Raw genomic sequence first — 53680 nt, forward strand, 5'->3', positions numbered from 1 at the left:
GAAGTCCCCAAAGGCAATCACGGCAGCAACAAAAATAAATAAATGGGACATGATCAAGCTACAAAGCTTCTGCACAGCCAAAGAAATAGTCATGAAAGTAAACAGACAACCTACAGAATGGGAGAAAATTTTTGCATCCTATGCATCCGATAAGGGACTGATAACTAGAATATACTTAGAACTCACGAAAATTAGGAAGAAAAAATCAAATAACCCCATTAAAAAGTGGGCAAAGGACTTGAACAGAAATTTTTCTAAAGAAGACAGAAGAATGGCCAACCAAACATATGAAGAAATGCTCAACATCTCTAATCATCAGGGAAATGCAAATCAAAACCACAATGAGATATCACTTAACCCCAGTGAGAATGGCCTTTATCAAAAAATCTCCAAACAATAAATGCTGGCGTGGTTGCGGAGAGAGAGGAACACTCCTACACTGCTGGTGGGACTGCAAACTAGTTCAACCTCTGTGGAAAGCAATATGGAGATACCTTAAAGCGATACAAGTGAATCTACCATTTGATCCAGCAATCCCATTGCTGGGCATCTACCCAAATGATCCAGTGACACTCTACAAAAAAGACACCTGCACTCGAATGTTTATAGCAGCACAATTCATAATTGCAAGGCTGTGGAAACAGCCCAAGTGCCCATCTATCCAAGAATGGATTAATAAAATGTGGTATATGTATACCATGGAGTACTATTCAGCTCTAAGAAACAATGGTGATATAGCACATCTTATATTTTCCTGGTTAGAGCTGGAACCCATACTACTAAGTGAAGTATCCCAAGAATGGAAAAACAAGCACCAGATATATTCTCCAGCAAACTGGTATTAACTGAGTAGCACCTAAGTGGACACATAGGTGCTACAGTAATAGGGTATTGGGGAGGTGGGAGGGGGGCGGGTATATACATACATAATGAGTGAGATGTGCACCATCTGGGGGATGGTCATGATGGAGACTCAGACTTTTGGGGGGAGGGGGGGAAATGGGCATTTATTGAAACCTTAAAATCTGTACCCCCATAATATGCCAAAATAAAAAAAAATTAAAAAAAAAAAAACACAATGAGATATCACTTAACTCCAGTGAGAATGGCCTTTATCAAACAGTCTCCAAACAATAAATGCTGGCGTGGATGCAGAGAGAGAGGAACACTTGTACACTGCTGGTGGGACTGCAAACTAGTTCAACCTCTGTGGAAAGCAATATGGAGATACCTTAAAGCTATACAAGTGAATCTACCATTTGATCCAGCAATCCCATTACTGAGCATCTACCCAAAAGATCCAATGACACTCTCCAATAAGACACCTGCACTCGAATGTTTATAGCAGCACAATTCATAATCGAAAGGCTGTGGAGACAGCCCAAGTGCCCATCCATCCAAGAATGGATTAATAAAATGTGGTATATGTATACCATGGAGTACTATTCAGCTCTAAGAAACAATGGTGACATAGCACATCTTATATTTTCCTGGTTAGAGCTGGAACCCATACTACTAAGTGAAGTATCCCAAGAATGGAAAAACAAGCACCACATATACTCTCCAGCAAACTGGTATTAACTGAGCAGCACCTAAGTGGACACATAGGTACTACAGTAATAGGGTATTGGGCACGTGGGAGGGGGGATGGGGATGGGTATATACATACATAATGAGTGAGATGTGCACCATCTGGGGGATGGTCATGCTGGAAACTCAGACTTGTGGGGGAGAGGGGAAAGGCCATTTATTGAAACCTTAAAATCTGTACCCCCATAATATTCCAAAATAAAAAATAAATTAAAAAAACAAACAAAAAAGAATGTCTATTCTACCAAAAATGATCTACAGATTCAATGCAATCCCTATTAAAATACCAACATCATTTTTCACAGATCTAGAAAAAATAATTCTACACTTTAAATGGAACCAAAAAGACACCATATAGCCAAAGCAATCTTAAGCAAAAGAATAAATTGGGAGGCATCAATTTGCCAGACTTCAAGCTATACTATAAGGCTATAGTAACTAAAACAGCATGGGATTGTCACAAGAACAGAGAGATGGACCAATAGAACAGAACTGAAAACTACAAAACCATCCTCATATAGTCATCTAATCTTAGACAAAGTAGACTAAAACATACACTGGGGAAAAGAATCCATATTCAATAAATGGTGCTGGGAAAATTGGATAGCCACATGTAGAAGTCTGAAACAGGACCCACACTTTTCACCTCTCTCAAAAATTAACTCAGGGTGGATAGTGGACTTAAACCTAAGGCATGAAACTATAAGAATTCTAGAAGAAAATGTTGGAAAAACTCTTATAGAATTTTTGGCCTATAGGCAAGGCCTAGGCAAAGAATTGATGAAAAAGACCCCAAAGGCAACCATAGCATCAACAAAAATAAATAAATGGGACCTGGTCAAATTAAAAAGCTTCTACACAGCCAAGGAAACTACCACAAGAGCAAACAGACAACCTATAGAATGGGAGAAAATATTCGCATGTTACACATCTGATAAAAGGCCGATAACTAGAATCTATATAGAACTCAGGAAAATCAGCAAGAAAAAACTCAAACAATCTTCTCAAAAAGTGGGCAAAGGACATGAAGAGAAACTTTTCAAAAGAAGATAGACTAATGGCCAACAAATATGAAAAACTGCTCAACATCTCTAATCATCAGGGAAATACAAATCAAAACCACAATGAGATACAACTTATCTCCAGTGAGAATGGCCTTTATCAACAAGTCCCAAAACAATAAATGTTGGCATGGATGCAGAGAGATAGGAACACTCCTACACTGCTGGTGGGACTGCAAACTAGTACAATCTCTGTGGGAAGTAATATGGAATACCTCAAATTGCTATAAGTAGAACTACCATTAGATCCAGCAATCCTATTGCTGGGCATCTATCCACAGGAACAAAAGACATTCTATAAAAAAAGACATCTGCACTAGAATGTTTATAGAAGTACAATTCACAATGACAAAGATGTGGAAACAACCCAAGTGCCAATCAATACATGAGTGGATTAATAAAATGTGGTCTATGTATACCATGGAGTTGTACTCAGCCACAAAAAAGAAAATGCTGATCTAGCACCTCTTGTATTATCCTGGATAGAGCTGGAGCCCATTCTACAAAGTGAAGTATCACAAGAATGGAAAAACAAACACCATGTATACTTACCATCAAATTGGTATTAACTGATTAACACTTACGTGCACATATGCTAATAACATTCATCGGGTGTTGGGAAGATGGGAGACGGGAGGAGGGGATGGGAGACGGGAGGAGGGGATGGGTATATACATACCTACTGGGTGCGGTGCACACCGTATGGGGACGGACAGACATGCTTGAAGCTCTGACTTGAGTGGGGCAAAGGCAATATCGTATCCTAAATATCTGTACCCCTGTAATGCACTGAAATAAAAAATAATAAAATTTTAAAAAAGTAAATTAAATACTTTATATTTATCATGTACTTTATATTTTAATATCAATATGTAAATTTTAATTTGTTAATTTCTAAAAACATTCTTAAAGGTATTTTATTAACTAAATCACTAATGTTTATGCAGGAGCAGCATACACTTATTACTGAAAAGTTAGAAGATGCAAATAAGAAAATAAATACAAAATAACGTAGACCTTAGTAGTCAAGGTATATGCAGATATACCGCATTCTCCTAAGACTGGGTCCACCAAAAGCAAGGTTCTGAGTGCTAATGGTAAATTTTTAACCACCTCTCTCCCATCTAGTGTAACAGTAACAGTCACTCCATCAACTTTGTTTACAATGCCTAATTGTGTGCTTGCTTAAGAATTCCGAGAACTGGCTTTCCACAGTTAACTACAGAACAGACGTCCCAGGACCACCCCCTGGAGGAGAGAATGCTGAGGAGTTAACCTCAATTCTGTTTCAAACTCTCTGATGCCAGCCAGACCCCAGATGGCCCATTACTCAAGGTAACCAGCAGAAACAAGACCTGCAGATCTGCACGTGGCTAGCCCCTCCCAAGCCCCTTTAAAAGCCCTTCCTCAGACTGAAGAAGGGGAGATGGCCTTTGAGACATGAGCCTACCATCTCCTCAGGGTGCTGGCTCTTGAAATAAACCCACTGTTCCTTTCACCAATTCCTTGACTTGTGTTCGGCTTTTCGAGTGGCAGCAGCCAAGCCTGCTCTCAGTTCCATGAAGGCTCCTTAGAGCACCCTTCAGTCCCAGGCTGGGGTTGAGCCACCTAATTTGCATCTAGTGCAAAAATGTGGCCACAGAGAGGCCAAATTTGGCCAAAGTATGGCTTTAGTCATACTCTGTGGGCTCTGACTCCCTATACCACTTAAAGATCCTATCTTTGGCACAGACACAGGAACAAATCAAAGAGGATGAAGACTTTATCAAGTACAATGTCCACTCATTATGTGTGTGAAGACAGGAAGCACATAGTGTGGCTGACTATCAACATGGGAAAATGGGACCGGTACCAACATTGGCTTTCCCCTACAGGAGACATAGGCCCTTGAGGGCAGGGCTAAAGCAGGCATGCTGCCAGCGCGGCGCTCCATTGTCTGTCCATGTGGAGTACTGGGGGCACAGGGGTTGCCTGTGGTTCTTTAGAGAAGTGCAGAAGGAAAACGGAGGACTAAGCTGGAAATTGAACTTGCAGTCCTCACGTCTGAGTTTTAATGTTTGCGAGCTACAAAGAACAGTTACACTGCCCTAATCTGCCTAAGGAACTTCACAGCACAGGTGGAGTCTGATCTGGGTAGATGGGGAAGGGAGGACAGAAGGTAAGAAAATCTGCTGGCTATAAACTGCCACAATAGGCAGAATTCTGTTCCAAGAAGGGGCCACAGAAATGAGAGGTATGTTGGGCATAAAAATGCTCACATCAGGTCTCCACTTCTAGCAACAGGGCAACCAACCATCCCAGTTTCCCTGAGACTATCATGGTTGTGGCACTGACGGTCCTGGTCGTACAAGAAACCTAGTCAGCGCACACAGCAGACGGCTCCACCACTGCCCTTCTGGATCCACTTTTGTGTTTGTGCCAAGAATATGTTTCCTGCAAAGTTCTCCCAGCTGTTGACAAGCATGACAGGGTAGAGTTCTAACCCAGGCCCATTTTCGTAGGAAGCAGAGTTTCTTTAATAGGTAACATCGGCCCCGTGACTTCCCATTGGCCCGGCCAGAAATGTTCATTTAGTTGTACAGACTTAGGCGCTTTCTTCCCAATCCTTTTGCCCCCTGACTCCTTTCCAGACTTTTACTGCAGTCTAAACATTCCCCCTCTTCTTTCTAGCACCATCCCTGGATTATTAATAGTTTCTAATGACTGCTATAACAAATTGCCACAACTATAGTGGCTTAAAACAATGTACCTTTATTTTACAGAAGTCTGAAGTGAGTCTCACTGGGCTAAAATCAAGGTGTTAGCAGGGGCTGTGTTCCTTTCCAGGGCCTCCCTGGAACAACCGGTTTCCTTGTCTTCTAGAGATCACTTGAGTGCAATCTGTTGTCCCCTTCCACGTTCAAAGCCAGCAATGGCCTGTGGAGTTTTTCTCACTTCCTCCTGCCCCTTCCACATTTAAAGGTCCCTTGTCAGTACATTGGACCCACCTGCATAATCCAGGACAATGTCCTCAGAACACAACATATTCACAGGTTCCAGGAATCACGGTGTCCGTATTCTGGGAGACCATTATTCTGCCTATCACACTCCCTTTTTGCCTCCATAGGTATTTCCCCCAGTAAATCTCTTGCACATCTCGTCCTATCCAGCCTTCTCCTTCTCTGGGGACTCAACTAAGGCAAGTGGAGCCAGAAGTGGTTTGAGAAAACAGATTTTGGGACTGTATTACTCACAGCTGACAAGCAAACAGAACATCATTATGAGTGGCAGATGGGGCACAAATATTCCCTGGCACAAAGTGCTGGCCCAATTTCTAAAATCTTCACTGGTCTTGACATTGGAAAAATATCTTGTGGGGGAAATTTGAAAGATAGGGAGGGGATGTGCCAATAAAGATGATGGATCCACTTGTATATACTGAAGAGAAATGAAGACATGTCCACACGAATGTTCACTGCAGCATCGTTCATAACAGCCAAAAAGTGGAAATAGCTTAAATGTCCTGCAACTGAAAAATGGATAAACAATACATGGTATAGCCATAAAACGGAATATTATTCAGCCATAACAAGGAATAAAGCACTGATAGGTGCTACAGCATTATGTAGTGGATTCAAAGGTATTCTCCGAAAATGACATATCCTTGTCCTCACTCCTAGAACCTGTGAATGTGACCTTATGTGGAAACAAGGTTATTATAAGAGTTACTTAGGGATCTCAAGAAATTTGTTAGAATGACTCAAAACTCAGGAAAGTGCTACCCTTATCATTACTGGTTTATTATAAAGATGCAAATGAGCAACTAAGTGAAAAGACACACAGGAAATCAAAGGTCTGGAGAGTTAGTGGTGAAGCTTCCAGGTCTGCTCCAGGCATATTACTCTCGGCACATTGATGTTTCCACCAACCAGAAAGCTCACTGAGCCCCATGTTTCAGAGCTTTCATATCAGGTTTAAGTACATAGGCAAGATTAGGAGGAAATAACCATGTTATATATTCATACATTTATAGCACTTATCTTATGCTTGAATAAAAAGCAGCACATCTTGTCCGAATTTTACTTTATTTTGCTTTTCATCTGCATCACACCATTCTTCAATATTAAACCATTCTGGTGCAATCTCCACTGAACAATTCGTGCTATATGTAAGAATTTGCTATTGATTGTCAACTCCTCCTCCTCTCACAAAATTATAGCTTAAAAAATTCTTCACTGATTGTTAAAGGAATACATAGATATTAAAACAATAATGTAGTACAAATTGTAACAGAAAAACATTATCACAACAAAAAAATTACAAAAGTACAGAGAGAAATACATCAAGAAGTCTTCAAGATTCACATAATGAAAAAAAGCTATGAATGGTGTTGAGGGACATTAAAAAAAGACTTAAATTGGGAGGCATAACATTTACCTGGACAGACTGATTCATGAGATTGAGTCCCAGTTAAAATAAATTGTGTTAACCCAATTACAATGAAAATCTCACTGAGAATTCTTTTTAACTTAGCATATTGATTAAAAATTCACCTCAAATAATAAAGAGGTAAACATTGCCAAAGGAATATCAAAGGAAAAAATGAGGGGAACTTTGGAATTTTAATCAATATTCAAAATAGGTTTTATAATTAAAGAAGTCAAGATACTGGGATAGGGAGTCAAGAAGTAAACTATTCAAGGAAACAGAACGAAACACCAGAAAGAAACCATAAAATACCTACCTAAGCATTTACGGTAAGATAAAATGACATTTTAACTTACTGAGGAAAGACGGATTGTTTGGGAAAGTGCATAGACATTTAGAAAAAATTTATAAATGTTTCCCATGCTTTAAAATTAATCATGCACGGATTAAAATTTTACTCTTTAAAACTTTAAAGGAAAAAAAAGCAAAAAATAAAAGTAAGGAAAAGATATACCTATGGCTGGTCAAAGGGGAGGGAAAGAGTCGTTTAGAAATGTAATTTCATTTATCCTGGAGACGAGGCACTGGTTTCTCATAAGTTTGCACTTGATGGCACAATCTCTGCAATCATGAAGACAGCCTTCGGTTGTTGCCTCCGCTAAACTCCCATGGAGAATGTCTAGAACAAGAGAGATAGGGAAAGGAAGTAAACTGAGGGAGAAGGATATTTGGAGAGTTTCCTTTTTCTTTTTTTCTCTCAAATGTGTACTCAGTATCAAGCAATAGGAGACCGTGCTTAACACCACGTTCTGTAGTTCATTGTTATAATGAAACCCTAGAGTTTCAAAGGACTACCATATTATTTGCCTTGTAACTGGCTTCTCTTCATATGCATGTTGGCAAGAGAAAAAATCAGCAAATGGCTGAAAGATAAAATAACTAAATACTATGGAAACCTTTGAAATGAAAGGTGAGGCCAGGCAGACCTCAAAGTGTCCGCACAAAGGAGAACTGGGGAAGCAGCTTTATGGGAATTGCCACTTTCTGTCCCAGCGTCATGTTCTCACTAACCACCACTCCCTGTACTCCCTTTCCTCCCCGCCGTCTCCCTTGGGAAACTCTCTTTCTTGGGTCACCACCCGCAGAAGTGCGTGAAGGAGGGGTCCAGGGCGGCCTCTGCTGTCGGCTCTGGCAGGTGCTTTTCCTGCTCCGGCTGCGGGCGAGGACCCGGCTGGCGACAGGCGGGCAGCGCGACCCGCAGCCCCTGAGCGCGCCCGCAGCGGCGGCGGCGCAGGGCGGGAACGGCCCCTCAGCCCGTCTCCGTGGCCGCTGAGGGACCCGCGAGGGCGGCCCCTTCCCGCCCCGCGCCGGTGCTGTCCGGGGCGCGCTGGGACGTGCGGCGGCGCGGGGGAACCTGCAGGCGGCCAGGGTCAGCCCGCCAGCCCCACGCCCGCCCCGCCGGCCGCCCGCACGCGGCCCTCACCTCGTCCCCAGCCCGCCGGCCGCAGAGACGCCCTGGCAGCGGCAGGGCGGGATCCAGTCAGGGACTCAGCCCCATCCCCGCTGGCCACTGAGCCTCTGCACTGGCAGCCACTGCGCTCTGTGCGCGACACAGAGGTCGGTGTCGGCCAGTGCTGTCAGCCAAGTCCTCAGGCCGGGCGGGCGGCCCTGTCAGAAAGCCTGAGGAACCCCAGGGAGAACCCCACCAGCAGCGCGGGAACCGGAGCTACCGCCCTCACCTGCACGCTGGGAGCGCCCGCGAGCCGGTACCCTCGGTGTGTTTGCGCATGCGTGGGGAATGCCAGGCTGGAGTGCGCATGCGCATCTCGTGTTTGAAGGCTTTCTTGGCCTTACTTGGTCTGAGTTGCCAGGAGGACAAGTTTTCTCCTCAGGGCGTGTGAACAGACCGAGTTGGCTTTCTGCTGTTGGGTTCTGGACTCGGTTAAAAGTGAGGAGGGGAGGCGGTCACCAGCGAGTGGGAGCTGAGGTGGCTCGAAGACAGTTGCCTCTTCCCTGAAGAAGCCTTTTGGCTTGGCTGGCAAAGACCCGCAGCCGGCCTCTGGACAGCAAGAGGGAGCTGAGCTGGCTCCAAAGACAATGGCTTCTTCCTCGAAGGTTAACATCACTAATCATCAGAGAAACGCAAAGTAAAACCACAATGAGATAGCATCTTATACCAATCAGAATTGCTATTATTAAAAAGACAAAAAATAAAAGATGTTGGCAAGAATGCCAGAGAAATGGGAACTCTCTTACTGCTGGTGGGACCATAAATTAGTGCAGCCTCTCTGGAAAACAGTACGGAGATTTCTCAAAGAACAAAAAAGAGAAGTACCATATGCTTCCGTGATCCCACCACTGGGTTTCTACCCAAAGGAAAATAAATCAATATATAAAAAAGATACCTGCACATGTATGTTTATCTTAGTACTATGCACAATAACAGAGGTATGGAATCAACCTAAGTGTCCATCACAGATGATTACTTTTTAAAAATATGGTGTATACACATAATGGAATATTATTTATTTGTGAAAAAGAATGAAATGTCTTTTGCAGCAACATGGCTAGAATTTGAGGCCCTTAATATGAAGTGAAACAGCTCAGACACAGACAGACAAATACAGCATGTTCTCACTCACAAGTGGGAGATAAATATGTACACATGGAAGCAGAATGTGGAATGAGGGACAATGGAGACCGGGAGGGGTTGGGATGGTCAGGGGGTGCATGATAGGAGGTTCTTGATTGGTTTAATGTGTGTTGCTTCAGTGATGGATGGACTGAAGGCCCTGACTTCATCACCATGCATTATATCAATGTAGAAAACTGCACTTGTACCCCATATATAAATATATTTATAATTTATATATATAAATTATATATACATAAATTATATATAAATTATATATATATACTTATATAAATAAAAACATGGAAAAAATCAAACTCCATAATGTTAATAAATACTAAATAAATATATTTATGAACACATACATGTAAGTTGTACATGTATATGTAATTTACACATATTTTTATATATACATACATATATATTTTATAAAAAAATATGTAGAAGTATATATATTTGAGTGCCTGAAATGTGCTAGGAAATATGATTTGCGCTAGGTCACCTTGTAATGCGAGTTCTACTGGAACAGAGGTCTCCTGTGTCCCAGGGAAAATATTTATCTTGGCTTTCTCCAAACATCCCCAGTCTTAAGCTCTCCAGTTCCTTATGCCAGATACAGATTTTCTCTGGGCTCACTCTCAAAAAGCAAAAAGGTTACACATATATGTTAGTATGACAAGAACCTGCAGATGACAGAAATGTAACTATGGTTTCTCAATGAATGGGGTTTTCACATTCTCTTGTAGCAACAGGCTATGGTCACAGAGAGGGTGATCAGTGGGAAGAATAGGGAGAAGTGTTCTTGGTCCCAGAGAAGGATTTCGGGAAGTCTCTTGCCTGGGCATGTCCAGAGGCCTGAGATGGCTCTGGAGCTACTCAAGAAAGTCACCAAAAAATATTTGGACACCTTCTACCTTCCTGTTCTAACATCTGCAGTTTGCAGTTCTCACACTCATGCAGAAAAGACGGCTAAACCACCTGAAGACAACTTGCCCACTGGTCCATCAGGAAGAAGGGGGATGAGAAATGGAAAAACACTGAGGCCAGCTGAGCCTATCTCTTGCTACTCAGAAAAGAGTGGCTTCCCTGCACCCCCAAGGACATCTGCCTACACCCCATTGCCCAGATCTGTGCACCATTTCAAGCCCTACCTACAAGAGAGTCTGGAGAGCTAAGAGTTTTTAACTGGGCACGTGGCTGCCCTGAACAGAACCAGGGTTCTCTTCGGAAGAGAATAAGAAGGATATTGGAGGGAAACCGAAATTTTCCTCCTTGTCTGTGGCTTCCTTGTACTGGATCTCATCATCCTCTCAGAAAAGGGACCTTGTGGAAGCACCATGGACTGAGAAGCCACAGATAGGGGCTTCTACGTCCTATAGTCTGAAGTGAATTATTCCCTTGGGCTCAAGTTAAGGGGACTCAGGTCTCTCAGGGTGTGGACACACAGAGCTGGTGTTGGCATTCACAGAGGCCCCTGTGATGGAGGGTGGATATGTCACTGAGCAGAGTTATTTCTGTCCACTCTAGGTTCCCTGTCCCCCTGCCTGGCCTGACAGGGCCCCTCAGCAATGGAGGAAGGTGATTTCTTCTTTAGAACATGCGCACAGTGGCCACCAGGTGGCACCAACACACACACCTGCTGCTAAGCAGAGGCTGCAGGAAGCACAGAGGGGTGTTTGTTACCTGGACCTTTTCCACAGCCCATGTGAACCCTCAACTAACACCTGAACTGGGGGAGTGCAAAGTGGCTCTTGTATATATGCAAAGATCCATTTGGTTTTGCCATTAGTAATATTATATCATGGATGGATTCGTTCATTCCCTGATCAGAATTATAGCCAGCACTGCTGTGTACAGGACTGAACTAGGGAATACAAAGAATGAATAGCCCTGCCCTGGAGGAACTCTCACTCTGATGGGGAGACAGATGGTTGCTGGTACGGAAACATTCATGGAGCACTTATTGCATACGTTTAAAGCCCTCTAGTGGCTCCCCATTGCCTTCAAGGGAAATCCAAGTCCTCAATCTCCCTCTCCTCCTCTCACCCACCTCTCTGCTCCCGTCACCCTCGACCAGCTGAAAGTGACCCAAGTGTACCCTGTCCCCTTGGGTGTCAGCCCTGGGCCTTTCCATGGCTCTCTGATACTGGCTCACTCCTGTCTGTCTCTCAAGATATCACCCCCTAGAAAACACCTTTCCTCACTCAACTGTCACTGCACTTACCATATTTATTGAAAGGATCTTTCAGGGACCAGCAACTTTGGGGACAGGAGGCAGCAACCACTTATATTTATATGCCCAATGCCTAGATGGGTATCTGGTGCACATAGACCTTAAGTGGATGGTTGGTTTGTAGAGATGAATGAGACAAGGACATCTCACAACCTGGCAGAGAAATCATGCACACAACCCCCTCTGGGGAGATCAGGGAGGACCCCCCATAACAGGTGGCACTAGCGTTGAGTCTTGAGGGAAATTCCAGAACATGAGAATAGCTACAGTGACAGCACAGAGGCATGAAGCAGTAGCAGACAGCACAGGGATCTGCAGAAAGTTGCAGGGTCCAAATGGAGGGGCTGCAGCAGAAAGTCAAAACCAGAATAAGAGGAAGATCCTGTGCTGAGATAAGCAGATGGGACTTTTTCCCCCGCAGACAGTAGGAGCCGCTGAGGTGTCAGATCAGTGGGATGATGTGACCACACTTGGGAGTTAGATGGTGTGTTAGCAAGCGGTTGCTGTGCAGCAAAGCACCCCAAAACATGAACCGACTACTGTGTACTTATCTCATGAATCTGTGGGCCTCCTGGGGTGTTCCGCTGATCAGGACCAGGCTCAGATAATGTTTTATTTTTAATTTTTATTTGTAATTACTATGAGTACATAATAGTTTTATATATTTATAGGGTACGTGTCATGTTTTGACACAGGCACTCATAGTGTGCCTGTGATATAGTGTGCCATATTGGTAATCAAGTTAGGGTAAATTGGGTACCCATCCTCTCAAACATTTATCATATCCTTGTGTTAGGAATATTCCAATTATATTAAAGTGTATCATAACTTATTGTTGACAATTGTCACTTTGTTGTGCTGTCAAATATTCTTAATTCTAACTACTAACTGTATTTTTGCACCCATTATCCATCCCCTCTTTGTACCCTTCTCCCCTCTATACTTCTCAGCCTCTGGTAATTGCCACTCTACTTTTTGTCTCCATGAGATCAATCATTTTAATATTTAGCTCCCACATATGACTGAGAACATGTGAGATTATCTGTACTTGGCTTACTTCACTTAACCTAGCGTTTTAGAGTTCCATCCACGTTGTTGTAAATGGCAGGATTTCATACTTTTTACAGTTGTGTAATATTCCATTGTGTATATGTACCACAATTTCTTTATCCATTCATCTGTTGATGGACACATAAGTTTATTCCAAATCTTGGCACAATAGTGAATAGTGCTGCAATAAACATGGTTGTGCATATATCTTTTCACTATACTAATATCTTTTCTTTTAGATATATACCTTGAAGTGGGATTGCTCGGTCCTATGGTAGTTATATTTTTAGCTTTTTGATGAACCTCCATAGTGTTCTCCATAGTGGTTGCACTAATTCACATTCCCTCCAACAGTATATGAGGGTTCCCCTTTCTCCACATCCTCACCGGCATTTGTTTTTGTCTGTCTTTTTGATCATAGCCATTTTAATCGGAGTGAGATGATATTGTAGTTTTGATTTGCATTTGTTTCTCTGATGACTAATGATGTTGAGCATTTTTATTATACCTGTTGACCATTTGTATGTCTTGAGAAATGTCTGTGCAGATCTTTTGCTTATTTTTAAATCAGATTATTTGATTTTTATTCCTATTGAGTTTTGGGAGCTCCTTATGTATTCTAGTTATCAATCCCTTGTCAATGGGTAGGTGTATATTGGAGAATAATTGCTCTCGTTCTGTGGGTTGTCTCTTCCCTTTGTGGATTGTTTCCTTGGCTCTGCACAAGCTTTTTAGCTTAATATGATCCCTTTTGTCCAATTTTGCTTGGTTGCCTGTGCTTTTGGGGTATTACCCAAGATGCCCCTGCCCAGATCAACGTCCTGAAGCATTTCCTTAATGTTTTCTGTTAGTAGTTTCATAGTTTCAGGTCTTAGATTTAGGTCTTTAATCCATTTTGATTTGAGTTTTGTATATGACAAGTGATAGGGTCTATTTTCATTCTTCTGCAAATGAACATCCAGTTTTCCCAGCACCGTTTGTTGAAGAGGCTGTCTTTTCCCCACTGTATGTTCTTGGCACCTGTGTCAAAGGTAAGTTCACTGCAGGTGTGTGGATTTGTTTCTGGGTTCTCCATTCTGTTCCTTTGGTCTGTGTGTTTTATGCCCATAGCATGCTGTTTGGGTTACTACTGCTGATGTTTATTCAAGGCCCAAGAGCTCTCTAAGCAGCAGGTGGTGAATCCTGCCAGGGCTGGATCCTTGCCTTCAGGGCAACAGGTTTCCTTCTACCCCAGGGTGGGTCTAGAACTGCTTGGAACTTTATTTTACTGAGGCTGAGCTGGAAACAGGTTGCAAAACAAAGTCCTCTCTACTCTTCCCTATCCTTTCCCCAAGGGAAAGAAGACTCTCCACGAACTGCACTGCCTAGAGTTGGGGAAGTGGTGACACACTGGTGTCTCAGTGGGCCGTGCACCCACGTCCGCGGGCTGCAAGCTCAGCGCAGCTGGGTGCATTGCCCAAGGACCGCAGTCGTTGCGGCCTGACTGCCTTACAAGTTACTCCAGACCCCGGCCGCTCTCATCAGCCAGGGTGGAAGCAGGCTGCGCTCAGCTCTCTACTGCTGGTGAGGAGGATCCCCCCGGCCAGGGCTGGTCTAAATCACCCCGCAGTGGGCTCTGGCAGCCTTCCGCCTTGTGCCGTGGTCCATTGTGACAGGCAGCCCTGAATTCCAATGCAGAGTCCCACGATCACTCTGTGCTGTCTCCCCCAAGCACACAGATTCTCTCGGCACCGGCATGGGCACGGCGGTGCGGGCCGTGGGGAGGAGTGGCACACACAGCAGAAGACCGTCTCTCCTGCCCTTTTGGTGTCTCTGTCCTTGATGCAATGTTGAAACCAGGCACTGCAGTCACCCACCTGACTTTGAGTTCTTACGAAGGTGATTTCTTACGGGGATGTTGCTCAGTTCGGTGTCCCGTGGGGGATCCTCACTGGAGGGCTCTACTCAGCCTCCTCCCCTCCCCAGGCTCAGCGGACCCTGGCTGGGCTCCCTCCTGTGCCTGTGGCTGCTGGCTCAGCTGGACGCTGGCTGGTCGTGGCCTCCACGGGGAGGTCCCTGCCCTGAGGGGTCTCGCCCTCCAGCGGGTAGCTTGGGCTGCCCACATACAAGCCATGTGGCTCCAGAGGGTGGGGGACCGGTGCAAGGCCCCTTAAGGCCTTGGGTGAGAACTGGCACATGGTCACCTCTGCTGTATTTTCTTGTCAAAGCACATCAAGAGGCCAGCCAGACTCTTAATGAGTGAAGCTGCAAAACCACAAGGTAATAAACAGGCCAATATAGAGAGAGGTGACAAAATCTGTAGCCTTTCAGATGGATCAGTCTTGCTCTGTAGGATGGAGAGTAGTGGTAGAGGACCCGTTAGACCAGCCCAGGTGAGAGGCAAAGGGTAGATTTAAAACACAGGTTTCAATGCAGCACGACTAAAGGTTGGCTGTGAGCATAGAAAAGAAAAGCAGTTTTGTGTTTGTTTTAATTCAGGAGTCTTAGATTAGCCCAGGCTAGAGGCAAAAGCTAGACCCGTTGCAGAGAAATGCCATGTAGCTTGTGTTTCTTGAGCACTTCTGAGGGGCCAGGAACTGGGTTAGTTTTGTCTTGGAGGCTGGGGAGGCCGCCTGGGCCAGAAGGCATTTAACCTAAGTTGGAAGGAGGAATATTTGAGAAGGCTCCTCCCATATGGCTCCCATCTGATTAGGACTCTAGAGGTTGAGAGAGCCAACAGACCAGCCTTCACGCTGTCCCTAGATGTGTCAGCACAGCACAGTCACCACTACTGGGGACCTTGGCTGGGAGCCTTGTCCTGGGTTGTGGTCCAGGCTCTGCTCCTGAAGCAGGGGTGGCTATATGGGCACCACCCACAAGGGGGCAGCAGAGAACCATCAGCCAAGTGCACCCTTGGCCAGACTCAGGTCACTGAATTAGAGATCAGGGCAGACCCAGATAAGGACTTTTAAAGAATGTCCTGGGTAGCAAAGCAGGATCACTTTGCATGTAAGGACTCAGGCTCTTGATCTAGACTGCTCGGATTCATATCCCGGCTCTATCCCCAGGGCTGTCTTCATGGGTGTGAGACCTGTGTAGTCACATGTTGTTTTAATGCTGTGCCATTGCTGTCTTGAAGCTCTTTATAATTTTCACAATAGGTGTCCCAAATTTTATTTTGCATAGGAAATTGTGTAGCTGGTCCTGTGTGTCACTTATTAGCTGAGTTTTCTTGGGTCTTGTGTGGACTTTCCTGGGGTTGATAATAAGTATTCACTTCCTAGGGTTTCTCTGAAGGTTATTTGAGTTAATATGGAGAGTAGTTTATAATGAAAACACCTAGTAAGTGTTCAGTACCTTTTAGTTACTATTATTGATCCAAGAAAGTTGACCCAAACCTGGGGGCAGGCCTGAAGGCCAAGTGGGATCTTGGCTTCACATGAGAAAGAATTCAAGAGTGAGCTTCTATATTAGAGCAACAGCAAGTTTTTCAAAGTCTTTAGAGGTTGTCCTGGATATACAATACACATCTATGATGAATCACACTATGCCTTCAAGTAATATAATACCATCCACACAAAGTATAACGACCTTACAACAGTGTACTTTAAATTCCTACTTTCTATATTTTGTGCTATTTTTGTCTTTATTTTGCTCTTACATATACTCTAAACTCACAGTTCATTGGTACTTTTTTTGTGATAGACAATGATTTAATATAAGAAAGAAATATCTTACCTTTATTTCAAAGATTTCTGTAGAGTTCATGTCTTTGGCATAGATACAGATTTTTTTCTTGTATGAGATACATTTTGCATGAAGAACTTCCTTTCATATTTCTTTTAGCACAGGGATGCTAATAATAAATACTCTAAGTTGTTCTTTTTCTCTATTTTTGACAAATATTTTTTCTAGATAAAGCAGTCTGAATTGGAATTTTTTTCTTTTGGCACTTTAAAGATGCCTCCCCTTTAAATATTTATTTTATTATTGATTGATTGATTTACGTATTTATTTATTGGCTTGCAGAGTTTACAATAAGAAATCTGCGGTAGCCTTTTTTTTTGTTTGTTTGTTTGTTTTTAGGATATGGTCTTATTTATTATTTAACTCAAAAAATCTTATTTTTGGCTCCACTCAGACTTAGAAGTAGATGCTCTCAGAGAGGACAGCCTACGTCTCTTGGCAATCTGTTCCTGGCGCTTTTCTTTGGCCTCCTTCATTCTCTTAGCCAAAAGTTTAGCATATTCTGCAGCCTCTTCCTTATTTTTCTTAGTGCACTGCTTCTTCAGAGCAATACGCCGGCGTTTATGTTGCAGGACACGTGGAGTTACAAGTCGCTGAATCTTGGGTGCTTTGGTCCTAGGTTTCTTACCTTCTTTATTTAAGGGCTTCCTCACAACATACTGGCGAACATCATCTTCTTTAGACAGATTGAAGAGTTTGCGCATTCTGCTAGCTCTTTGGGGCCCCAGACGACGAGGTACTGTAGTATCAGTCAGTCCTGGGATATCCTTCTCTCCTTTTTTTACAATAACCAAGTTGAGAACACTCAGGTTGGCATCCACAATACGACCATGAACAGATTTGCGCTTTCTTTCTCCAGTTCTCCTTGGTCTGTAACAGGAATGCCCCTTACTCAGTAGCAGGCGAACACGGCCATGGGTCAAGACTCCCTGCGTCATGGGGAAACCTTGCTTGTTGTTCCCACCACTGATTCGGACCCCGTAACCCTTCCATTCTTCACCCAGAGCGTCGGCAGCAACTTCCGTGGCCATACGCTTCTCATAGAAAGTACGAAGTTTGCGTTCATCGTCCACTTCAATGAGTTTCTGGCAGCCAGTGGCTGGGAAGGAGATATTCAGCTTCATCGTGAAGCAGCTGATTGCCTCCGAGGCGCCACGAAAAAGAGCTGTAGCCGTTTTTTGTGTGTGTTTATTTCTCTGTATGTAATGTCTTTTCCCTCTGGCTGCCTTCAATATATTCTCCTTACATGTCCAAACATGTATGTTGATGCTATTGTTTAATCCTGCGTGGGGCTCTGTGAGATTCTCAGATCTATACTTTGATGTCTTTGGTTATTTTTGGAAAATTCTCAGCCATTATCTTTTCAAATATTTTTTCTGCCTATTTTTTTTCTCTATTCCTTCTGCCATGGTAGTTATACTTGTGTTGGACCACTAGATACTATTCCACAGCTTGTGCATGCTACGTCCTGTTCGGTGTTTTTCCTCACTTCTTTTCCTCTTTTTACTTAAGTAGGGTAATTGATACTGATCTATCTTCAAGTTCACTCATTCCTTCCTCAGCTGTGTCAGGTGCACTGCTGAATCCATGGGAGGCGTTCTTCATTTCTGTTACTCTTTTTCTCATTTCTAACCTTTCCGTTTGCTTCTTTTTTATAGTTTCTAACTCTCTGCTGAAATTACCCATATGTTCATGTAAGTTTTCCATATAGTTATTTTAAATTCCCAGTCTGTTAGTTGTAACCCCTAGGTTATCTCAGAATCTGGCCCTGTTAATTGCTTTGTCTCATGTTAATGGGTTTTTTCTTGCTTTTTGTGTGTTTGAAATTTTGCACTCAACCTTAACATCATGGGTAGGAGACTAGAAACTGAGGTAAGTAGTATTTATGACTGGGAGTGGACATGCCTTTTCTTCCACTAGACTAATAGTGCACTTGTGTGTGTGTGTGTGTGTGTGTGTGTGTGTGTGTGACTGTTGGTGTAGTTGAGTCAATAAAGTGAGGAAGTGAGTAGGGCTTGGGTTTGGGTGTTCCCATGGTATATCTTCAGTGTGCCATCCACTTCAAATTCTTCTAGAGTTACCTTGAGTTTGTGCTTGCTCTAGTGTTACTGGGTAAGGGCCAGTTTTCTGAAGGGTTTTCTTAATGTCTTGTTTCACCTTCAGCTTTAGGCCTGCCCTACGCACCTGTTCTTCAGAGAGCATCTCCATGCTTTCTCCCTCCCCCAGCAGTAGAGAGGCAGTTGCTTGGGACTTGCTTGTTCCTTGGGACTTGCTAATTCTGGTGACAACCAGAGAAGGTTTCTCTTAAGTTTCTCTGGCCTCTTCAATCTTAGGGAGGCCCTGAGTTCCTCATTTGTGGGGATGGGGCGTTCTCAGTAACCTTGTCCCTGCCTAGCAGTAAAAGACCAATGATCTGGACCCAGGTTGGTTTACTGTCCCTCTACCAGGGGGTATTAAATTTTGCCTGTTCCCAAGTCACAGTAGGTTTTCACCAGTGCCATGAGGGAGCCAAGGCTTGCTGGTCTTATTCCAAGGGTGGAAGGATTTTGTTCCTTGATGGAAAAGGATCTGAGCAGGGCTCCTGCCTGCACTCCTGGAGGCAGGTTTTTCCCAGTTTTACTACCTGCCCCCGACCTTTCTCATGAGAACCTGATACACTACCCTGAAGAAGCGTCTGTGATGAGGGTAAACTCCCTGTTGGGTCTGTGATGGTCCCAGGGATTTCATACTCTCCTACTAGCCCATCCTTGGCCTTTAGCACTTGATTAAGATTTTTAGGGTAATTCTATGCATTACAGTGACCCTATCTTTTGTCTTTAGGCAGAAGGGGAGCCAGTGTTTGCATTTCACCTCTCCTCCAAAGTGCTTGGTCTTCCCTTAGATTCCAGGGTAGTCATTTGCCTTGCAATTTCAGTGCTTTGGTGCAGGAATACTTACTATTTTAAGGGAAATCCAGCTTTTCTTTCCATTAGGGTAGGAGTGACACTCCTTAGAGCTTTCTATATCCCAGAAGGATCCAGAAATCGCCCAAGAGATTCATAAAGAGACAGCGTTAGAATGACACTTCGGAGCCTTATTTCAAGGTGGTCACTGCCTGGACTTGAAGGGGTCCAGACTGCAGAGGGGCTTCAGACCAGTCACTGGGAGAGACAGCCACACACAGGACTTGGGAGGCTGCTGTGTGCGTGGAGGAAGGTACTACAGACCTGGGGAGGGGTCAGTACAGGCCACACAACACTGCCACAGGTCACCACGGACCTCTCCTTCTTTCCCTCATCCGGGTTCCTTCAAATCGAGGGAGGGATGCTGCACTCTGGCCATCCCAAATCCTACCACTGGAAGTTGGTGGGGGCTCTGAGACATGGGGCATGTCCAGAGTCTGCTTAGCACCTCCCAGGGCCCAGCCTGCTGGGTGCCGCTTGCCTAGAGGCCAAGCCATCCCCAGCAGGGGCACGTTCCTACTGCTGGTGCCTCCCTCTCCATCCTCTCTCTCTGAAGAGGAAGCACGAATCTCTAGCCAGAGACACAAACACTGATTTAGCCTCCAAAAACATTTATTCCAACAGTTGAGGTGACAAGTGCAAAAACTGCCTCTCCCTGCCCTCTGTCCAACCCCAGTGGACTATTTTCCAGTGTCCACAAAGCAATGTTCTCTGACCCACGTTCACCTTCTACAGAATAGCCCTGTCTTGGCTCCTCCAGATGCCAGAGTCTAGCGGGGCCTCCCGTTCAGAGCTCAGTGTGTTCTGTCTGTGGTGGCTTCTCCATTGCCAGGACCTTAGTCCAGAAAGCCACTTCCTTCTCCTTCAGCTTCTGGGCTGCCTGGATGGGGACATCAATCTGCAGGTACCCTTCCTTCTGGTCGTACACTGGCCAATGGGGCAGTCCCTCCCCATTGGGGTTCCTGGGAACAGAATCAAATAGAAACCCCTTAAAGCTGCTGTGTGGTCCCAGCAACCTTTTGAGATTTGCAGGAATCTACTGACTCATGTCTTACAAGAGGCTTGTACTCCTCCAGACATGGGGAGCTCACCATCCTGGGGCAGCCTGTCTGTTTTCAGAGAACTCTCATTGTCAGAGCACTGTGCTCACAGGGTGGGGAGTTTGATCACTCAAACTGTAGAAGCTGTCCTTCCCCATAGAGCCACCTCTCCCCCACCGGCCCTGCCCCATCTTTGCCACCAGCCTCACCCATTCCGAGCAAAGTTGGCCCAGAATTTCATCACCGTCTTGCTAAGTTGGATCTCCTCGTCTGAAGCACCCTCTGTGGGAACAAGAAAAAAACTTTTGCTACTCAAACTTGATTCATGGTTCAGCAATGTTGGTGTCACTTGGGAGCTTGTTACAAACAGAGTCTTGTTGAATACTCCACACACCCAGAGTCACAGTCTGCATATCAAGAAGATCCTGGCTAATCCCTGTGCACTGTAAAATGGGGAATGACTGATCTAGAACTCACCAATGGGCTTGCAGCCAACCCATGTGCTGGCTGCCTTTGTCTTCTGTGACCCCCACCTGCCTCCTCCCCACTCAGGGTCTCAATGCCATACCCCAGTCTTTCCTCTCCAGCAACCCCACCTCCCAGGGTTGCCCTTCTTGGGACTTTTCTGAATCTCCTACACACAGCCACATTCTCATAGTCTGAAAAATAACAGAGCTACAAAGGTCCTAAGGAATCACCAGACTGGGAGATGCCCAGAGGCACTGGTGTGTCATGAATGGCCAGGACATGGGTCACAGTCTTCTGTTACTGCTGAGAATTAAGGTATTGAAGTATTTGTGAAAGGTTTTCTTTAAAATATTATGTTATTAAATATTTTACAGTTAATGATGTATGTTCTTCATAAAGAAACTGACAAATAAACAGACAGACACACATTAGACCCAATTCAGTGTTAACACCAATTCTAACCTGAACCTCACTCACATTCTGATATGCTCTTGTGAGAGGGAAACGTAGTAGTGACATTCTGGCCCTGGAGCAGGCCCTGCAGGTGACCCACCACCTGCCTTACTGATGGCACAGGCCTGGGTTCTGAGAGTGGCCCTGGCTGAGGGCACTTGAGTGCACATCCTCCTTCATGCGTGTTAGAGCAGGAGGAAGGGTGGGGGCTGCACAATGTCATTCATCCCTGTTAGAGTGAATCAGAAAACTAAGACCAGGAGAGAAAGAGAAACTTGCTCAAGGCCTCCAAACCAAGATGGAGCACACATCTCCTAACTCCAGGCTCACAGCCAGCAAAGAGCCCTTACCTTTTAAAAATGGAGCTCCGAAGACAGAGAAGATCTCATCCCCATGGTCCCCTCTCACCGTCTTGGGTTTCATGACTGATGAGAAGCTCGGGCGATACTGAAACTCATACATGTAGGTGGGGGCTCCAGAATCTGAGAAGACATGGATTCATGCACAGTTCATGTTACCAGACACACCCCTGCATGGTGTCAAGGTCCCCGGCCCTGCAGGAAACCCCTGGTGGTCAGCACAGTAGGGAAACAGTTTCAGGAAAGCTCAGTGACTCGCTTAGGGCTGTATAACTAATTACAATGCAATAGAGATTTGAGCAGAGTAGTTGTTGAATGAGTGAGAGAATGAATGAATGAATGAATACGGAATAAATTAATGTTAAAACCCTGGTTTGACCAATTTAAAATAACTATCAATGTAGGGGTACTGGGTCCGTTTTCACCCTGATTCATTCACACGCTCGAAAATCTATATACATCCAGTTTGGTCTATTCTATTTCACTGAGAACACACAGGCTAGTGTTCATTCACTTGGGGAATATATACACCCTGACAGGTTTCTTCTATTCAGCCTAGTTTTGATCATTTTGAGTGTTTTTTTCACCATTTATGAGAAGAGTGACGCAAATCCAAATTGCTTGTCTGAAAACAAGGATATTTGAATACAAACATAGGCACAGACAGAACAATGTGTCTCTTGTTTCTCAGGAAACCACAAAACTCAGCACTCCATATTTCACTGTCTCCTCATGTATCTTGCTTCCGGCTCTGCCCAGAGAGTGTTAAGGCTTTAAGGCTGTTAAGGTGGCGGAGAGGAAAAGGAGCCCCTAACCCCAAACCCACTTGTCCAAGCCCCAGGGAGATGTCAGTTTTCCGGCTGATTGGCTGATTGGTGCCACCAACCCCTGCTCCTCGGGGATAACCCATGGGCCACCCAACCTTGTAGTTTAGCACTTTGAATTGGTCATAATGTCCACAGGTGAGTGATCCTGAGAGAGGAAAGGTTGGGCCCCAAGTCAGGTTGGCAGAGAAATTTTACAAAAAAATTTTACAAATTTTACTCCCTTGGATACAATAAGAAATTTCAAAAATGCAGAATAAAGGAAATTGAACAAAAGCATCACTCATAATCCCACCTCTCAGAAAAAGTCTCTTTTAACATTGTGGCATATCTCCATTTTGGGTATGTAAAATTGGAATGATACTTTGTACGTTTTTTTTGTAACATACCATGATCATTTCTTAACATCATTAAATATTCATCCACAAAATAATTTACCAGTATATGTCATGCCAATGTGAAGATGAAGACTAACTTATTCAATCATTCCCCTCAGCCTCCACCACTGCACCCTTGGTTTACCAAGAGGTGTTGTTTGGAACAGGCCATCCTTCTGAGGTTGGTAGTGCACTTGGTAAAAGGCTGCTTCAAAGTCAAGCACAACTTGCTGAAGGGAGGGCTTGACCTCGCCTCTGCCACCCAAATGTTTTACAAAGGAACTCAGAGCCAAACCATAGAGGAAAGAACTTTTGTGAATGAGGACTTATTTTAGGTAGCATGCTTCCATAAAAGATTCTTTTTAAAAACTTTTTGCCTGAAATTTTAAAATCACCACAATCATAACAGAAGTCTTCAAAAGAAAGTAGGGTACATATTTGGGCAATAACAAGTAGGAACAACTAGAGAAGCAGAAACAATGAGAGAGCTAGTAATCAAAGACATGCAAATTAAAGGGTAGGGCGAAGTCCTCTTTCTTGCTAAGAAGGGCTTATGAGATGGCAGCATTTTTTTAATTTTTAATCTTAGTATCCCAGTGAGAAAGGGAGTTAAGAAATCTATACTCCTACACACTAGAGAGGAATTTTGCAACATGCATCAAGAGCATTAAAATGTTTCCATGGTCCAGCCTAATTATATCATGTCTAAAAAAGTCCTAAAAATATGATTATACATGTGGTCATAGATTTGTGCAAATAAGGGTCAGAATAATGTTATTTGTAGCCTCAAAATATGAACTGCCAGCCTCAATATCCAATAGGATAAAATAGATTAAGTAAATATTAATACATCCATTCCATGGAATGATAGATTTCTGATGGGTTTATATCATCATTAAGAAATCCCTCCCAATATGGTGTTCTATGAACAGAAACACAATATATAATTGATTATTAAATTATATATGACAAGGAAAAATTATCAAAAGAAAATACAGAAAAAATTCACAGCACATGCATCCAGGTAGAGGAATTAGGATTGATATCTAGTTTCTTCTTCAAGTGTTTCCATATTTTCTAAACTTTCTACAATTGTCATATGTTAATTTTATGTTCAGAATAATTAGCTTTATCAAAAGGAGTGAGAGAAATACAATAAAAGAACACTGAGAAAATCTGTTTAGTCCTGGAAAAAAGACTCTGAAAATTGAGTTGAAACGAAATATCAGATAAAAAACACAAGTCCGGTATAGCCAGAACGAGCAGAAGATGTAGAAGAGAACTCTATAGATCAGACGCACGGCGAGAGGTAAAATTGAGTTTATGAAAAAACAGATCCATCCCCAGGAGGCCCCTGGCTGAGAGTTTCATCAGGACCCTGGGGAGGAGGAAGTGTAGACAAGCACCTGTACCTTCCTGTACAGAGATGTCCTCTGGGCACGTACTGGGGCAGCCGGGGCTAGTTTTTCCCATGCTTATACAGCCCTGAATTGTAAATCCCTTCTTGTGCGGTTAGAGAGAGAGGTCTGGCCCAGAGAACCCTTTCCTGGCTTGTACATTAGGCCAATGAGAGCTGGTAGGAAAGGGGGGCTGAGCGCGGATCCCCCAATGGCACGCAGGAGAGGACACCTCCTTTCTAGGTGAGCTCGTGCCTCCCTGACTTCACACCAAACCCACACTGCCTCAGGTCCGTGTCAGAAAGTGTAGAGGGGACCCCGCCCTGGCCCTCTGCTTACCCATTCCAGCACACACCAGGATGGACAAACCCAAGGCCACAGACACTGACATTCTCCAGGTCACCCACACCTGCTACTGCTGCCCCCTTTTGGCCTTCTTGGTCCTGGACAACCGTCTTGATCCTGTGCTTCTCTCCCACTGTTCCCCCAGCTCCACTAGTTAACAAACTAGTTCATAGCCAGCTCTGACCTTGGAAACCGTCTGAGACCCGTCTTCCAGTATTTGTCCTCTAGCCCCACACCCCACCATGACCCCAGGTAGGAAGCCCTGGTAGCAGACGCTGTTGGAGCCTCACCCACAGTGCCCACAAGCCCTAGTTCTGGACCTGCCAGCTTGACAGCCACCAGCAGCCTTTGCTGGGCCACCAGAGATTACTCTGCCCATGTGTGCAGCAGGTCACAGTACCAGGAGATTAACAACTCAGTGGTTTAGCCTTCAACAGATGACAACTGAGAGCCGGTGGATGAATACCCCAGCTCCCACTGCTGAGAAGGGACAACCCTGAGCTGTGTCCTCTGCTTGTTTCCCAGAGCTCCCAGCTCCAGCTGTGCACAGTGGGCACGTGCTTGGCAATGCATCACGGTTGTCTTCCACCTCTTCCCTCTGACACTCCCCCACCTCCCTGCTGCTGCTTCCCGGGATCCCCTGACCAATAAACTACATGCATTTGGACCATTTTGTCAGCATCGGTTACAGGCAAATACCCAAATAGGACACCACACCCCATGCCATATGGAACCTGCCTGTGAGGCCTGACCCCTGGCAGTGTCCACATCTGTCTATGCTGGGAGGTGGGCAGGTCAGATACCAGAGCTGGTGGAGTCAGTGTTCCTCTCCTGTCTAGCCTCTGGGACTCACCTCTGTGGTGCCGGGCCACTATCACAGATGGAACACCAAATATGACATCTCCCATCAAGTCCAGGAACTGGTTTTTCTTTTTGACAGGGTCGTCTGTTCCTCCTAAATATTCCTCAATGGCTACTGAAGTCAGCTCCTCAGGGATGCCCTGAAATAGACCAAGACAGTGCCCATGTCCCCCTGGTGAGCAGTGCAGCTCCTCTGGCCCGTGGGCGAGGCTGGCACTGATGCAGAACCTCTCCCGCCCTGGGCAGCTCCCCCACCCACCCGCAGGATGATCAAGTGAGGAAGGTAGAAAAATGGGGGCACGACCCTCAAGCCCAGTCTCCATTCTATAATTTAATTGATCTGTGCTTTGGGACAAGTCCCTGCCCCTCTTTGATCTCAGCCAATTCCCAGGATCCCTAGACTCTTACGGTAAAAGGGTAGAACTTCCAAAAGACTGATGTGGCCGTCTCCTGGTCCAGTTTGTCTTCAGAAAGTGGATAGCCCATCAGCTATTAAAAAATGGTTACAAATTTGTGAATCTTCAGGAATTGATAAGAGCCAAACTGACCAATGAAGCAAACTTGAAGTCCACTAATTTTCTTGGGCCTTGAAAGGCATGGGTCATTAAGGAATTGGGCAAATTAATGAATCAAATGGACTTACATCCAGAAATTTAAGGATTACAAAGAGGATCAGGCCAAAATTCCCACAATGGTCAGGGAGGCAGAGACGGAAGCTGTAGCCAGGCTAGTGTTGAAGTCAAGGGCTCTGGGGCAGGTGACACAGACTTCTAAAATACTCCACCTGTCACAGATGACATAGGAAGTCCCAAATACTGCCATCACGGCTTTGGTCTTTGGGTGATAGATTTGCATCCCAAAGGGCAGAGAAAGGCCTTATAATTGCAAGCTTTCTGAAGGAACTGCTCTGGGAAGGGCTCAGGGGCCTCTGCCTGTCACCAGGTTTGAGCTGCAGCAAAGACTAAGGTCTCCTGGCAGGTTGAGCTTTCTGAGGCAGGCATTGTAAGGGGGCTGGGGCCACTGTAGGGGCCATTGACCTTACGCTGCTAGGATCCCTGCTAGGACTCGAGGGAGTCTCTGAGTGCAGAGATTTGGACAGAGTTGTTATGTGCTGAGAGTTCTGCACTTCTCCCTTCAGAAGGAAATCAGATGCAGGCTTGGAGAAGGAAGGGCGTCTGCGGCCAGAGCTGGGAGGGCTGATGGGGAGAGCAGAGAGTCTGTCTAAGCGGCGGCACATGCTCACCAATAGAAACAGCCAGCCACACTCTTGCTTGTTGAAGCCGACAATGTAGGGGACAGTGTTGAAACTCTTCTCAGCCAGAATCTCTTCAGGGGATTTGGGCAGCACGACTCCATCCACCACGGTGGGCAGGAAGGGGTGACGCTGGGGAAGAGAGCAGGGCAGCATATGAGTCTCCAGGGAACACCCCCGTCCCCCTCTGCCTGTCTGAGGGCGAGGGCAGCACGTGGACCTGTGTGGCCCCAGGCAGTGGCCACAGAAGCTCGGGGTCCCGACCACGGGGGCAAAGTCTGTGTCCCCAGAGGGTGGGACTTCAGCCAGGGGCTGGCAGTGGGAGGGTGGCAAATCTTGACTCAAATCGAAATATATGTATTATAGACTGTGTATCAATGTTATATATTTCAATTTGAAGCATGTGTGTGTCTCTGTAAGTCTGTCTGCCAGAGATCCTCGTCATTCCCAGCAGCCATGTTGGGTTACACAGTTCCCTGAATGCAGGATGCGCATGGATGGGTGGATGGATGATAATGCGAGGTAAGTGATGGATTGACCATTGATTTTGGAGGAATGGATGATGGACTGAGGATATAATGTGGCTGGATGATGCATAGGTGACGGATGAGTTGGAAATAGATGAGTGAATAGTCATGGATGGGTTGATATTAGACTGATAAAAGGATATCAGTAAAATGGATGGATTAGTGGATGGGTGGATGGATAATAAGATGTTAGATGAATGAATGGGTGGATGGATGGCTATCCTAGATTCACAATTGGAGCAGAGTTTCAGAACATCTAGAAAATTGGTACATCACTGGGCTATAGTTTAGAAAGTTTCTAAATCTACCAAGATAAATTGTGACATCTTTCTGAAATCTTTGTGCTTAATGTCCCCATCCCCCAAATTCAGGCTGGTGACTACCTCTGGGAATATGTAATGTTTAGTTTCTTATAAATATGACTGAAAACAAGAATGGCCAAACATTATGTTCTGATAAAGCTGGAGGATTATTACACAATTTTTATCATATTATTTTTTGACATTTTTGACATTGATACAATAAAAAAGGAAAAATGAAATTCTCCATTGAGACCCAGAGGTTTCCTTAGAGATCAGAAATTGTCCCAGGGAGTTTTTCTAGGGCAGGAGGACAACTGAAAAGATGAGACCTGGGGCCATGACTACAGGCTGGGGGCCTAGAAGAGACCCAAGTACCATTTTCAGTGTGGCCTCCAAGAGCTCCTCCTCTGTCTTCTGGCGCAGGCAGTGAACCATGACAGCCGAGGTGGTGGTTTTACACCCAGCAGTGACAGCAACTTTCTGCAAAGATCCCAGGCAACAAGAGCTCAAGAGCAATGTCCCTTCCCTCTGTCAAGGTAGAAGATGTTTTTTGTCCCCAGCCCAGTCCATGCAGCAGAAAGTACTCTAGACCAGACGTGTGGGTTCTGGAGCCCACAGAGTGCTGCCTCTGTGCCTAATCTGAACTGTGACGTGAGTGGTAAGCACACACTCCCTCTGTGTGTTACCTTAGCTCTGCTAAAATGGGCATAATGGCCTCAAAGCTGGATGTCTCTAGAGAGCCGGTAGTGTGGAGGGGGGTGTAAGAGCATAGAGCCCCAATCCCACTGTCTGGTTTCCAAGCCCAGCTCCTGCACATAGTGGCTATTTGGCCTCAGAAAACCACTTGAGTTCTCTGTGCCTCGGTGTCTCCACCCTTAGGTGGGCATAATGATCCCACCAACCTTATGAGCTAATGCATGGGAAGAACATAGGAGGCTACTGTGTCTCCCACACATGAAACACATGCAGAACTGCAGGAGGCCCAGATAAGCTGATTTACACCAAGGAACGTCAGGAAGTATGGAATGTGAGTTAAATGGGAGCCCTAAAGGAAAACAGCATGTGTCCATCCTGAGGTGTGGATGGAGCTTCTCAGAGAGTGAGGCGTCTGTGGCACAGCTAAGAGTTTCCACCTGCACAGTCACGTACTAGAGTCCTGAACAACAACCAAAGGTGACTCCCAGAGCAGGGGCAGATATTGTCAGCAAAGGGACAAACAGTACATATTTGTGCTTTTGTGGGCCAAGTGGTCTCTGTTGCGAGTTCTAAATTGCTGTTGGAATGAAATAAATGGGCTTTGCAGTCTTGCAACAGAATTTTATCTACGGACACTGGAATTTGAATATGATACCATTTTTACAGGTCCATTTAGAAATGCTATACTTTCTTTTTTTCAATTGCTGCACCCCTCTGGCTCCAGTGGGCCCTACTCAGCAGCGCCACCGTGTGGTCATGCCGTCCTCTCTTCCCAGGCTCTCCAGATAAATACAAATCCTCCCCAGGGTCCTGAGCAGCAAGGCCCCTGCCAATGTCCCCACCCTCAGCGCACCCCAAGCTCCCCCTGCTCTCTGCTCTGGCCACACCAGCCTTCTCTCACTCTCAAGATGCTTCTCCAGCCACAGGACATTCGCACATGCTGCGTCCTCTCCCTGGAATACTCATTGCTCGGCAAGTAAACTATTGCTCAGCTTTCTGACACTGCTTATTGATTTCTTCTTAAAGAAGCCTTTCCTGTTAACCTCTGAAGTGTGTGGCCATGGGCGGTGCCTACACTGGCAGTCCAAGTCACAAGCTTCAAGTTGGAGCTTTGCACTGAATCCATGTGGACCTTAGCATGTCGCCTCCACATTCTGTCCCAGTGTGCTTGGCTGTATACTTGGGAGGTTTTGCAAGGTGTCTCCCTGACTTTCCTGCTCAGCCAGTCTCACTTCAGGGATTCTTGGAGATTGTCCACTGAATCCCATAGCAGGAACGACCCTTGAGGACGCCAAGAGTGCAGAGCCAAGGGTCCTGTGAGAGACTTACCTCTGCCAGGGGCTTGGCGTCACCCTTGAGCACCAGAGCATGACTGATGGCCACACCACTCTGAGAAATGGCCTGGTGGAAGAGGTTCTTGGCCAGGGGAAATAAAACCTGGGAGGGGAGAGGATGGGAGGAGAGTTGATGCTCAGGGTAAGATCCACCCACAGCTCTACCCCAGCCAGGTTCCCAGACCGTGGGCCTCAGAGGGCACTAGGGCTCCTCACCTGGCCTGGCCTGTTTCCCAGCCTCACCCTGGGCCCTGCCTCCCCCAGAGAACCTCAGCGGGATGGAGCTGGAGCACAGAGCTCGGGATGGAACAGGAGAGTGTGGCCCGCACAGATCACAGCAGTCAAAAGCACCAGAAAGACAGCGTGGCAATGCCTAGCCGCAAGGTTTGATTCAACCTTTCTACCTCTCAGAAGAAAAGTGACCAGGGAGGCACACGAAGACTTCTTAGGGTGCCCATGCTGGTTATAATAGCAAAAATTGGGAAGAGCCCAAGGTTCCAATATCATGAGATTGGGTAAATAAACAATTTTTAAATCCTACCATGGAATACTATGCAATTATAAAAGATATTATAATGTTATACTGCATTATACTTCCATTTAGGTTAATTACCATCACTTATGTTAATTAAGGAAAGTTTATTGGTAGAAGAAAAAGATGATAGGAGACAGACAGAGTGACTCATGAAGAAAAGACCAGAAAAATACAAGTCAAAGGTCCGCAGTGAGGACCCTGGGGAGGCAGATTGCGGATGTGTTTTTTGTTTACTAGGCTGATGAGTACTTTTCCTTTATCTCCAATTTAAAAAAATATATAAGCATTACCTTCTGATTGTTCAAGTAGGAAACTGACACATGATTGAAAAACACAGCAATGGCCTGACTCTCTGCTCAACTCCGAGGCCCCTGGAGGCTCCTCACAGCTCCCAGCACCTTCCAACCAGGTTTCCCATCCCAGCTGCCCTCAGTACCACCCCAGACCCATCCCCACGCTGGCAGGACATCTCACACCCCCAGGCTGTGTCTGTGCCCCACATCCCATGTCCCCTCCCTCCCCGTCCTGTGTTCCATCCCTCCTTCCTCCCCCACTTCACCCATCTGCCCTGGACCCTCAGCTCCACAGACGGCCATGTCCCTCTTGGGCATGGGGGCCATCAGACCACCTCAGCTGAGGTCCTGCCTGATCTCAGGGCTTGTGTCACTCGACACACAGTTCTGGCTTCAAGCTAAACGATGACCTCTGTCCAACTCTTGTCCTTGCCTGCATATGTTCATAATTTATACCCACCCCCACCTCCCCAAAAATGAGCTGAGTCCTGGTGTTAAAATGAGAAGGAAGGAGAGAGCGAGCTCAACCAAGGTGCCAGAGGAGGACTGCGGCCAGTGCAGGCTGGGGCCAGAGATTCTAGTGGCCCAAGACATAAAGCTGAGCTCTGAGCTTCCTGGGGGCCAAGGAGAGTTTGTACATTAGCTCTCCATTGCCTGATGCTGGGCAAGGAGGAGGGTCTGTCCCCAATCCAGGCCATGTAAGCAAAGGTGCCCGGGGCTGGGTGGGCTGGTCTCCAAGAGTTCCCATCAGTGGCCACATCAGCCTGGGGGTGGGGCCTGGTGCCAGGAACACTTACAAGGACAGAGACACTTTCGCTTCCTGCTGACTCTCCAAAGATGGTCACAGAGCCTGGGTTCCCTCCAAAGTTGGCGATGTTGTCCCGGACTCAGCGCAGCGTGGCTATGTGGTCCAAGTGACCCCAGTTTCCCCGGCTGTGTTCGTCCCCTGTGCTGTAAGGGAACAAGTTGGGGTGGGCAGCACAGATGCCATGGCAGGGGTCTCAGACTATAGACGGGGCTGGGGGCTCTCGGTGATCCTTCTAGAATAGGCTGGGCTTCCACACCCCTGACACAGGGTCTTCCCCTGCCTGCCAGTGCCAGCATGTGCCGTTGTAGGGCTCCACATTCACTCATCTCGAGCATGGACTGTGTGCCCAATGCTGTCCTAGGATCTAGAGCACATGTGAGAACAAAACGGAAAATTTCTCACATTGAACTCATAGTACAGACCACAAACAAACAGATAAACACAGAATAAAATACCAGGCAGTGAAAGTGCTTTGAGGAAACACAAAATGGGGTGAGGGGAAAGGCAGGGGTGGGCAGTGGGTGCTACTTCAGATCACACAAGCAGGGAAGGCCTCTCGGACGCTGTGGCATTTGAGGAGGAGCCTGAATTAAATGATCACGTGAGCCTTGCTAATATCCAAAGAAGACGATTCCAGGCAGAAGAAACAGCAAGTGCAAAGGCCCTGGGGCCCAGCAAGCACAGTGTGCACGTAGGAGGGGCAGCTGGGGAGGGCGCTGTGGCCTGGGGAAGCGTGTTGCGTGTCATCCCAGGTGACGTGGGAGCCGGTGCAGGTCTGTGCAGAGGAATGACGTGACTCACTCTCTGCCTTATCTGATCTCTCTGGCTGCATGTGGATCAGCTGCAGCACAGAAGTCGCAGAGTGACACAGTGAGTGGCCGTGATGACAATCCAGGCCAGAGCTAGACAGCCTGACCTGGGTGAAGCAAGGGAGGGTGAGAAGCAGCGGGACTCTGAGCACATCTCATAGGTGGAGGCGGGAGGATCGGCAGCCGCCTGCGCGCAGGGTGTGGGTAGAGAGAAGGGTCCAGGCTGCCCTCGAGGCCTGTGTCCCGGGCAACTGGGAGGACGGAGCCTCGGCAGCTGAGCGGGGGCACTGGGACAAGCAGGGTGTCTCTGCCTGGGGAGGGCGTGGGAGTCGTGGTTCAGTGTGTCCATGAGAAGAGCGAGGGGCCTCAGACAGCCCGGGGGACAGAGTAGGCAGCTTGTGATGGCGTCTGGGATTAAAGGACAGGACACTCCAGTCACCCTCATGCTGGACCTTGCAGCCAGCTCTGCATAGACATACAGTAGTGCTTGCATTGCAGCTGCCTCCCAGTTATGTGTTTGGTTGTGAATTACACTTCCCTGTACACAAGTGACTGTCTCAAAAAGCACACATGCCATGATGGTATCTCTTCCTTATATGCCTCCTTCCTGCCTCCTCTGCCTCCCCAAATCCACCCACCCTGCAAAGCCCAGCCTGGAACCCACCCCCTTCAGGAAGCCTTGGATCACTTGACTAACATTACCTGGGCACCAACTATGGGCTGGGGACAGTGACAGGAACCAAAGATAAGAGTGGACACAATGATTCACAATTCATGGTTCTAACATTTAAAGAGCTCACATAACAGGGAAGCAGTGGCGGGGGGGGGCTAAAATAATTATATTACAATAACATTGTTGATAAAAAAGAGAAAGAACTTATAATATGTACTGTGTACCAAGTTCTAAGTACTTTAAAATAAACCATCCATGAGGTAGATACCAATGTTGTATTGTTTGACAGATTGAAAAACTGAGGCACCTAACCTGCCCAAGGTCACACTGCCCAGTGGTAGAAGCAGGACTGGGACCCACGCAGTTGGTTCCACGTCCAGGTGCTGAGCTGCTCAGCACACTGCAGCCAGTGGCCACGGCACAGCAGGTCTGCTGTCAGGTGGGGTAAGATCCCCCCTTCCCCTCTAAGGTGTCACAAGCACTTGCTTTTCACGTTTATCCAGGGGCGGAGACAAAGCTGGGCAGTGAGCACGGAGCACTCACACCTGCTGCCTCCCATTTCCAGGAAACAGAGGGTGAGAGAAGTTAAGAAATCGCTCACATCTCTCAGCTAGTCAAAGCAGAAGCAGGATTCAAACCCAGACCCTGCAGTTCTGGAACCTGTGTTCGTACTAGAGGTTCTTGTGTCTGCAGCTCACGAAGCCCCTGTTTGTCTGATCCCTGCCTCCCTCCTGGGAAAGGGGCTGAGGTTACCGTCATCTTTGAGTGACAGCTGAGCCCACTGGCTGGGCTGCGGTAACATGCTGAAGTCAGCCTGTGTCTGTGCAGCCCAAGGGCAGGATCCCTGAGGGTGGGGCTGCTGGAAGTGGTTTCATGTTCCTCCTTCCCCATCCCCCAAGTCTAACCTTGGGTAGGGGGCACTGAGTACAAAGTAGAAGAATGAATGAATGAGGGAGTGAGTGAACCTTTGTTCTCACTTCCTTGAGCCTTACAAAGCACATGTGGGGCCAACATCTAGTCCCAAGTTCACAGACCTTCTCCCCCACTCCCAGCACTGTGCCAGGGTGCTCCTGGGACTCTGGCTGGGTGCTGACCCCCTCCCCTGTCCACCCTAGGCAGCCTCCTTTCCAGCAGAACCTCCCCTCCCCCACCATCCACCCTGCAGCTGGCAGCCTGCCCATCTCTGGCCCGTCACTTATTTGGGAAATGCTGACTCACTGAGTCACCAGCTTGTGCCAAAGATTATTAGGGAGGGAAATTAGCTACAATATAATCCGAGAGAATTAGACAAAGATAAAAGCAAGTACCTCTGGGACTGTCCTATGCTCCACCCAACACCTTGGTAATAAGACAGTGAAAGTTGTCACAGGTGGACATTGGTGTGCTGGGGAAAGGCCACACACATGCTCAATGTCCTATTCCATGCCGAGGAACACTGGTTTGAAGATCAAAAGACCTGAGCTCTGGTCCTGCCAGCCCTACTGCACAACCTCCACATTCCCGCATCACGGCCTCAGTTTCTCCATAGGTAATGGAAGAGCTAGGTTATTGGCTTTTCTTTAAGACCCCTTTCAGCTCTAACACTATGGAAAATCATGTCCAAACTGCTCTGAGTATCAGATTCCTAAACTACGAACTAAGAGCAACCACTGCCACCCTTCAGTTAGCATGAGAGATCTTGGGAAAGAAGGCGTGCATTACAGATGTCCAGCAAACTCCTCCAGTGGTTCCATGTCACTAGGGGAACTGACATGTGGAAACTTGTGTTTCCTGTGTGAGCCCTGTGTCCCCTGAGCAGTCCTGGCCTATGCTTCACCCATCTGCACCAGAAGACCCCGACGACCCCGTGGTAGTGGAATCAGCACGTCTGGGCCAGGGGTTCCCACAGCTTACCGGCAGCCTGCTGTTCTTCCTCAAGTCAGCAGGAGTGTAAATATTCAGGTAAAGACAGTCTTCGGACAACTTGATAGTAATGTTCTCCTTTCTGTTGGTAAAGAGGTCGGAGAGCAGCTGTCCTCCCACTGGGTCTTGGGGGCACCTGGGGAGGGGAGGAAGAAGAACCTCTGAGGTTAAACCAAACCTGAACAAGGTATCTCCTGGTCTGGGCCGGGCCTGGATCTGGGAGGTTTCAGCCTGTAATTGGACTTGCTGCTGCCAGACTCAAGAGGCTGGAAGGGACAGGAGGAATCTGAGGGTTCCAGGTGAGGCCCTGGGACTCACCAAGTCCTCTCAAGGCCAACCAGAGTGAGATGGCCTTGGCACCTCTCCCTTTCCTGGGGCTTTGGGATGCCCTGGCTCAAGGAGAGGAGCCTGTATAGATGCTGACCTTCCCTGGGAGGTGACATTTCCCACTGTCTGTGGGGCTCTAGATGGTGGCTGCAGGGTGACCCTGTTCCTCCACCAGGTAAACATGTTCCAGTCCATGGAGACTTCCATACACCATGAAAAGTCATTCATGGCAGACAAAGATTTAGGGTCTCCAACAGATCAGGGGTGAAATCTTTATGGGACAACATCTGCATTCTAGTCCTGCCTCACCCACTCATTTCCTGAGTAAAGTTGGGTGAATTCCTTTCTTGCTCTGCGTCCCAATCAGCCCTGTGTAAATGAGGGGAGTGATTTCTAGAAGGTTCTTGCAGCTCTGACATGCCAGGGTTCTATCATCAACTCATCCTCAGAAAGCTCTGTTGGTTGCCCTGATGAAAGATCTCAAAGATCCAACATAGATGAAAACTGGTAACATTCATTGACTCTTCCAAGTGTGCCAGGCACTGTTTGAAGTACTTTTTATTGACTAACATCTTTAAGCCTCAGATCCATCCCATGACATAAGTCCTATTATTATTCCTATTTTACAGATGAAAAACCTGAGGCACAGAGAGGTCAGAGAACCTGCCCAAAGCCACATGGCCAGGAAGATCCACGCTATGTGGGTACATTTGCGAGCACATTATAAGCCACGTTGGCAGATCTCAATGTACACAGGAGGCGGCATTGCAGCCCCACTGTGCACGTGAGGACGGAGGGACTCAGAGGCCAGGACGACACAGCTGTCAAGTAGCAGAATCAGAGTCAGCAAAGTGACTTCCTGATTTCCATTCAGGAGATTTTGTTCCCAGATCACCAAGAGCCAGGGCAGAACATTTAGCAAAAATGAAATTCAAAATGTGAAGGAAGACAAAAATAATTCAACTTCACTAGTATTCAGATAAATGTAAATAAAAAGCAAAATAATATTTATCACTATCATTTTGCAATTCAAAAGCTAAAAGATTATTTTAATAACTCTAAACATTGGCAAGAGTCAGATGAATAGAGGTTTTCATACATTAACAGAAGGATTCTAGTCTGAACATTTGTGGAGGGAAATTTAACAAGAATTGCAGACGTTTGATTCTGCAACGTCATTTCTTGAAACTTCTAAAATAGTCATGAATGTGCACAGAGATTTAATACAGGCTGTTCATCACAGTGCTATTTATATTGTCAAAAACAATGTAATGATCCTAAATAAGAAATTGGGTAAATTAATTATGGTTCAATACCCAACGTAATGGAGCTATTAAATGCCAGGGTATGCAATGAGCAAAGGCATCCGAACTATCCGTACATATGATGCCATTTTCAAGAAAGAAAATATGCAACAGATACAAGGCTGGGAAAATGATCGAAAATACTACAGCAATTCTTTCTGAGTGGTGGAATTGACCATGATTATAATTTTCTTAGTTTTTCTTCCCTCTATTTCCTACATTTTCTGTAATAAGTATGTATTACATTTGGAAACAGAAAATAAAAACAGTGAATATTATTTTTAAGAGAAAAGAAAAGAAAGGAAAGGAAAGGAAAGGAAAGGAAAGGAAAGGAAAGGAAAGGAAAGGAAAGGAAAGGAAAAGGAAAGGGAAAGAAAGGGAAGGAAAGGAGGCAGCCAGAGGTGGGTCCAGGAGATCCTGAGAAATGTCTTGGTGAGGAGGTGAATGGTGCCTGGGTTGAGGCATGCAGGTGGCCGAGGTGTCCTGGGCAGGGGGGCTGTGAGGCCAACTGCAACCTTTGGGCTGTTTGCCCAGCTTGGCCAGGCAAGCAGGGCGACCAACCATTGCTCTGCTCGGGAATAAGTAACTAGACACACTTGGAGCTGAGAGGTCAATCAACTGCTTTTTTTTCCAGAGCACTTATCACCTTCAACATATCACATTATTCATTTACTAATTTGCATATTATTCATTGTCTGCCTCCCTTTGCTACAACTCAAGCTCCAGGAAGCGAGGGCAAGTATGGGATCTTTGCTTTGTTCACCAATGGATCCCAACACCTGAAACATGCCTGGCACCCAGTAGGTGCTTAATAAATAGGTGTTGAATAAAAGGCTCTAGAATGGTATGAGAGTTCTGGAATATTCTCTAGGTTCTACAGTGTTCTTAGGGATTCCAGAGCAAAGTACAAGCCGATCAGGGGGTTGCGGGACTCCGTCCTGCATCACTTTGGGGCAAACCTCCCCACTGAAAGGTGCCAACACCAACCCCACGGGCTTACATGGGCGGGTAGGAGGTGGTGTTCTTCACAAAGTGCCACGGCTCTGCAGGCTGTGGTGGAGCAAACCTCAGGGATCCGAGCGGGGGCTTGGCAAAGGGCACTCCCAGGAACACAGACACAGGCTGTGCCAATCCTTCCAGGCGGACGTGCTTCCCCCGGACTTTGCCATGCACGGTGGCCACCACAGGCGGCGAGGACGGGCGACCTGCTGGACAGTGAGAGGAAATGAGGACACGTCGCAGCTGCAAGGCTTGACCTGGATTCCAGGGGGGGTTGCCACTTTCTAGGCGTGTGACATTGAATAAGTCACCTAAGCCCTCAGGCCTCAGTTTCTCCCAATGTGAAAAAGGGGTGAGGGTCACTGTCCTTCCTAACTCACAGAGCTGTTTTAAGGAGCGAATTGGAACAGGAGGCGGAAAAGCACCTAGTCAAAAACAAATGCAAGAAGGAGAGCTGCTGGGAAGAACAGGTCACTTGGTCTCCCTCTGAGAAGCCTCTGGAACATTTATCTATTACATCCTGCACTGGGCCGCATGCAGGGTGACAGGTGAACAGGAGGTGGCCCCTGTTCCCAGGACCACTGAACCTCACAGGGAGAATGAGCCATGTACACACTCGAGCCTAAATCTGGAAGAAAGTGGTGGTGTCCTGGGAGAGGGACCTGTCAGGGGCTTCAGGAGGTAGAAGAGGAGGAGGCCATCTGACTGGGGGCACGTGGAGGCGCTGGGACCTGCAGCAGGAGGGGCTGAATGAGGGGAGATGAAGGCAGGGGGTGGTGTGAAGCAGAGAGGAGAGAATGTGCCGAGGCTCAGAGACAGCAGACAAAGACAGTTTGTCTTTGATTATAGACAAACATTCAATTTGTCTTTCAGTGTGTGTGGCCAGAACAGAAAAGAATAATCCAGATTCAGTCTCATCAGAGAATATTCAATGACATTAGAAACTTCTTATGCAGAACCTGGTTAAGATCAGTATCTATGTCTCATGTCATTGATAGCTGATCCAATACTGTGGACATTGAGGTTGTTTCGTTTTTGTTGCTAATTATTACAAATAACGCTGAGATGAACTTCCTTGGAGAGCTGTTCATTGACGTGGCAATGGGGTGGTGTTGGAGGTGACTTGTTTTCTTTGGGATTTCCAAGTTTTCTGCACTGAACATAGATGCCGTTTCATAATTATAAGACAAATTTTATGAAGAAATATGGTGACGTCTATGAGGACTTTTGAATGATTCGGTCCCTGAGCAGATATGGGGGACATGGAAGGGAAGGAGATGCAAGAGCTGCTTGTGAGGCTGGTCCCAGTTTAGACAGCGTCAGTGTAGGTGTCAGGGAGACATCCTGGCAAGTGGATCCCACAGGACGTGGGCACTTAAGACTCGAAGGAGGTCGGGTGAGGGGCAGAGTAGGTTCGTCTTCCAGAGGGTGAGGTGAGCACCATGGATGAGGTGACTTCATTGAAGAGGCCAGAGTGAGAGAGAAGAGAAAGAACATAAGATAAAGCAGGGACAGCTACAGCTGAGATTGAGGACATTCATCAGAGTCCTGGCAAGAAAATGCCAGACCTCACAGAAGCCCAGGAGAGAAGAGGAGGGTAATCTCAGAGAAAGCAATGGGCCTGGCAAGGAACGAAGTGGACAGAGGCCAGAATGCCAAGGGTGAAGAAGTGGGCGCATGTGTGGGAGGCACAAGCAAGGATGGGAACAAGAGCAGTTTCACTTGATGTTACATGTAGTGTGTATGTAGTGGGCACTTGCTACATGCCAGACATACATTCCAGTTTCTTTAAATGAACCCTAGAAAAGCCTTGCTAGGTAGGCATCGACATGCCCATTTTACAGATGAGGAAACTGAGGAAGAAGCAGCAGCCTGCAAGGACTTGCTAAGATGGAAATGGATGGCGTTGCCAGGGGTAACCAGAGGTAAAGGAATATTCCAGTCCACATTTGGTTCCTTTCTTACTCTGCCCTTACACGCAGTTCCAGGCTGTCTCTCACAGAGTCTCCCTGTCATAAAGACAGAACCCAGACAGGGCCTGGGCTGTCAGGGCTGATGGGGAACCCCTGGCTCTGGACACAGGAGCCAGACATAGACCAGGGCGTGGTTACCCAGGTGACCTTGGACAAGTGCATTCTGCTTTGGGAGTCTCAGTGTCTCCAGCTATAAAATGGCACAGATGTAGCTCGAGGTCCCTCGCTGCCCCCTGTATTTCCCACGTCTGCCACTGTCTGTACTCTCAGCGTTGCCACCGAGGCCTTGCTGGTTCTGGAGGAACTGTCCCTCCCCAGGTCCAACCATCCAGAGCCCACACGCCAACCACCTCCTTGATAGGTTCCCACGCCCTGGGCCACCATCCACCTGCCCTAGTCACCCCAGAGCCAGTACCAGACATCTAGAGCCAGCCCTGTATCCCAAAGGCCCCCCAAAATTACTCACAGTAGCCAGCGCTCAGCCTGCTCACCCCGGCATGTGCCCCTCCTGCTGAGAACTGTGAGTAACAAACCGTCTTTTCAACGGTGATCACTGGCTCCTCATACATTGCCCTGACCATGCCTCAAAGTTTCTATTAATTCACCACATTTATCAACAACTCCTCCTTTTATCCATCCCTTTCCTGCACTTCCTCTGTACCAGGCACTGTCCTAAGTGCCTTAGAAACATCCCATGTCATCCCCACAGCAGCCCAGTGAAGTAGGTACTATCGGCGTCCCTATGTTAGGGACGGGGTAACCAAAGCACAGAAAAGTTAAGTTCCTTGCCTAGGGACACACAGCTAGGAAGTGCTGAGCTGGGATTCAAACCCAGGTACTCTGGGTGCAAGGTCCTTGCTGACAGTATCCTGTTGCATCACTCTCCGTATCTGGCCATATCTCGACTAATAACGAAGAAGAAATTAAGCTGAGCTCCCCACATTCCTTGAGTGGGGAGTTAGGCGAGCCCGTCCCCCTCCTGCCTGAGGACATGCAGTGCAGCTGGGGTCTCAGGTGCTTCTCCTGCCCATGCAGGCTGGGGCCACCTCGGCTCCGCTGCTCCAAGGCCAAGTCCAAATCTGGAAGCGCGCACCTCTGCAGAACCGGACCTGTGTGCCTTTTCTCTATACCCATCCCCAACCACCGGGGCCCAGGACAAGGATTTCCAAAAGCACCCTCGATATTTGTATTGCAGAAAGACTCACCGCAAGCTCTGGAAGTAGCGAGAGTGGCCAGGAACAGAGCACAGAGCCATGTTGTGGAAGGACAGCAGTGCCCAGGGCCTGGGAGATCTTGATGCCCCTCAGAGAAGCTGTGCCTTCCTGCCCCAGAGCCTGGGCCCCCACAGCCCAGGGAGCTAATCAGGGATAACAGAAAAGCTCTCTGCACTTCCAAAGACCCCCCCTTGGGGATTTATTGGAACCTCCAAGTCACACCCACTCAGTTCAGCCCTTTTATGTAAACAGCCCAGACTGAACTCTCAGACTGCAGGTAGCCGCGAACTTGCCCATCAACTTATTACATAAGAGTTTCTCCATTGTGGGTCTCCAACCTTCCTGGGCTGGGAGCTTCCCAAAGTCAGACACAAGCAGGCAGATGCCTTTAGGCAAAGGGGAGCATTGGTCTGGGGTCCCCAGAACAGGCTCAGAAATATGCACAGCAACTCACAGCCCCACAGTTGCTGGGCAACTTAGGACACATCTCTTAGCTTCCCTGGGCTTCTATTTCATAGAGTTCTAGGCTCTCAATTTCGGAAGCGATTTTAAATTCCATCCAGTCCCATTTCTGATCCCTAAAGTTACTTTACAATTTTCCTGCCAACTGGCCCAGCCTCTTATATCAGAGAACTCACTACCTCTCAAAGCAGGGGTTTTTGGACAGAAGGTAAAAATGAACTTTATGTCTCCACAGTCTCTGGCTATAACCACCCACCCATCCGTGTATCCATTCATTCTTTGAACATTTCCCCAAATGCCCGACGCTTGGGCGGGTGTTATGGACACGAAGGCAAACTCAGGACGGGGTTCATCTTATCAAGGAGCTCACCATTAGTAGTAAGATGGATGTGTGTGTGAGTGGGGGGCTTGCAATGCTTGTGAAAGCACCAAATTGGGGGGTGCAAAGAGCTCTGGGTACTCCTGGGAAAGTGTAATTTACAAACTACTGGGGACACAAGGAAGATGCCCAAAGCCTCTTTCGTGGGATCATCAAATGTCCAACAATATGGAATTTGTTTAACACACTCTGGTACAGCTGGTTAAGGAAATATTATGTCAGGGGTCCTCAAACTTTTTAAACAGGGGGCCAGTTCACTGTCCCTCAGACCATTGGAGAGTGCGCACTGTGGGCCCAGGATGAGTCAGCTGCTAAGCAGGACAGGCAGCAGCAGCAAAAACACCCGAGGGGGTTGGATAGATGTCCTAGGCAGGTGGAATGTGGCCCTCGGGGCTGTAGTTTGAGGATGCCTGTATTATGTACTCACTCCAAGTAGTGATGCAAGTAGTGATGCACGTGTCTATATATTGACAAGGAAAGACAGTCACAATCTAGTGTGAAAGGGGCAAAAATAGGTGATAAAACTGTTGAGCCTGCTTTGGGAAACAGTTTGGCAGTTCCTCGAAAAGCTAAGCACAGAGTTACCATGTGACCCAGCAGTTCCGCTCTTAGGTAGATTCTCAAGAAAATTGAAATCGTGTTCACTCAAAAACTTGTAGTCAAATAGTAGTATTATTCGTAATAGCCAAAAAGTGGAAACACCCAAATGTGATGACGAATGGATACATAAAATGCAGTCTATCCACAGAGTGAAATATTATTTAGCGATAAAAAGAACATGCTACAACCTGGATGAAACTGGAAAACATTATGCTCAGTGAAAGAAGCCAGGCACAAAAGACAACATACTGTGTGATTATTTTTTACATGAAATTTCCAGAATACACAAGTCCATGGAGACAGAAAGTAGATTAATGGTTGCCAGGGGCTGGGAAGAGGGAAATGAGGGGGCTGAAGAGTGACTGCTATGGGTATTGGGTTTCTTTGGAGGGAGATAAAAATGTTCTGGGATTAGATAGTGGGGATATTTGCACATCTTTATGATTATGCAAAAAAAAAAAAAACCTCACTGAATTGTACACTTTAAAAAGGTGAATTTTATGGTATGTGAATTATATTCTCTGAAATAAAGAAATATATTTTTAAAAATCCAGTTATATATAATATGATCTCATTTTAGTAGTAATATGCATCTTTATTTGCATAGGGAAAATTATGGAAGGTTATATATCTAATTAGTATTACAATGATGATTTCCTGGCTGTAATACTGTATTGTTACTTATTTGTATATTCCATCTTTACTCACTCATACATTCACTTGAAAATATTTATTGAGTGCTTACTGCATGGCAAACACTGAGAGTTTTGTCTGCAGGATCTCCGTTCTCAAAACACCCCTGTGAAATTGATCCTAGGATCTCCTGAAGCTCAGCGTGGTTAAGGACCTGCTGTGAGGTCGCACATCCAGTAGGAGGCGCTGAGCACTGCACACAGGCTGCGTGGCTGCACAGCCCACACGCTTAAGCCCTCTGCTTTGGTGTCCATTCATGACAAACCACCTTTGTTGTTGCCCAAGCACAGGCTTGATGGGCTGTGGGAATCTCCTGCAGCCTCTCCCTTCTGGCTTCTCCTCCCTCCACCTCCCCCCTGCACGGTGCCCCTGCCTTCCTGCTGATCCCTCTGGGTCCTCCAGGTTGCCAGGAAGGGTGGGGAGCTGCCTGCAACCCGGAGCTACGCAGAGGGCCAGAGGGCGGCAGATGGTTGGAAATGGGAGCACTAGGGTTCTTGGAGATAAATACCTCCGTGTATTCTGTTCCCATAGTCTCCTCTTAGGATTAAGCTCCAGGCACCCACAGTGGGATCTGATTTCATAACGGACCCTTGACTGGCTGTTTTCCCTTCCTGTCCTCACCTTCCCTCTCCCATCCCTGTCTCCTGCTTGTGCTTCAATCCCTGTCTCAGGTTTGCTTCCGGGGAAAGACAAAGGGTCCTGAGCCCTGTAGCCAAATGACCCATGTGATCTGTTATGGGTTGAACTGGGTCCAGCCAATATTCATATGGGGAAGCCCTAAACCTCAGTAACTCAGAATGTGACTACATTTGGAGACAGGGACTTTAAAGAGGTGATCACACTAAAATAAGATCACTAGAGTGGACCCTAATCCAGTCTGACTGGTGTCCTAACATGTAGAGGAAATTTGTACCCAGAGAGATGCCAGGGACACGTGTGCACAGAGGGGTGACCATGTGAACATTCAGCAAGAGGGTGGCCTCCTGCAAGCCAGGGAGGAAGGGATGAGGGAGCCCAACCCTGCCAGAACCTTGAACTTGGACTTCCAGCCTCCAGAACTGTGAGAAAATTAATTTCTCTTGTTTAAATCATTCAGTCTGTGACAATTCACTCTGGCAGCTTGAGCCAACTAATCTGTAGTCCTAACTCTATTCCTTTTTTCATGCCCAGGGAACATTAAGGCCCAGAGCTGGGAAGGGCTGCCTCAGCTCACACAGCAACTCGATGGCAAAGTCAGGACCAGAAAGGAGGCTTTGACTTCTGCCATGTCGTGGATGAAATGGACGGCAGCCATTTCTCTTGCTTCGACACATCGGGGCAGTGTTCTAACTGCCAACCTTATCCGAGGGCAAAACACCTTGATCTTGTCCACAGTGGCATAGCCAGTTAGTTCATTGGTCCAGGGTGAGGGTGGTAGAGTGGAGGGGTTAGAAAAGGCCAGAGGAGGAGGCGGGTGCCTGGAGAGCTGTGTTCTGTTTCCACTGTCATTTGGCAAACTTGGGCAGACCAATATTGATATCAGGAAGGATTGGGCAACCAGCAGCCATAAAGCATGTGACAATCCCAGAGATGTCCATGGGTTCTTGCCCAAGGCCTTAAGTTGTAGCTGAAATGAAGCTTCTGGAAACCCACATTCAAAAAGGGATACTCATTAGCACTCAATCTAGCCATGTGGCAGGCTGGTGAGGGGACTCTGTGGAGGAGGTGGGGACTTGGTGACAGCATTAGAATCAGTCCCCAGAAGTGATTCACGCTACAAAGCTTGACCTTGGCTAGGGTTCCTACCTCTCTTAGTTTTATTTTTTTAAAAAAGGTAATAAAGAGTGTGCTAATAAAAAGCACTGTTATCTATATCCATACAGGACAGTCTGGGTGATCCTCCTCATTAGACACCCAGGCTATCTCCAGTCACTTAGCACAATGCACACACACACAAACTTCTATTATCCTTGTGCCCTACCCACCTGACCTCTGTGACCTGGGAAACAGTCCTGGCTCTTGGCCTATGAAGATTGTATAGTGCTGTGTTAGCAAATAACAAAGATAACAAGGAGGCCGGGCGCTGTGGCTCACGCCTGTAATCCTAGCTCTTGGGAGGCCGAGGCGGGCGGATTGCTCAAGGTCAGGAGTTCAAAACCAGCCTGAGCAAGAGCGAGACCCCGTCTCTACTATAAATAGAAAGAAATTAATTGGCCAACTGATATATATATAAAAAATTAGCCGGGCATGGTGGCACATGCCTGTAGTCCCAGCTACCTGGGAGGCTGAGGCAGAAGGATCACTCGAGCCCAGGAGTTTGAGGTTGCTGTGAGCTAGGCTGACGCCACGGCACTCACTCTAGCCTGGGCAACAAAGCGAGACTCTGTCTCAAAAAAAAAAAAAAAAAAAAGATAACAAGGAATTATTCTCCCAATCCACTGTTTAATCATATACCCGCCTGTGACACCAATCAATTTTGCAAACAGAAGCGGCCACTCCTAGACCTTGCCTGTGCTTGGCGGAACCCTCTGAAGCCCATTGCTGGCTCAGGATGACGCTGCAGATGTGATGGTTGAGGCTTGTGTATACCAAGCCTTGCACCAGATCTCAGCTTTGCAAAAGTGTATAATTTCCCTGTGTCACTTTAGCTGGCAGCAGTGCATCTCTTGTTTAAGCGGCTGTCACCTGGGGCTATTGCCCTACCCTAAAGTCTCCCATGTGGAAGTGAATGATGTGGAGAGTAAAACCCTGGGAACTGGCCTTAAATCCTAAGCAGTTGGGTAGGACTTGGGATAGTGGCACATCTGGGGCTCCAAATTGACCCTCAAAAACATCTCCACCTCCATCAATTTACTAAGCAGATACGTGCGGATCACATACTAGAGCAGGCACGGGGCAGAGCAAGCCCATGTCCACCTGGGCCCGTCACTCAGCGTTGCCTACTCATCACGACGTTAGTCAGGTGTACACTTTGTGGTGGAGAAGCTGCACTGGGAGACCAGCAGTCTGGGAACCCACTGGGACACATTTGGGGATCATTTCTGGAAAGAGACAGGTTAGGAGGGAGGGGTGACTCTGAGTGAGGTGCTCTCTTCTGTCCCATTCAACGTGGCTCCCACTCTATGAATCTGGAATTCTATGACACTTTCCAATGCAGCCCAGACATAAGCAGCGTTTCTGGAACTTCGGTTATTCTCATACTGACTTTATATTTTTTGCCAGTTCAGCCTCCCAACTGTACTATTATTAGCAGTTTTCTTTAAATGAGTTAATTATTTGTACTTTTATACACTCATTCAAAAAGGAGATTTTATCTTACCTCCATAAGTAGAAGACTGTAGAACTTGCCATGAAATGAAGATTAGCATGAAGAATGTGTCATTGTATTTTTCAAAATTAAAATGATGGTAAAAATGAAAAGTAAATAAGGAAATGTAAGTAATAACATATGTGGTTTACAAAAGTATATAAGCAAAAAGAAGTCACCCCAATGAGAAAAGTGAACTATAGATGGTCAGCTAATGATATAAAGCCAGTGCCAACCGTGACCACTATCATGGCCACCAGTTAGGTGACAAATCACTGGCTTTAGCAGAGGACATTAGCAGTGGTGCAAGGTAGGTTTGGGGGATTCTTGGGGAGCCAATTGTCCTGGACATGTGAACAGAGGACAGAGGGTGAAAGCAAACTAAAGGGAACAGACTTCCTCCTGGAACAATGGGGAGCCATCGACAGGCTTTAATCCTAGGAATGACAGATGACAAGGGCGTTTCTGGAAGTAGAATTTGGCAGAGCAGACAAGCCATTTGGAGAGACCAGCGGTGGAGTAAGTCTGAAAGGCAAGCTCCTAAACACTCCTGGGGAGGGGGGAGGGTAAGCTCTCCTTTCCACAGACGGTTTACATGCTTTCCTGTGTGGATGAAAGCTTGGCCTTTTGGGTTGACACGGGACTCAGCAAGAATAAATTGCAGAAGCTTCTCCAAAAAGCTGGAGTGCACTAAGCTTTGCCCAGATCCTAGGATCTACTGATGCTCACTTGAAAAGATCATGAGAGGGATGGAATTTCTAGAATGCTTCAAGGGCTGGTAGGCATCCGAGGGGAAGCTGTTGCCCTTCTGAGACACTCACGAGCAGTGACTGGTCTTTCACTCTTTGTCCTTTTCTGGACCCACGCCAAGAGCACATCAGGGTGGGTACAGGGGTGGGGCGAAGATGAGCCAGTCCTCAGTCCCCCTCCATCCCACCAACCAAGGTCCAAGGGGTCTTCATGCTATATACATGCAAACCGTCATTTTAGAAGACCAATAACAGCATGCACACCAGACACGCCACTGCAAACCAGATATTCGCATTGCACCGACAAGGATTTTCCCTGTACTCTTAGTGGTAGTGCCAAGGGGTGGGAAGAGTATGGACAATCAGGAACTTTCACCACTGATGTGAGACATAAATTTGTTCAAGCTTTCTGGGTGGCAATTTGGCAAAATCTGTCCTAACATTTAAAAGGGGCATCTCCTTGTCCTAGATGTTTGTATGAACCATGTTCTTTATTTTCTCTATTCTGATGCTTTGACATCTGGGGCCTTGCTAACCCTAGAGGGACTGACCCTCCCAGGCTTAGATAACTTCCAGAGGCAGTAAGCCACTTGTCCGATATCGTGCCTTTTGTATACAAACTGACCCATCCAGAGCCCGCATTCCCAACCGCCTCCTGCGGGGCTTGCGTAGGCCGGACCACACCTGCCCGCCCTCATCACCCCATGCAGGTGTCAGATGGAACAGCCCCTGCGTCCCGGAGCCCAGTGAAATTATTCAAACTGGCCAATCTTAACCCTGCGTGCCCTGTCTCACCTCCTCCTTCCCATGGAAACCACAGAAACGGCTCTCGCCCTCACTGCACGCCCACCACCTTCCGACTGAACCCAGTGCGTCCCCATGTGACCCCTTCTCCATGGCATGGAGTGTCCCCTTGTTCTGGATCTCTAAGTAATAAACTAATAAACTATGTTTTCAATGACAGTTGTCTCCTGAGCTGTTGGCCTTGCCGCGCACCTTAACAATAATGAAAACTCTATTTTAAAACACTGTTCTCTAGAAATAATTCTGAATGAGCCCAAAGATACATGTATCAGATGCTCACCTCAGTGCAGTTGATGATAGCAAAAAATATGATATAATTTGATTGACCAGTAATAGTAAGTGGTTAAAAAATTCATTTTGTATTTGGACCATGGGATGCAATGTAGCTGTCAACGATGCATAAAAAATATTGTTGTTAAATTTTTATGTGAAAAAAGCAGTTCACCACTTCCCATGAAAGAAAGGGGATCAGACAATTTTCATTCCCTCCCAAAATTCTTCTCAAAGGTCAGTAACATAAAGTTTCAAAGTTACAAACCCACAGGGACAAGCAGTGGGAGAGGCGGCAATAGCGTTTTGGAAGCCGGAAAGTCGGCAGAGCAATGAGAACTGCTTTGACAGCAGGGAATGTGGAAGTCAACACATAGGGAGGGGACAGTCCCAGGCAAATGTGAATGCAGAATGGAGACAGAAAAGACTCTCTGATTTAAGGGTACTACATACCTGTGAAAGTGGGGGTGCAGGTAATCTCCACTTATGCGACAGGGGGTGCAGTTCTCTCTTTTGAGATCCACCCCCAGGACAAAGCGTCTCACAGGCTCTCTGCCAGTCCTAGGCTGTACTAACCCTGGGTCTCTGACCACCTAATACAACAGAGCATCAGGAAGACCTCAGCATAATTCAGTCCATAATAGATAGTGTCTAGTTTTAGATTATTATAAATAGTGTTATCTTGAATATTCTAGAACATATCTTTTAATGATGATATGCACGTGTGCATCTCTCTTGGAAATATATGTAAGGGTGGTTTGCTGGACCATAGGGGTTGCCGATGTGAACTCTTGTAGACACTTCCAAAAATTTTCCAAAGTAGTTGTATCAGGTTGGTAGAAATTCCATTCCATTCTAGAAATTCCATCCCACTAATCCAGTAGACTTAGTGTCAGCATAATGTGATTTCTGCCCTGAGTTCTGAGTGTCAAAAGGAGGAAGCTCCCTAAAGCTCAGGAAAATGGCTGCAGTAACAATGACTCTTGATGAAGTAAATGCTTGGACACCAGACTAGGGGTCATGAGAATGGACAAGGTTATTCCTGCCCTTGAATTACCAAATGACCATCACTGGTCCATTTCCCATTGAGGAACTTGTTTTCAGAAATGTACTTTTGTAAATACATTGTTGCATAGGGTAAAACTAATCAAGGAGTTATATAGTAATGAATAAGAATCAAAGTGTACCAGTCCTTCTAAAAATACCCAGTGTATTAATCAGGGTTTTCTAAAGAGACAGAAACAATGGGATTTATGAGAGAGGATGTATTAGGGAAATTGACTAACACAATCACAGAGGCCGAGAAGTCCCACAACAGGCCATCTCCACGCTGGGAGTCCAGAGAAGGCAAGAGTCCAAGTGCTGGAGCCTAGGAACTAAGGAAACTAATGGTGTAGCACCCAGTCTGGGCCCCAGGCCTGAGAGACCCTGGGAGGGTGTTGGTGAAAGTCCCATAGTTCATGAACTGAAGAACATAGAGTCTGATGTGCAAGACAGGAGGGGGAAAAGGCATCCCACTTGAGAAGGGAGGGAGAGCGGAGAGAATGAATCCCCACCTCTTCTGCCTGCTGTCCCAAACGGGCCCCCAGCCAATTAGATGATGACGCCACATTGAGGCAGGTCTTCCTCTCCCTGTCCACTGACTCACAGGCCAATCCCCTCTGGAAACACCCTCACAGGCACACCTAGAAACAATGCTTCACCAGCCATTTAGGCATCCCTCCGCCCGGTCAAGTTGACACCTAACGTTAACCATCACGCCAAGCATTGACAACAACATGGAGCGACTCTTACTCTGCTGGCAGGAGGCCAAACTGGTGCAACTACTCTGGAAAACTTTTGGAAGTGTCTACAAGAGTTCACATCAGCAACCCCTATGGTCCAGCAAACCACCCTTACATATATTTCCAAGAGAGATGCACACGTGCATATCATCATTAAAAGATATGTTCTAGAATATTCAAGATAACACTATTTATAATAATCTAAAACTAGAGACTATCTATTATGGACTGAATTATGTCTTCCTCAAAATTCTCATGTTGAAGACTCAACCTGCAATGTGACTATATTTGGGGATAGTGTCTTTATGGAAGTAATTAAGGTAAAATAGGATATAAGGATGGGGTCCTAATCCAGTAGACTTAGTGTCTTTATAACAAGAAGAAACATCAGATTGTCTCTCTGTGTGCACTGAAGAAAGGTCATGTAGGACACAGTGCCAAGACAGCAGTCTACAAGCCAGAAAAAGAACCCTTACCAGGAATTGAAGTGGCTGATGCCTTGATCTAGCACTTCTAGCCTCCAAAAGTGTGCAAAAATAATTTTCTGTTGTTTAAACCACCCAGGTTAGGGTATTTTGTTATGGGAGCCTGAGCAGAGTAATGCACTATCCAAATGCCCAATAACACTGGAATGGACAAATTGTGGCATATTTATACCCTACTGTGACTAACTATACAGCAAGGATAACAAACTACAACCACATACAACAAAACAGATGAATATCACAAATAACAATATTGAGAAAGAAGCCAGATGCAAGAGTACCTGTTTCTGTTTAGAAAAAGCACAAAACCTGGAAAAGCTATTATAATATGCTGCTATTAACAGAAGGCAGGCTAGTGGCTTCCACTGTGGGTAGAGGGGCAAGCAGGGTGCTGTGGGCTGGGAGGGGTGGAGGGCAGAGCCTGGAACTGAGCTCAAGACGGCTTCTGGGTGCCGATTACACAAGTGCGATCAATTAGTGAAAATGCATCAAGACATAACATACATATTGCACATGTGTGTATATGTATGCAGGTATACATATATGCACACGTGCTTTCTTGTATGTACGTTTTATTCAATTTAAAAACTTAAACGTTTATGCCAGCCTTAAGAACTCATATCTAATAGAGGAGACAAGATTGATACAGATAAAACTACTGTAGACCATATAACTTACAGGATAGAATACAAATGATCAAATGTGGCAATTATTTTAATCAGGATCCTACAGAATGTAGTAACAGAAACCCAGCTTAAACTTACCTAAAGCATATCTCGAATAAATTGGCTCTTATCCTTGAAAAGTCCAGGAGGTAACAGAGCTTCAAGTACAATTATATAAAGGGGAGCAGATGGGTAGGTAGACGTAGAGAGACAGAGAGGTGAATAGGTAGATGCACCTTGCATCGCATCATCCTCCCATAAACAGAAAGTCTGCTTCCTACAGGTCAGGATAGAGAAGCTGACCCCCGGCACGCAGGGTGTGTTCCAGCAGCCCTGCCCCCCTGCTCCCGCCACACCCTGGCTGCGGGTCCCCTCGTGCCCATGTTTAAAGTCCAACCCACCCCGGAGCACAGCGAGCTCTTCGCCAGCGAACCCCCGGTATTTTGACACCACGGAGCCGCAAGGTGCGTTTCCCTCCCCGTTGGCCCCGGGGAATCAGAGGAGGCGCGCTCCTCCCGCGGGCTCCTAGCGGGGAACCGGCCCGGCCGCGCGCAGGGGCCCGCTCGACAGGTGCGTCCCCGCAGCGGCGCCTCCCGCCCGCGCCTCCGGGGGACCGAGCAGGTGGGGGCTTGCCGCCCCGGCCAGGGCCAGAAAAGGGAGTTGTTGGCTTCGGGACTGGGCAGAAAGTCGAGTCCCGAGTCCCTTGAGCGAAGAGGAGAAGGGACGTCACGGAGAAAAAAGATAATGCTATATGGTATCGGTTTGTGATTTAGCTGTTTTGTGCGGTCTCCTTTCCAGCCGCGCCCGAAGCCGCAGAGCGAGGGAAGCGTTCTTTCTCCGTTACGATGCTGCCCTCTGCTGGACAGTGGGAAAATCGCAGGCGGAAACCGATTGGGTGTGTCGCTAAAGTTTTGCTGTGGTTTGTTTTAAGGAATAGGGTTCAGGATTGTTGTGGGAGGCGGAGGGCAGGGCGGGGGTCGGGGAGGGAGGGGGGATTATGGGAAAAAAAACAAATGGTTTCTTTTACAATAATAAAGTGATTAAATATTTTGTATGTTTACAATGATGGAAAAGCAGAAGTGATTGTGAACTAACTATAAGTACCTGCATTATGATGAGTAGGAAGTGATATGGCTCTTTAGGAAAATGAATTTGTAGAACATAAGAAGAGTGATGTAAAAAGGGCATAGCCTTTGACCCAGTCCATCTCCTGCAAATCTGAATGACATAAATAATATTTAAAAATAAAAGTATCCATTCCCAAAGTCGCTCATCACATTAAGACCATAAATGTCCAGGATCGGACTAATGGCTAAAGAGGGTGTGACACATCCATGCCAGGCATGGACTGAAGCAGAAAAACAGCCCAGTTTCTCGAAGCATCCACTCGCCCTACGCCACACCCGGCCCTTTAGTCTGCCCACCTGGCCTGACTTGGTTTCCCAGCAATCTCGGTGGCTATTTTTTTTCTGAGTATAATTGGCTTTTTAATTAGAACAACGTAAATGACAGACCACCACAGCCTTGAGCAGATGGCTGCCACAGAATACACATCAAATTCATTCTGCCCAAGGAAGGGAGAGAGGGAGGACGCAGAGGGGCTTGTGAGAAGGTGCCCCCTGCCCCCTTGGTTCTACAAACGATGGGCTCCATTTATTTGGAGAGGCTCTAGCAACTTGAAAAAGGCATATGCCACACTGATAAGAATCAGTATCTCTTAATCAGGGGTGAGCACTAAAATACCTGAAAATGGCAAATATAGACTTCTAGGTCCCATCCAAGAAGATTCTGGTTCAGTTGGACTGGTGAGTGGCCTGGCCAGTGGGGATTTGGAACAGTCTTTCACATGATTCTTCTACTTACACTCCAGATAAAAAACCCTGAACTAAATGGAAAAAAAAAAACAACAAAAATGACACAAAGTGGCATTTATATGTCAACTTTAACTCCATAAATCTGATCGTGTGTGGACAAGGAGGAGGGACGAGAGCCCTGTATCTGGATGACTTGGAAACGTGCTCCCCCTAGCAAGACACCAGCCAAAATTAGAACCATATTTGAGGATACTGGAATTGCAAGCAGTATATAAATGATGCGTGGTGTAATGTCATTTAATATGATAGTATTTTTAAAAATGAGTTGAGTGGTGTTTTCTAGCTGATAGTTTTTCCAAATATCAATGTAGAAATTAGCCTTCTGCAGCTGCAGAGGCAATTGAATTTCCAGCTTGCCTGCAAGTGGCTTGGTCCCTCTTCCTAGAGCATAACGTAGCTCAGGCATCTCTGATCCACCCCTCCCACAACCACCTCAGCTAGCGACAACCCGATGCCTCGGACTGTCTGGTGAGAGAGGTTTGCAGCACGGCAGAAAGCGTCCTGCTCTGGAGAGACAAGACACTTAAGGCCTGGTTATGACTTGCTGCTACCTCGATGATCTGGGGCGAATCCACTTACCTGTCTGTGGCTCACTGTAAAATGAGCGGTCAGGAGCCGGAGCTTAAACACCTTTAGGGGTCAGATAATAGGTACAAGACAAAGAGGAATGGTGAGGACTGTGGAAAGCTGAGAGCTTATGCCTTTGAACATGGGGTAGCCACTACTCTGTTCCTGCAGTTTACTCATCTTTGCTGAGAACAGTTGTGCACTGTAGAAGGTAACACTTCAGAGGAGGGGCCCTTCACATCATAGATGCAGATATTTATCAACGACACTTTCTTGGAAGATATCTGTGGAGGGTTTTGAGGAAGGCGTACCTGCTAATTTGCACAAAGGAGCTATATGGGCTGTCAGG

General features: G+C 46.5%; 2 protein-coding genes and 1 long non-coding RNA gene across 4 annotated transcripts; all 3 read right to left on the reverse strand.

Annotated features, from left to right (window-relative positions):
• Positions 1-1797: 1797 nt before the first annotated feature.
• Positions 1798-8790, reverse strand: LOC142862608 (uncharacterized). Of its 2 annotated transcripts, none has more exons than XR_012913676.1 (3): positions 8542-8790; positions 7573-7737; positions 1798-3440 (listed from the first exon to the last, which is right to left on the reverse strand). It is a non-coding gene; the product is annotated as an uncharacterized LOC142862608 (long non-coding RNA). The 2 variants fall into 2 exon arrangements; XR_012913675.1 differs by lacking the exon at positions 1798-3440 and adding an exon at positions 3601-6159.
• An 8253-nt stretch (positions 8791-17043) lies between these two features.
• On the reverse strand, positions 17044-17850 carry LOC105861246 (small ribosomal subunit protein eS6-like). Its single transcript, XM_075995649.1, has one exon. It carries the CDS (start codon positions 17821-17823, stop codon positions 17074-17076), a length of 750 nt encoding a protein of 249 aa, XP_075851764.1. The 5' UTR covers positions 17824-17850; the 3' UTR covers positions 17044-17073.
• A 2385-nt stretch (positions 17851-20235) lies between these two features.
• LOC105866534 (liver carboxylesterase 1-like) lies at positions 20236-31624 on the reverse strand. The gene is made up of 9 exons (XM_075995651.1): positions 31502-31624; positions 29872-29979; positions 28222-28326; positions 27009-27149; positions 26174-26254; positions 25758-25905; positions 21953-22084; positions 20891-20963; positions 20236-20603 (listed from the first exon to the last, which is right to left on the reverse strand). Exons 3-9 carry the CDS (start codon positions 28279-28281, stop codon positions 20429-20431), a joined length of 810 nt encoding a protein of 269 aa, XP_075851766.1. The 5' UTR covers positions 28282-28326; positions 29872-29979; positions 31502-31624; the 3' UTR covers positions 20236-20428.
• Positions 31625-53680: the final 22056 nt, after the last annotated feature.

The sequence above is a fragment of the Microcebus murinus genome, chromosome 20 (genome assembly GCF_040939455.1).
Source record: "Microcebus murinus isolate Inina chromosome 20, M.murinus_Inina_mat1.0, whole genome shotgun sequence".
NCBI classification, from domain to species: Eukaryota; Metazoa; Chordata; class Mammalia; order Primates; family Cheirogaleidae; genus Microcebus; species Microcebus murinus.

Coding starts and splice junctions, on each gene's coding strand:
- LOC105866534 (XM_075995651.1), bottom strand. CDS start 28,281: ATGGTTCACTGCCTGCGCCAGAAGACAGAGGAGGAGCTCTTGGAGGCC. Junction 22,085..25,757: donor AGTGGCCCGGCACCACAGAG/GTGAGTCCCAGA, acceptor ATGTCTTCTCAG/ATTCTGGAGCCCCCACCTAC. Junction 20,964..21,952: donor CGGAGCTCCATTTTTAAAAG/GTAAGGGCTCTT, acceptor TTGTTCCCACAG/AGGGTGCTTCAGACGAGGAG.
- LOC105861246 (XM_075995649.1), bottom strand. CDS start 17,823: ATGAAGCTGAATATCTCCTTCCCAGCCACTGGCTGCCAGAAACTCATT.